Source organism: Protomyctophum bolini (genome assembly GCF_963924005.1).
Source record: "Protomyctophum bolini genome assembly, chromosome: 22".
NCBI classification, from domain to species: Eukaryota; Metazoa; Chordata; class Actinopteri; order Myctophiformes; family Myctophidae; genus Protomyctophum; species Protomyctophum bolini.
Genome location: NC_137883.1, coordinates 4,957,794 through 5,029,882, shown reverse-complemented (window position 1 = coordinate 5,029,882; position 72,089 = coordinate 4,957,794). Strand labels below are relative to the sequence as shown.

The 72,089-nt window shown below is 42.9% G+C and overlaps 3 protein-coding genes across 3 annotated transcripts; all 3 read left to right on the top strand.

Moving 5' to 3' along the window:
• Nucleotides 1-11,585: 11,585 nt before the first annotated feature.
• On the top strand, nt 11,586-25,186 carry LOC308309586 (adenosine receptor A2b-like; the record flags this gene model as incomplete). Its single annotated transcript, XM_080755498.1, has 4 exons — nt 11,586-11,797; nt 13,233-13,364; nt 22,192-22,295; nt 23,729-25,186. 4 exons carry the CDS (start codon nt 11,586-11,588, stop codon nt 24,829-24,831), a joined length of 1,551 nt encoding a protein of 516 aa, XP_080611624.1. The 3' UTR covers nt 24,832-25,186.
• Nucleotides 25,187-32,030: 6,844 nt separating this feature from the next.
• Nucleotides 32,031-37,006, top strand: snrpd3l (small nuclear ribonucleoprotein D3 polypeptide, like). Its single transcript, XM_080756534.1, has 4 exons — nt 32,031-32,134; nt 33,808-33,940; nt 35,966-36,158; nt 36,780-37,006. The coding sequence occupies exons 2-4, from the start codon at nt 33,815-33,817 to the stop codon at nt 36,842-36,844; spliced, it is 384 nt and encodes a 127-aa protein (XP_080612660.1). The 5' UTR covers nt 32,031-32,134; nt 33,808-33,814; the 3' UTR covers nt 36,845-37,006.
• Nucleotides 37,007-39,020: 2,014 nt separating this feature from the next.
• camkk2 (calcium/calmodulin-dependent protein kinase kinase 2) lies at nt 39,021-69,382 on the top strand. The gene is given in 19 exon segments (XM_080756524.1): nt 39,021-39,114; nt 43,506-43,892; nt 44,637-44,691; nt 44,694-44,975; nt 44,978-44,994; nt 47,731-47,778; nt 48,677-48,730; nt 49,867-49,918; nt 51,626-51,759; nt 54,169-54,205; nt 54,625-54,646; nt 55,455-55,543; nt 58,360-58,559; nt 58,746-58,799; nt 59,198-59,271; nt 61,077-61,164; nt 61,915-62,046; nt 64,404-64,507; nt 69,116-69,382. Coding segments are annotated over 18 exon segments (1,818 nt in total). The 5' UTR covers nt 39,021-39,114; nt 43,506-43,592; the 3' UTR covers nt 69,192-69,382.
• The last annotated feature ends 2,707 nt before the right edge of the window (nt 69,383-72,089 follow it).

Below are 72,089 nucleotides of genomic sequence, written 5' to 3'. Positions count from 1 at the left end.
TCCGCTCCTCGGACTGTGAACTATGTACTATGTACTACAGTAGGTAGGGCCTACTATGTATTTGCTCATGTGTTCCTGACTTTCTCTTTGGTTTTGGTTATGTGTTTCCTTTTGTAGTATTTGTGCCTAGTGTTCCTGCCTTGTAATTTGTCAGTGTTTCCACCTGTGTCCTTTTAGTCCCACAGCCTCCTATCCTACTGTTGATTGTATTTTGGTTCCACCTGTGCCCTGTTATCCTGTGTGTATTTAAGTCCTGTGTTTGCATATTGTTCTTGTTGGTTCGCAGTTCCCTGTGGTGTGAGTTCCTTTATGGTTTCTGTGTTTTGTCATGCCTTCTTTGCCCTGTTTATGGAAGAACCTCAGTTTGATTAATACATCCTTCTAAGTTTATTGCTCTGCCTACTGTCGCCTGCATTTGGGTCCTCATCCGTACTCACTCGTGACAAACAGTAGAAACCGTAAATAAGCTTAAAGGCTCATTCATAATAGTCTGGACTTTCGGTGGTGAGTTGACCACCGCTCCGGTGGTGAGCTGACCACCCAGAGCTGAAATAACGTTGAGCGGTGGTGAGTGAAAACAGAGAGAAGGGGCTGGGAGCGGTGGCGGTGGTTTGCTCTTCACCGCGGCTCGTGGCGTATAGTTCGATGGTCACCTCTAGCCTGGTTAATAAACCAGACTAATATTGCACGGACCGCGGGATATTAGTCTGGGGAGGCTCAGCTTGGATTTCATTTCCAGGGCGGCGGGTTGAAACATTTTCTCTTTGTTCAGAGCTACTGTCAGTCAAAGGTCTCAAGCATTGAAAGTCACTGTACCAAAGCCCGCCCATATTGCATAACCGTGTCCCGATTGGCCGCCCCATTTCTCTGGTGTATAGGAAATGGGCGTACAATTGAGCCTCTCCAGACCGTAATCCGCCGGCAGGCAATTTTGTTTTGCCAATGGCTGATTCGGTCTGGTTTATTAACCAGGCTAGGTCACCTCACCACCGAAAATCCAGACTATGAATGAGCCTTTATAGTATCTACAGCCTACGTTAAAAATGTCTTATGTATTCTTTCATTTTAATCCATGTTTTGATTCGATCGAGTCGATGGCGGTCTCCCGTTAGCATCGCCGTGTAAAGTGTGACACATGATGGAGGGCGCCATTTTGAAGATGCACGCGCATCCAATTGCACTCTATGTGCTGCTCTCAATGGCCTTTATCTCCAAATCGGCGCAATGAATGTCGTTTTTTTGGTCAAAACAAGGTTTTTCAGCGGCCGACGGAAGGCGCTGTGATGCTCGCGGTCGCGCTTTTTCTGCACCCAGCTCGAGAACAACAACAACCGGTCAAGAGACCACACACACACCATTACGTCATCGTATAACATCCAGCTATACGGATATTTGGCTCTTCAAAATAAGGGTTGCCTTTGACTTTAACAGTCATGAAGACATTTAAAGCTGGAGAGATTTAAACACTTTGTATACTAATATTCTACTGTATTGTTAATCTGACTCGGTCGGATGGGTGCTAATTATAGACCTAGATATGAATACAGCATCCGATATGTATATGCAAATGAAAGAAATTGTAAGCAAATTAAAATGGGCACAAAGTAGCCTATACCCAATAGCCAGACAAAAAAAAATGTGTGCCAGGTTTGGAGGCAGTTGGACTATTGGTTTGCTGCGGGATCTCCGGCCAAACAAATCGCACACAAAAAGTGATTGTCCTCATTGGGGGGGTTAGTGTTTTGTTTTTCGTTTGTATACACGTTTAGCTTCCACAGAAGTTAAAGGAGCATTCAGTGATGTGGGTCCCCCCCCCCCCCCCCCCCCCCCCCCCCGGTAACAAGATGTGCATGCATGCACGCACTACAGTGGAGGGGGGACACGCGGCAGGCCAACAGCACACACACCAAGGCCCGCCCCCGCTCGATCGTGATTGGCGGAAAGGCCCCTCTCTATCCTGATTGGATGAAGGCTGGGCCCAACCTATAGCCAAAAACGAAACCTAAGGGTTTTTTGGTTTTTTTTTACCCCAGGGGTTAACTGGGGACAGGGAGGAACTCCTTATATGGTCAGCACACTCTATATATATAGGGAGGATTATCACCAAAGAAAAAAGAAAGAAAAAAAAGTGATATTTGAATCAAGTGTAATCACTGAATATACCTTTAAACAAAAGCATGTTTTGTGTGTGTGTGTGAAAGAACATGTTTATTTTATTTACACATTATTCACTGAATCATTTATCAGTATAAAATATGAATATGTGTCAATTATAAGTCTTTATCATTGCAATTTACCGTGGCATTATGATTATATCTTTGTCCTCTCATTTCACTGCAGTCCTATAGGCTACACGCCTTGCATACCGCAAGCATTGTTTCTGTCTTTCTAAGTATCTCTCTCTCTCTCTCTCTCTCTCTCTCTCCCCCCTCCTCTCTCTCTCTCTCTCTCTCTCTCTCACACACACACACACACACACACACACACACACACACACACACACACACACAGCCACTGAGTGAATATCCGGGGGCTTATCAGCCAAGCAGCATTTGAAGCAGAGCCTCAGAGCACACACAGAACACCAAACCAGAACAGAGAGAGAAGTCCCTCTCCATGCAGTCAACCAGAAGACAAACTTTGTCCGGCTGGACTGTTTTTCTATTTCGTTTTCATGTATTTAGCCTACTTTCAACTAGTATAGCTTTTTTTCGTCTGTATAATCGACTGACAAGATTTTCACTTTTATTTTAGGCTATACTGGGTTATATAGGCTATACTTCGCTTTCACAACTGGACCAGTAAAAAAATGTAAGTGAATTGTTTGAATATACTATATATATATATATATATATATATATATACAAAATGGGCGAATGATGTTCATGACGGACACCGTGTCAAACTGATTTGCCCCATATGGGGCATACATACATTTGCTGTATGTTGTGTAGAATTGTGTTGTAACTTAATCGTAATAGGCTGCAGCCTATGTTGTGTGTTGTGTGTTATATTGTTGTGTTGGCGCGTATGAGGGGTTGTCTTTCTTTGCAAGTGACAATATTGAAGGCACTCATTACGTTCTTTGAGGGGCGCTAACCCCGACCCGTCCCACATGTCCAGCTTTGTGTGTTTGTGTGTGTATATACCCCACACAGCGACGATTTGATTGGCCATGAGCACGGAATATACAGTGAGGACAGAAAGGCGAGGACGCCAAAAGTGATTGGCCCGGAATGTGATGATGTATGACGATTAGAGCGCCCCTCGACTTGACACGAGCGTGATCGGTTTTTCAATTAATCCATGGGCAGGATATCATGATCTTTGATTGAGTTTATACACAGATTATAGCGTATCTGAAAATATGTTGTGCCAGTTTCATACGTTTCTAAAACATTTCTAGATTTTCAACTCGTTTCAGCTTGTTTGCGAATGCAGTGAGCACTTACTATATGAGACCTAGCAGATCATGTCTGTCTGTCTGTCTGTCTGTCTGTGTGTCTGTCTGTGTGTCTGTCTGTCCCGCTTTTGTGCCCATATATGGAGCTGAGTGATTTGTTTGTGATTGATGCAAGTGTTCTGTCCCGCTGTTACGTCACCATGACTCAGCCATAACCATGCATATAAGGAGTCCCCAAAGCAGCTATACGTCCAAAACCCAAATATGTACGAGCTGCGTTCGCTTCCCGCGTTTGCGCGTCTTACTCGTAGATCTGCTATTTGTATATATATATATATATATATATATGTATATAGGGATAAAGTGATTCAAACTAATGCTATATATAATTCCGTTGGGCCCCATGAACTGAATCATAACACAATCCCGTCCCAATTCCCATCAACAAGGAATGGGGAATTTAACGTCATATGTAGACGAGGCAAATCGGTATTAATGTTAAATTCCCATTGGCAATGAATGGATAATTCCATCCATTCATTGTGTCCGAGCAAATCGACATGTTTACGTCAGGACGATGTATACGATGATAAGAGCGCCCCCTCACTTCACGCGGGTGTGATTTGTCTTTTCTTAAAAGGGTGGGACTGCATGCAGGCGGAACCTGTGGGATTTATGACGAGGAAACACTAAATGTTGGTGTCGAAAATTTAAAAACAAATGTGGAAGTATAGACCGTTCTTCCATCGAAATGAAATGGGGGGGAGGGGACTTTAGTTACTAGTTACTTAGTCGATTTTAACATACATTAACCACTTCAACCCTATATATATATTTCGGCCATTTGAAAATAGCCGATCTACAAGCTCACAATGTGTCGCGTTGTGAGCGTGCAGTTCGGCTATTTTCGATACACGTTTTCTACACATTATGAACTTGTGAAATGTGATATTCTGCAATATGAATACTTTTACTTTGAGTATTTTAAGTACATTTATACATTTTCAATTCTGTACTTTGACTTGTAACGAAGTATAGTTCTAAATTGCAGTATTGGTACAGTACGTAAGTAAAACAATGGAGTACTTTTCCCACCACTGGCAAAGCAACGCAAAGTTCTTTGTTTACCCATCAGGAAAGTGGACTATATAAGCTCGAGATGCTCGTTTACAGCCACACACACCCTGCTCATAGAACATTTCATGGTATAGGGGGGTTCAATCAATGCCTTGCTCAAGGGCACTTCAGCGGTGCAGGTCATTTTAACGTGCCGCCGGGGTCCGGGGATTCGAAGTGGCGACCGTTCGGGTATATATATATCAAGACTGCATGCGCTCCGCAAACCGTTTCGGGAAACCGCTTGCCGAATGTTATACTTGTGGCGATGAATGATGACACAATTAAGTAACGTATATACCCTTTGATCACAGTCTACACATGTACTCCTTATCTGTGTCTGCTATAGACTAGACTAGAGCCTATGATGATGCCCCCGTTTAGCTGCTCACACACACACACAGCGCAGTAGCCAACAGTAACACGACTCCAGTGATGTTTGCACTGTTAGTGTGGCGGTGCTGCAGGGCTGGAGCGCGCTGATGGACGGGGGAAGCTATCACTTCCCTGCAAAGGATGTCTGTGTCATGCTTATCGCTTCCTCCAAACGCTTTTGGGCGGACTCGCACACGCACACGCACACATATATGCACGCGCACGCACAGATCCTACATCTATACAATACATCCTTTACATGCTGGCATACATACTGTAAGTATATAAGGAGTCGGACCATTGCGCAGCGTAAATTATACTCATCCAGATGCATTAGAGAGAGAGAACTATATAGGGCTGTGCCAAGCGGTGTTGTTTTTGGCAGCAAATTCTCTATTTTATAGTTTATAGTCGTATATATAGTCTCTTTTGAATAGTTTTTCACTTCGTTTTAGTCCCATTTGAGTCACCTGGAATGTGTCCGTTTAGTTTTAGTCGACTAAATGTCGCGAGGTTTTTTTTTTGCGACTAAATCCACAGGTGATTTAGTCGACTAAAATGTAATTTGGCGGGCCTTGATGCCGTCGTAATGACGATTGACGATAGCCGATCTACTGCGACACGTTGTGAGCTTGTAGATCGACTATTTTCAGCATGCAACCAAGTGTAAAATGCAGTGAGCACTTACTACGAGTAAGACGCGCGAACGCGGGAAGCGAACGCAGATCGTAACCATATAAGGAGTCCCCACGCCATCACACTCATGTCACCGCATGACTCACAAATCACTCAGCTCCATATATGGGCACAAAAGGGGCCAGGTCCACAACAAACAAATCACTGGCCCCTTTTGTGCCCATATATGGAGCTGAGTGGACCTGGCCCCCTTTGTGCCCATATATGGAGCTGAGTGATTGCTGATGCAACACACTCCATATTTGGATAGCGGGACAGACACACAGACAGACACACAGACATGATCTGCTAGGTCTCATAGTAAGTGCTCACTGCGTTCGCAATCACTGCGTTCGCAATGAGACCTAGCAGATCATGTCTGTCTGTGTGTGTGTGTGTGTGTGTCTGTCTGTCTGTCCCGCTATACGTCCAAATATGGAGTGTGTTGCATCATCAGCTCCATATATGGGCACAAAAGGGGCCAGGTCCACATATACAGTAACAGCGGGACAGACACACAGACAGACAGACAGACAGACAGACATGATCTGCAGGGTCTCAGCTGCGTTCGCTTCCCGCGTTTGCGCGTCTTACTGTCTGGTACTGGAGCTCTTGTCCACTAGTCCCTTCCTAACATTTTAGTCTAGTTTTTATTTGTTGACGAAATTGTCAATATATTTAGTCTCATAGTTTAAGTCATCATAGCTTAGCTTTCATTTAGTTTCCATTAACTTCCTGCAGCGCCACTTATCATAACAGATTACTTCTCCTCGTGAGTTTCACACAGACTTCATGAATCCTCTTATATCGCTGGAAGAAATGCCAGTATTTTATTTTACTCAAGTAAACGTAGCAATAGTGAAGACATGCTGATCAGGCCTGTATACAAACCTTTACTTGAGTAAAAGGTGTACAAAAGTATTGTCATCCAATATATCTAAATTTCAAAAGTGAATATTCTCATTATGAAAGGCCTATTTCATTGTCTTGTCTTGTCTTGTTTGCTTGTTTTTTTTTTTTTACAAAATGTTCCAAATGTGTCAAACTTCCCCCCCCCCCTCCCCCCAAAATAACAGCTCTAAAGGCTCACAACGCGCCACATTGCAATTGCAAAATAATGTGTTGTTTCGAATAGATCAGCTATTTTCAAATAGCTGATCTGCAAGCTCACAACGCGTCTCACGCGTCACGAGTTCACAACGCGCTGTGAGCTTATATATAGACGTCTGGCTCCATCTTGCGACGTTTATCCCTAAACCTATTTTGCCATTTTTTCTTACTATTTTAAAACATTTAAAAATAGTTCAACTATACATCGACACGTTGTGAGCTTGTTAGATCGGCTATTCGTACTATTTAAAAATGTTTTAAAATAGTAACAAAAATGGCAAATAAGTTTAGGGATAATTAAAAGGGCAAGATCTAGCTGGCTGGGCACCGGCTATTTTCCAAAAGTATAAAATGTTTTGTAATAATAATCAAAATGTGCCAATATTGTACTCGCGTAGAGTAGGCTATACTTAAGTAATTGTACTTACTTACTTTCTACCTGCTACATAACGTGTGAGCTGGTGGACCCCAGGAAGCTAATGTGGATCCGAATAAAGAATAAAGCATAAAAGGTCAACTATATAAGGTTAGACCAGGACAGCAGAGGGTGATCATTTTGGAGTTCATGCTCCATATAAAGGGGAATTTGGGGCATTCATTATATCACTTTACAATAGCATGTCATGCCCCATACATTTCGCCTCTCACACATGTAGATCGGAATACGAGAATGAAGTTATTGCTCTGTTTACGTATAGGAGGATAGATATAGCTCATTTGTTTACGATAAGAATTATGTGGCACAAAATCAGAAACGTAAGAGAAGAACATGTGAAATGTTCTATGCATGCAAGTGTAAAAAAATTAGGGCTGGGACTAATTGCGATTCATTTAGATTAATTAACTACAGAAACATGAATCGCGATTAACTACAGATAAATTAATCTCACCTCTTTTTTCACCGCGGAACGTTTCTCACTGGGCGCTTTTCTATAGTACTGAAAACTGGAAATAATAAAAAGTCACCCCATTTTGTGTTGCCTAGAACTGGAGGTCTGACAAAAAACAGTAACAATATGAAGTAAGTACAGCTTTGTGATGTTACTGTTGTTACTGTTACTATTTTTTTTCCAGTCCTCCAGTTCTAGGCAACACAGAATGGGGTGACTTTTTATTACTATTTCCACAACAGGTATATTAATGACAGTAAAATGTTGAAAATGAGTGGTATCCTGTAGTCACTATTCATTGATTCACTGGGATACCAAAAAACATTAAAAAAAAAAAGGTTTCTCGCTGTTGTCAGGTTGAATATTGATATGCGATTAAAATGCGATTCATCTAGATTAATTAACTACAAAGCCTCTGATTAATTAGATTAAAAATGTTTTAGTATAAATTAGGAACGTGCATCTTTATAGATTAACCAGAGGAACGCTATATGCTGGCTTTTAGGCAGCACTGTGCATACTATAGCAAGACCAAGAGAATGAGACTCGACATTTCAAACGGGAATTAAAAACGACAAAACCCATGCAGCTGTTGGACACACTGAACCTATACTGTATCATTTTGTATATTTCAGGATTGATTTTAAAATTCTTTTACTTGTCTATAAAGCTCTCAATGGTCTCGCACCCTCCTTACCTACATGACTGCCTGCCTAAATATGTCCCAAACCGCCCCCCATAAGGTCTTCCACTGCTGGCCGCCTGGCCTGCTCGCTTTGCCTAAGAAAATGGCAACTAAAAAAATACGGGGAAGCAGCTTTTTGCTTCTACGGGCCGACATGTCATGAAAGGTGCTATACAAATAAAGTTTTATTATTATTATTATTATTATTATTATAAGAAGATGCAAATTTTTACTGTTGGTTAAATCAATGAATGGTGCTTCACAATGAGTCGCATGCCGGTAAAAAAAAGGTTCCAGAGATTGCCAAACTTCCGCAATGAAGTCAAAGAAACCATTTGTTTGTGCCGTGTCATTGATGAATGAACTGACATTATATCCACTGCGAAGGCCTTGGCGCTGAACTAGGTTATGTTTGCTGTATTGATTGCTTAAACACAGTGGTTCCCTTCCCGCAAACTGCGTTGTTTGTGTTTTCTGTGTTGTAAGAAAAAAAATAACTTAAATGCAAATGGTGAAACGTAAATGTAAATGTAAAGCACCGAAATAGACTATTCATTAAAAAGGTCTAATGGTGGTGCTATGGGTTTTATTTTAAATAACATATTATGCCAATTTATGGCAAGTATATGCAGCATATAGCCTATATATGCTGCATGTATATATGCCATATTCAGGTTCATATATGTGGATAAATAGGAATTGTATGTATCTATATATATTGTAGCTTATGCAATTTATATTTCCTTGTAGGGGGGGGGGGGGGGGTGCGCGGTCAGGAGGTAACAGGGGGTGCATGGCAAAAAAGGTTTGGGAACCGCTTCAACATCAACTTAACACATTCTGGGCGGGAACCATAGACTGTAAAAAATATGGACAAAGCGTTCCGCGGGTCTAACATGAACATAAAATGAAGCCTGTCAGTCCTTAATTGCAATGGAAGTCGCCATCTTTCTAGATCCGTTTTGGCCCAGCTCAGGCCAGCTGGCCCATTGGCTGGCCCAGACAACGAGGCGGGACTTCCCCCTTCTTCTTCGTTGGTTTTTATTTTGACTCGAGTGGGTGGGGGATCCCGTTCATAGACTGTAACGGTAGCCACGCCCCTCAGAACATGCGCGACTTTATGGTCATTCTTTTTATAAATGGGACCATAATTTTTAGAAATGAGACTTTAAACTAGTGACTGGAAGCAAAAAGTATTCATGACCATGTTTATTAAGGTAATACAGTCTAGGTGAAGTTGGGCCCAAATACATGGACTTCTATGGGGCTATGGGTTTTTCTGGGTCCAGTGACAGCGCCACAACAGGCCATTATATGAACTTTCATTTCCTTAGTGGCTTCACAAAATATCCGTCTGACTGCCCCCCTGGCGGGAACCCCTTTTGGTGTTTTAAGCATTATACTTGCGTTATACATTAGCCATTGAAAAATAGCAGATCTACAAGCTCATATAAGCGAGCTTGCAGGTCTGCTATTTTTTTTAAATCGTGAAAATGTGTCCCACATGTTTGAATAGGCCACATATTCTTTCAGAGAATCTTTGCTTCTTGGGGGGGGGGGGGGGGGTCCCTGGAACAACATATTTTCAGATGGGGGTCGGTGACCATTTACATAATATCTTTGGGCGTCCTTGACATGAAATATTGAGAACCACTGACTGATAGAAACATGAGGTTTTTTTTAGAAAACTTTAGAGTTAAGAAGGCCTATATAACTCTGAGCGTTATTGGGGTATATAGGCCTAGTTGTAATTAAAACATTTCACTGGCTTAAATGTATGCCCATGGCTCTGTGTGGATGTGTCCCTCTGTGACACTTCCAATCCATTGGCTTGATCTAAGACCAAGCGGAGAGTTAATGTGTGTGAACCGTATGGGCATGCACGTGTGTAGGCCTATAGGCCCACACCTGCATGAGCGTGCATTTATTTGACTGGCACTATATAAGCCACAGGGACTGGATGAAGAGAGCCATTAATTGCCTTTTAATTGTAGAGACAATAACGGAAAATGTGTTCTCAGGCATGGTTATACGTGGGGGGGGGGGGGGGGCTCAGACGTTTTGCTGAGGAGAAGACAGTGCGACACACACGCCCTATATACCGTCAGCTGGTTTATTTTTTACTTCCATCGGTCAAAGGCAAACTGTGCCCTATATGACTGAACCAACCAATTAAACTAAAAATATCTGTATAGGTGAAAGTGAAAATTGCCAATATGGACCTGTGAAAGCCTGCATTTGTTGTGCACTATTATTAGTAATATCCGACATGACCTGGAAACCTGTTTCTCCGCTTCTATACTGTTCCCCTGGGCTGTAGGAGCCTAGTTAACAGAGGAGACGCAACAGCAAACGGGTCAGACATTGCTATGCGTAACATAACATGACACAACACAACACAACACAACACAACACAACACAACACAACACAACACAACACAACACAACACAACACAGTGGCTTTGTAAATCCTTGCTGCTTTTAGTGTATTTGTTTGTTTTAACTGCCTAGGCCTGTAACAAGGCCTACTCGTGAAAATAAAAGCTGTATTGTTGAACCGTTTTGGCATGTTTGGGAAACAAATTGCCGTGCTGACTTCCACAGATAGATTGCCTTTCTGACCCCTCTGTGTGGGAGTGTGTGTGTGTGTGTGTGTGTGTGTGTGTGTGTGTGCGCGCGCGCGCGCGCGTGCGGACGGACGCATACACGTGTCACAGTGCGTGCGTGGGTATGTGCACGTGCGCACGCACACCTGTGTGTAACTATGTATGTGAGCCTGCATTTGTACAGCCTTTACCAGAGCGAAATTTACATTCTGTTTTCCTCCCTCCACCTCTCCACCTCTCCCTCGGCTCCTAGACCACAACTCTTCATTTGACAGCCCAGCCCAGCCTGCCTGCCTGTGTGTGTGTGTGTGTGTGTGTGTGTGTGTGTGTGTGTGTGTGTGTGTGTGTGTGTGTGTGTGCCGACAAAACCCTCCTCCTCCTCCCCCATGTCCGGCTCCTAAACTGACGAGGTCCACTGAGGTGAACGACAGCAAAGAGATGCCGCAAATAACCAGCATATTATAGTATGACGACAAAACGAACATGCTTTTGACCGAGGAGGAGGAGCCGTCGTCGTCTTGGCCGCCTCGCGCATGGCACGCCGTAGTGCAACGCCATGTGTGTTGTTGTGATTGTGATTGCGAGACCTCAACCAGTCCTACTTCAATCCGCTGCTGCAGCCGGTGTCGTCGCTGTTGGTGTCGGTGACGGTGTTGTCGTCTACGCGATGAGCGCACATGAAGGAAAGGAGGACGGCCGTGGGAACGTTAACGTTATAAAGAGCCATGTTGATGGGTGGTGACCAGCGTCACCAGCTGGTCTACGTCGGCCTGGAGCTGGTGATCGCCTGCCTGGCCGTGTCCGGCAACGTCTTGGTGTGCTGGGCCGTCTGCCTGAACTCCAACCTCCAGAGCATCACCAACTTCTTCTTGGTCTCACTCGCGGTGGCCGACATCGCAGTGGGACTGCTGGCGATCCCCTTTGCCATCACCATTAGGTATATATTTGCTTTTGTCGCGCTCACATTGATTGATTGATTGATTGATTGATTTACTTATTGACTGATTGGAATATTTATTAACAGTTTGCAGAATTACAGTACATTTCAAGCACAAACTCAATACAAAGACTAGTGTTAACTGTGAGTGGACGACCCAATTAAGCATTATACACTTAATTGTTTGCAGTAAGTGGGTCCACCATGTTCAATTCATCAAAACAGTTAGACACTTCTATATATAGTTACACAACAGAACACATCATAAAGGAAGCAAAAAGGGAAAATAAACGTATACAGTGAGGGGAAAAAGGGAGGGGGGGATTCAGATTTTACGGGGGCCAGTTTCGAATTGCAGCCGTCCGTATAGGTGCCCTTTGAGAGCGGTTTTGAAGGAGTCAAGGGATTCACATGTCTTAATGACTGTTGGTAGGGCGTTCCACATTTTGGTGCCATGGGAGCGAAAACACACACACACACACACACACACACACACAGGCCTCATTCACACCTAAAAGACACCTGTTTTGTCCCTGTCTTGTGTCTTGTCCGTGTTTAATGGAAACGCCCCCCAATGCATTTCCACTGGAAGTCACATGGTTTGACCAAACATTTTAGTTTGATGGCCGTGTTCTACCCCCCCCCCCTCCCCCTCCCCCCCATCAAACAAAAAAAGTTGGGTCAAACCATGTGACTTCCATTGGAAACCCATTGGGACGGCCACTATAATGACGCGTTAATACCGTGAGAGAGTTATCTCTGATAGTCCAATAATAAACAGGCTGTACTATATACACATAAGTCATGGAATCATCATAGATCCGGCATATTTTAATGATTGCCCCGGGGATACTTATCCCAAATACTCATGTGATATGCATACCGGTATGTGAACAGCAAAGACACATGGATGAAAGCACATACGACCCGTTACATCTCGATCATATCACATCGGTCCGTTCTTCGGGGCGCCCCCTTGGGGTCGTACGTCTGTCCTGGAGAATTCTGACGTGTCTCTCCTTTTTCCAGACGCTATATAGAAATCTTTCTGTCTCTCTGTGACCTTGCTTGAGCACAGCTCGGGTGAACACTCTTATAAGTAATGGTATAACTTGCTTAAAAGGTCTACTTTATTCCAACACTAAAACACGGACAAGACACGGACAAGACGGGTGTTTTATTTTTATTTTATGAGGCCACACACACACACACTCGGTTAGACCAGGCAAGCAACAAGCCGCGCCAAGACATATTAGCTCCCTTTGGAGGAGCAATAAGTTATACGGCCTGGTGTCGTTGCAGTATTCACCGAAGCAATAATGTATAAGAAGAAGTGACATATAGATATAAGGCATATATATATATGGTTATATTCATCTGCTGCAAAAAGATAAACAAGACGTGCTTTATCCTTCACCCCCCCCAACCCACGCAGCACCGGCTTCTGTGCCAACTTCTACGGTTGCCTTTTCATCGCCTGCTTTGTCCTGGTGCTCACGCAGAGCTCCATCTTCAGTCTGATGGCCATAGCCGTGGACCGCTACATCGCTATCAAGAGCCCCCTCAGGTGAGTGGAGAGATGGATCACATTCTGACCTGAGATCAGATTCATACGAGGGTTTCCACTGGACACACACTGGTCTGATTATAACCCATTCTGACCTGAGATCAGATTTAAAAAAAATGTCACAGTCGTTCTTCGATTTTTCAAAAATAGCAGACCTATACAAGCTCGTAGCGCGCCACTCGGTGGCGCGCTACGAGCTTGTAGGTCTGCTATTTTTCAATAGCTAAAGCTATAACATGATGCCGACACCAACATTTTCCCGGTCAGAATGGGTTAATCACATTCACAGCGTGTGTTCAGACCAGGGGGGGGGGCAGTCAGTCAGACAGATATTCTGTGAAGCCACTAAGGAAATTTCCTGAAAGTTCATATAATGGGCCTGTTGTGGCGCTGTCATTGGGCCCAAAAAAAACATATCCCCATAGAAGTCCATGTATTTGGGCCCAACTTCACCTAGACTGTATTACCTTAATAAACATGGAAACATGAATACTTTCTGCTTCCAGTCACTATAGTTTAAAGTCTCATTTCTCATGTCATAATATTCTTTTTGGAAAATGATGGTCCCATTTATAAAAAAAGAATGACCATAAAGTCGCGTATGTTCTGAGGGGCGTGGCTAACCGTTACAGTCTATGATCGGGATCCACCCCACCCACTCGAGTCAAAATAAAAACCAACAGAGAAGAAGGGGGGGGCGGGGAAGTCCCGCCTCGTTGTCTGGGCCAGCCAATGGGCCAGCTGCAGGGCCCAAACGGATCTAGAAAGATGGCGGTGTACAATTCAAGGACTGACATTTTACGTTCATGTTAGACCCGCAGACACGCTTTGTCCATACTTTTTTACAGTCTATGGTTCAAACAGGCAGCAGAGGGGTGTGTGCTTATAATATAGCCCCTTTCGGGACCCTCGAGTTATAGCCTTTTTCCTGTATTTTGGACGGTATACAGAAAAAAGGGCAAACGAGGGTTCCCCCGAAAGCAGATCTCCAGGCTCAAAATGCGTCGCACTGCACTCTCCACCGTCAAAGTTGCCCACCCCTGCTCTACACGACAGTGGGGGGGAGGGGGGGGGGTCGGTCAAGGGATGCTTTTAGCCACAGTCGACTGGCTTATTGACCCCTCAAGAATGTCTCAAAAATGCATAGCATCCATCCGTGCTATATGTTGCAACTATAAGCGCAAGGTTTGACATTAACCAAAAGTACTTTCCGAGGCCCTTGTTGTTTCCAGCCCTGAAGCTTGTATCATCATAATAATACCGATTATTTCCATTCGTTGGATTATGTTGTCGTCCCACACACACACACACACACACACACACACACACAGATCACACTCTGACTTTATTGATAACGATTATGTCATAATGCTGCTTGAATGCATGTTCCTCTCATGTCATTCATTCATTCATTCATTGTAATTATGACATTCAACACTCTTTGCTTTTGTTTTATCCAAGTAATTCATCCTTAGTTATTGGATTCCATTTTAATTGTGTAAGTTCAGTACAATATATATATATATATATATTTTTTTTAATATATTTTTTATCCCACAATTTTGTAACCCATTTTTCACCCCTGTGTCAATCATCTAATGTGATCCTGGGCTCTATACACACCCTCCACCGACCTAGTCCCCATATATGGGGGACAAGGGGAGAGCAACGGACTTGAACTCATGCTTCCTTCATGCCTGAGTGTCCAAGATGCTCCTTTTACACCTGACAGGGGGGGAGTTTCCCCATGGTTGGACGTATAAGCGCGTGGAAGGAACACGTTATTCCAACCAGTTCCTTTCCCCTCCCATCAGGCGCCACCGGCTGGCCAGGGGGAGGCAGTTTAGAGACCAGTACAATAAACTTAATTATTGTGTAGATTGCGCATTCAGAAGCAAAATCAGCTCTATTGTCACATCACGGTTTTAAAGCAACGGGTGAAATTAGTTTTTGTGCATAGTTCCCACTGTGTCGTCTTTTTGTCTCCAAGAAGAAACGAGCAAGGGGAGAAGAGAGACTGAGGTGAGGAGATCGAGGCAGGGGAAGGAAGGGGCGCTTTTTATCACAAAAAGTACGAGTGACGCGCTTCACAAACAGCACAGCCGTTTCTGGGGTTTCTCTCAGCTTATTTACAGGCCGTGAACAAGCCGTATACAAACCAAGGGGTCTCCTTTTCCACTAAATAAATGTACACACATAGTAGGGGAGAGCCGCCTTGGATGTAACGCGTCACGGTTGTAACATGGACGTTATCTCTTGATTGGTCAACGCCACCATGACGCCATCGCGTCAGTATGTGTACAGCAACGTACTCTACGTGCCCAGGAAGTTTGAAGTGTTTACCTTCATCCTGCGGGGAGCTATTGGCGAAAAACTGACTTTTTTCAAAATGCGTATAATTTTACACCTGGAGTATTTGTGTGCTACAAGTTTTTTCTTTGGTGTTGGTGAATAAAAATCCACATGGATGTCTTCATGCTTATGTTCTTCATTAGTTTGCATCGTGTTTAGACGGAATTCACGTTCATTCTGGTCTGTAAGCAACGGCAAAGAAAACTTCGGAGGGAGGGTCAATTGTAACATGTGTTACAAATGGTCCGCTTCCATTCAATGCCATTATAAGTAATATTTACATATTTGACATATTGGCCAATATTATATGTTTTAAATTTGTATTGTATTGTGTAGTGTATTCTAAAATTAGTTTAGGGTTGTATAACATTGTACAACTCAATCAATCAAACGTTTGTTTAATCAATGTATTTCCCCATTGAACTGAAAAAAAAGCCCAAACTGGTACACCCGATACTATTTAATATTTCCCAATATGTTTGATACATTTTCTTATCACATCCATGGTATGAAAACAATGCTAAGGAGTTGCTTCAATGAAATATAATTGCTTTAAGCTGAAAACGATATGTTTAATGGTGTTTTTTAGCGTTGTTACATTTATACTCCATGCTGTTACAATTAATCCGATATGCGCAGCAAATGTAACACTGAAACAGCGTCCACGTTCGGTTTAATAACTCCCGACCTGTTTTATCAAAAAAATAACTTGAAGTGGTTTATGGTAGCTGACATGTGTAGGTCCGTTGCCTGAAAATATTACATGTGTAGCTAAACGGATCTCCGAGTAAAAAAATGAAACGTGCAAAATGTTACATCCGTGGCGGCTCTCCCCTACCATGATATATATACTGTGTGGTGCGTGAGCATAGCAGACGCTGTGTACTGTGCACTGTACTACTACTACTACTACTACATAAGGACATTAATCAAGGTGCAGGACGTTATTCAAGGTGCAGGAAGTTATTCATGAATCATTAGTAACGTTATTCAAGGTGCGTATATAGTCCGCGGGTGGTTGTTCAAGGAAGAGCTAAACGTCAAAGTTTACTGGGACTATAGTTTACTAGTCAACTATAGTCCCTGGTATAACCCATTTTGGGGGCGGGAACCCCTTTTGGTGTTTGAAGCGTCGTGTTATGCTTTAGCTAATGAGAAATAGCAGATCTACATAGCTCGTAGCCGCGCTGTGAGCTTGTAAATCTGCAATTTTTTGGCAAAATCGTGAAAATGTGGCACATATCTTTGAAGCAAACGTCTTAACGCCGGGGCTTCCTGGAATAACATATTTTCAGATGGGGGGGGGGGGGGGGTCGGTGGCCAATTTCATATATTTTTTGGGGTCCTTCCTTGACATGAGATATTGAGCACACCACTGATTTCAGAAAACTGTCAGGATTTAGAAGACACACAGAACTGTACGTTCGGGAAGGGCAGAAAGAGCAAAAAGAAGGTCTATAAGGTCAGCCTATAACGGCATCGCCTGTCTTCAGGTCGCCGGGCAAGGCTCCTGCTTTCATTGCCTTAATTGCTCAGCGTCCTGTTGACATACTCGTCATGCCATGCTTCGGCAATCTGTGTAATTTGATCCACATGGGCTCAGTGAGCATGAATGACATCATGGATTTCCCCAAAGATTATACAACACCTGTTGTATAATGTATACATTCAAAGACTTTATGTATCCCTTTATTGCTACATAGACTGTAAAAAATATGGACAAAGCGTTCCCCCGGGCCTAACATGAACGTAAAATGAAGCCGGTCAGTCCTTGAATTGTAAATCGCCATCTTTCTAGATCTGTTTAGGCCATTGGCTGGCCCAGACAACGAGGCGGGACTTCCCCCACCCCCCCTTCTTCTTAGTTGGTTTTTATTTTGACTCGAGTGGGTGGGGAATCCCGATCATAGACTGTAACGGTAGCCACGCCCCTCAGAACATACGCGACTTTATGGTCATTTTTTTAATACATGGGACCATCATTTTCCAAAAAGAATATTATGACATTAGAAATGAGACTTTAAACTAGTGACTGGAAGCAGAAAGTATTCATGACCATGTTTATTAAGGTAATACAGTCTAGGTGAAGTTGGGCCCAAATACATGGACTTCTATGGGGCTATGGGTTTTTTGGGCCCAATGACAGACAGCGCCACAACAGGCCATTATATGAACTTTCAGGAAATCCCGATTTCCTTAGTGGCTTCACAAAATATCTGCCTGACTGCCCCCCCTGGTCTGAATGGACAAAAGTTTACTATTGTAGATCAACATGATGGGTTCCAAATCATCTTTTGCTCACAAACATCACTCGAATGAAGGCAGAAAGAGAGAGAGAGAGAGAGAGAGAGAGAGAGAGAGGTGTGAGTGGGCCATTAGATCTAAGAGATGTCTGCATGCCCAGTGCATTTGGTGTAGATTCAAAACACATTGAATTATAGCCAGGTCTTATTCAATTAAGTCAAATCTGGCTGACCGTGGGGCAGACGGAGATAGAGGACTCCGCCGGTCTTATTGGGTTAGGCTCCTGTGTGCTGTTGGAAGGATTAAAGCCCCCGAAAGGCTTTCATCATTATCGTCCCCCCTTAAATCAACACCATGCGGAGAGACGAGGAGAGAGGCCGGACTAGGCAGCACAGAAGGCTGCACACACACCCATGATGCAGGCATTGGCGGCGGACATATGTTCCACTTCTCACGCACACAATGTGCATATATATATATATATATACACGTCACGTTCATCGACCCTGTACGACGTGTACTGTCTGAAAGCCTGCGCGAAAACAAACATCCAAACAGGAGCACTGCACACGTATACATATACACTGCAGATTCACTACCTTCACTTTCACCGAAACAACGCATGAACATGGACAAACTCACGTTAGTTTATCGGATGTGTCACGGCAACAATGCACAAAAGGACAGTACACATACACATAGGGACTATGGGGGAATGAAAGTCACACATGCATGCATGCATGCATGCGAGTGCACGCACACGCACGCACGCACACACGCGTCATCATCATCTGAAACATTTATGGCCCTTCTTTTCTCTGTGGGGACGTATAACTACAGAATAATTCATTTTACTCCGCTATTGAATGTGCTGTGGATTATGTGCAGGTCTGATGGAAAACTATAAACGTCATCACGATATCATCTACGCGGCGTCTGACTTGGAACTAAAGAGGCTATTAGACGAGCAGATTTATAATGTATAAGTGTTCTTCCCCACAGTCTAGACCTGACGTCGAAATATTTTTTAAAAAAAATGTCAGTTTTCTGAAAAACCTTATGTTTCAGTGGTGTCAAGGACCCCAAAAGTATTGTAATACATCTGAAAATATGTTGTTCCAAGGGACCTCCCCAGAAGCAAAGATCTGTAATAAATATATATTCAAATATTTGAGGCACAATTTCACGGTTTTTCAAAAAAAAAGCAGACCCACAAGCTCATCTACAAGCTGCCATGCTATGCGCTTGTAGATCTGCTATTTTTCACTAGCTAAAGTATAACAATGCTTTTTTAAAACACCAAAAGGGGTTCCAGCCCAAAATGGGTTCAAACGCAGACTTTCTCACACATGTCCTTGTATGTACAGTAACTACGCTAGCCTGTCACACCATGTGTACTGTACAGTCGTTCTGGCGCCAGCATCATAGGCGGGATAAATTGTACAAATGGATAATAAATATGGTACTTAAGTTCTGCCGTTTGACTACCTATACAAAAGCATGCCGTTTTGGTTATTCGATCATTTCTCCAGGGGCTATTTTTCATTTGACCAATCCACACTTTAAAATGTGTTAAAAGATGCCTATTTATTTGACTATAGTATAACGTTGACCAAAAAAAAAAAAACTGGACAGTGACATTCACTGTGTTGGATTACCTATATCTCAAGAAGATAAACATGAATGTCACACAGTGGTATAGCACCCATTCAGGCCTGACGTCGAAACGTATAAAATGTGTAATGTTCGGACAGTTTTCGGTCAGGATTTGCGCCACATTTTCAAAAATAGCAGACCTACAAGCTCGTAGCGCGCCACTCGGTGGCGCGCTATGAGCTTGTAGATCTGCTTTTTTTTTTTTTAAATAGCTAAATTATAACATAATGTTTAAAACACCAAAAGGGGTTCCTGCCCCAAAATGGGTTAATTGAAATCCGAAGAGAGTATATAACTGGAACCATACGGACCCCGTTGGTCCCTTTTGGTTGTATTTATACACACTCCGTACTGGTCTATATAGTATGAGTAATGTACGTATGATGCAAATACAAATCTCTTGAGTTTTTTTGCAATGGATGTTTTGGTGATTAGGTGATTGATTGAATACCAGCTTGTATTGTGTGGCAGCAGGACAACAATGAACACACACACACACACACACACACACACACACACACACACACACACACACACACACACACACACACTGAACAGTGAAGGTATATACAGTAGACGCTTTTATTTCCTGCTGCTGGCTTCAAACCTCTTCTGTTAAAACAGGAAACGGATTATTTTGGCCGTTTTGTCTTTTACTTTTGTTCTCAATCTCCCTCAGTAGAGCAGGGCTAGTATTTGGACACGCTGTTGGCTCATAAGTTATAACACCCTATACATGTCTTAACCCATTCTGGGCGGAAACCCCCTTTTGGTGTTTTAAGCATTATGTTACACTTTAGCTATTGAAAAGAATAGCCCGTAGCGCGGAGCTTGTAGGTCTGCTATTTTCAAAAATCTTGAAAATGTGGCGCGAATCTTTTGAATATAATATATTCTTTCAGAGCAAACTTTTTTTTTTTTTTAACTCAGGTCTTTGCTTCTGGGGAGGGCCGGGTCCCGGCTGGAATAACATATTTTCCCGGTGGAGGTCAACGGCAGCCAATTACATGGATTTTTTCGGGTTCCTCGCCATGAAAATGTTTGAGAACCACTGACACATTTAGAGACATGAGGTTTTTCAGAAAACTGTCATGATTTAGAAGACATTTTGTGGAATCGAGCTCGGGGTCTAAATGTCTTAACCACTTACACGTACCCATGCCTTGTCGAGCAGAGTCCCTCGGGATTCCCTCTATACTTGTGACATGCTCCGTTATTCGCACCACAACATTAAAATATCTTCGCTGAAAATAGCCCCGATAGACAAGCTCGCAATGTGCCGCGACCGCGTATACACATAGTGAGCTTTATAATGTCGATCTGCTATTTTCTGCTGAAGTTTTCCCGGAAAATATTACGGAAGCTTTCGGATTAAGTGGTTAAACCCGAGCCATTGTTTGATTGTGTAGTCACTGCACTGCATTCTTTGCTTAGGCCATGAGAGGGTATTTCTTTTGCTAAGCCTGAGCAGGTGATGGTTGCATAAGCGGAAGGTTGTGTGTGTGTGTGTGTGTGTGTGCATGTGTGCGTGCAGTGCACGACGTGCGCGCGTGCGCATTTCATTTCTGTCAAAGATCTTAGCACTAATCTTTCACTGACAGAGTTCCAAGAGAACAAGAGAGTCCCAACGATATAGTATAATCGCATGAAATAAAAAGAATCACACCCGTGTGAACTGAGTGTTGCAACTCCCCTCTTCTCTCCCCCCCCCCTCCTCTCTCTCTCTCTCTCATTAGCAGGCAACAGTCTCTCTCTTTCTGGCACAACAGCGCCCCTACTGGTACTAATAGTCATACTCGTGCTCAATAACGTCACATAGATAGGCGGGACACGGACATTGCTGTTCCTTGGAGTGGTTGCACCGCTCAAAGAAATCATGAGATGACAGTATGTTAAAGTCCCAATATTGATTCTCTGGATTATATCAGCTACCTACGGCTGCAATTCCAAACTGGCCCCCCCGTAAAAGAAATCTGAATCCCCCTCACTCACCCACCCTTTTTCCCCTCACTGTATGTGTTCTTTCCCCCCCCCCCCTCCCCTTTTTACCTCCTCTATGACGACTTCCTGTTAATGGCTGTGTAGAAGTGTTTATCTGTACGTCTCCTAAAAGTCACGATGAATTGAACATAACATGCTGTCGTCCACAGTTAACAGTTTCTGAGTGGTGCAACCACTCCAAGGAACAGCTTTGTCCCTACGTCCCAACCTATGTGACTATGTCCGTTTAGAGTACCAATAGGGGGTGCTGTTGCACCACTAGCTTCAGACTGGTCTGATTTTTTTGTATCGAGTTGCGCTTGAAATGTACTGTAATTCTCCAATCTGTTAATAAACTATTCAATCAATCAATCAATCAATCATCACAATGTAGTATTCACTAGTTGAAGAAATGTACACATATGACATTTTTAGGGAATGTTGTTGTTGAGCAACATTTTAATTGGGCTTAAAGTTATATGCAATACATTTTAGCGCGTCGGTGTGTGTGTTCGATTAGTCGTCCTTAAACCTTTTAGAGTCAGAAACTGTTTTTTTTTTCTCCTATTTTCTGCCCCCCTGGTGGCCCTTTCAGATACAGCAGCCTGGTGACCGGCCAGAGGGCAAAGGGCATCATTGCCGTGTGCTGGGTGCTGTCTGTAGGCATCGGCCTTACCCCCATGCTGGGCTGGAACACAGGTGAGAGATCTATTTCACACACCACTATCTACAATCAATATCGGTCTGTCCGTCCGTCCGTCCAATCCATCCATCCATCCATCCATTTGAAATACCCTCCTCACTAAAGTTCACTAAAGGCCTATTCATATAGTTTGGATTTCCGGTGGTGAGGTGACCACCACCGCTCCGGTACGGTGAGGTGACCACCGGAGCTGTAATAACGTGGAGCGGTGGTGAGGAAAAAAATCACACACGTGTGAACTGAGTGGTGCAATTCCCCCCCCCCCCCTCTCTCTCTCTCTCTCTCATTAGAGACACAGCACTACCCCTCTCTCTGTTTCTGGCGCCCCCTACTGGTATAAATAAGTAACATACTCGTGCTCATAGACACACACAGGTACACAGGTACACAGGTACACAGGTACATGGACATTGCTGGTTGTAGGAGTGGTTGCACCACTCAAAAACAAAGAGAAGGGCTGGGGCAGTGGCGGTGGCTTGCTCTTCACCGCGGGCTCAGTGACGTCATGTTGTATAGTTCGGTGGTACACCTCACCACCGAAGATATTACACCATGAATAACGCTTCAGACCCTAACCATGCTCGTATGAAAAATCACACACGTGTGTGTGTGAAGTGAGGGGCGCTAATATATTAAAGTCGAACTCGTGTTGACTATAGGTGATGTAATGGGCGACGTAAAACAAACGGTGACAAAACAAACATTACATTCTCTTTATTGTCGATGGCATTTATAGTGTCTGCGTTCGGGGGACAAGATGACGTAACTTTTCCCTTCATTGTCAATGGCGTTTTTTAAAACAATTAAACGTTGAACTATAAAAACAAACATTAAACTCTCTTCATTGTCAATGGCGTTTTTAAAACAAACACTGAACTACAAACAAACATTAAACCTGTATATAGGAGGTGCTAGCGCCCCTCAAAATACCTTAAAAAAAAAAAAACATACATCTCTTAAAGGGACACTTCACCCTTTTTGCAAAAAGATATATGTTAATGACGTTTAGAAGCTTTAGATCACTTTCCTGGGGGTATTTATGTGTGTAATATGTGGTTTTAGATATTTTAGATTGTAGCAGTGAGCCTGTTGTCTCTGATGTCATGGACACTGGGCTCACTTCCTTCCTGGACTACATGTTGTCACAGTAAGACAGCTCTCCCCCCTATCCACAAGGAGGAGCAGTGCACCAAAGAATTATGGGAATTGTAGTCCAGGAAGGTAGTGAGACCAGTGTCCATGACATCAGAGACAACAGGCTCACTGCTACAATCTAAAATATCTAAAACCACATATTACACACATAAATACCCCCAGGAAAGTGATCTAAAGCTTCTAAACGTCATTAACATATATCCTTTTTGCAAAAAGGGTGAAGTGTCCCTTTAAGAGAATTAATTTAACAGTATATAGCTCTGTTCCACACCAGGTGTCAGCAACGCCACCGGCACCACCAACAACGGCACCTGTTCCGAAGGCACGACGGAATGCCTGTTTGAAAGAGTGGTCACCCTGGACTACATGGTCTACTTCAACTTCTTCGGCTGCGTGCTGGTGCCGCTGCTGGTCATGCTGGCCATCTACGCTCGCATCTTCATGGCGGCGCGGCGGCAGCTCAGGCTGATGGAGCTCAAGGTCTTCCACGTGCCGGCTCACCGAGAAGGCCCCGATTCGTCGGCGGCGGCGGCGGCGGCGGCCTCCGGCTCGCCGCGCTCCACCCTCCAGAAGGAGGTCCACGCCGCCAAGTCCCTGGCCATCATCGTGGGCCTGTTCGCCCTCTGCTGGCTGCCGCTGCACGTCATCAACTGCGTCAACCTGCTGTGCCGGGACTGCGGGCGCCCGCACGTCTGGGTGCTGAACGTGGCCATCGTCCTCTCCCACGCCAACTCCGTGGTCAACCCCTTCATCTACGCCTACCGCATACGGGAGTTCCGCTGCACGTTCCGGAGGATCGTGCGCCGGCACGTCCTGCTGTGCCGACGACGGAGGGACGGCGGCGTCGGGTTTGGGGGCGTCGGCGGCGGCGGCGACAGGGGAGATAGGACCGGCGGTATCGCCGCGCAGACCTCGTCCAGGTTCAGCGTGGCGGCCGCTTCGTCTTCGTCGTCGTCTTGCGGCACGGTGGTGACGAACAGCTACGCCCTGGGCCCCCCGGCCCCCGGCCGTCACCACCGCGGCCCGCCGCCGAACGCTTCTCGTGAACCTTCCGAACGTCGGACTGTAGCGGGATCGGAGCTGGCGCTGATCGGCTCATCATGCGTGCCCAGCGGTCGCCACCGCCGCACGGCGGATCGAATCCCGTCGCCTGGGCTCACGCCGCGGCAGCCCACGTCGTGCGTCGCGGGATTTGCCGCGCAGGACGGCGGGGAGTCCGTTGTTGCGTGTCCGCCGGGGGGGCGGACAACAACGGGGGTTCTGGAGGTCAAAGACGGTGGGAGCGGCGGTGTCTCCTTTGTGAACGTTATTATTAGGCCCTCGTGCCCTGCACCTATCGGCCCTGCCTACTCCAGGGAACTCACAGAAGTCTCATGACTATAAAAAGGTACACACAGGCGTGACATTGGATGTCGCATCATGGTACTATTGATATGCTCCGCATACGAGGAATAATGTTGACACTTTCGTCCGTGCGCCATGCGTTGATTTGTGACCAAACGCAAAACACGTACTACACTGTTGTTTTGTTTTAACAGTTCTCACGTTTGCACTCGCGGTGAACCGCGCGCTGCCCAAATTAGAACTTTTCCTTTCTTCCACGTGTCCTGGTTTCACTGGAGAGTCTCCGCTGTTAATTATACCAACTGCACTCTCTGCCACCGAAGGTTGATCTCCGAACAACTGCTGTGTCCTGGAGAATGCACTGCACGGATGGAAGAAGCGGCCTTCAATTGATTGCGCTATCTAATCTCACCATTTGGTTTTACCTTCAACTTGGCTTCCTAGCATAAGGGAGGGGGGGGGGGGTTGTACTAAAAAGGTATCATTGTTCCAGGGACTTTCCTATAGAGTGCAGTCCTCTTCAAACGTGATCATATCATTATAAACTTGGAGCCTCTTTGGCTCCGCTTGAATGTCTTTATCCCATTCAGACCGGGCACCCATTTTGGTGTTGGCATCATGTCATGCTTTAGCTATTGAAAAATAGCAGATCTACAAGCTCATAGCGCGCCACCGAGTGGCGCGCTACGAGCTTGTAGGTCTGCTATTTTTGAAAAATCGAAGAACGACTGACATTTTTTAGAATCTGATCTCAGGTCAGAATGGGTTCATCAGACCAGTGTGTGTCCAGTGGAAACATCGTATGAATCTGATCTCAGGTCAGAATGGGTTATTATGCACATTCTGTAAGCAGGATCAAGGCCAACATCTCGCGGGGACAAGCTTCTCATTATGATTTACCATCTTTGGTTATCGGTATGCGGCGTTGATGCGATTGTCGGGGGGCTTTATAGTGCAAAGCTGTGAGTGAACGAGACTGCGTCTAAACAATGGTGGTTCTGTGACATTGTTGTTTTTGGCAGCAAGTTTCTATTTTAGTTGTATAGTCATATAGTCTCTTGAATAGTTTTCACTTAGTTGTAGTCACATTTTAGTCACCTGGAATGTTCTAGTGTTTAGTCTAGTTTTAGTCGACTAAATGTCATGCGATTTTAGTCGACTAAATCAACTGTAGATTTAGTCGGCTAAAATGTGTTTTGACGTCATTGTAATGACATATTTTACACTTTGGTTGCATGATGAAAATAGCAGATATACAATCTGACAACGCGTCACGCTTGTGAGATTGTATATCTGCTAATTTCATCATGCAAACCCAGCATAAAACTGGATCTCTTGTCCACTATAGTCCCTTCCTAACATTTTAGTCTATAGTTTTTATTTGTTGACGAAATTGTCAGTATATTTAGTCTTAGTTTTAGTCATCATATAGATTCGTTTTTATTTCGTTTTTGTTTAGTTTTAGTCAGTGAAAAAAGGTAGTCGACGAACATTTTCCGTCTTAGTTTTAGTCGACGAAAACAACACTGTTCTGTGAACCACCATTGTGTGTCAGGTTGGGAGGAGGAAGTACGTATAACCAGTGGTGGAAAAAGTACTCAATTGTCAAATTGGCTCTGAGATGTAGTGGAGTAGAAGTAAAAGTACTGGAAATTGGAAATACAATTACCTCAAAATTGTACTAAAGTACTTACTTTTACACCACTGAGTATAACAGACTGTTACAGACATACTCTTGCGCCTCACGAGAGCACATCTCCAAAAAATGTGTCGCCCCAAACAACACTTTTAAAGTGTATTTTGTTATTATTATTTTGTCACTGGAGAAATCAGCTATATACAGTATGTCCTTTGAATAACTGCATTGGGTGTTTCAAATATACCTCCTGTTATATTAATATAGAAAGTATATTGTGCAAGCATTTACAGCAACACCATGCAGAATGTGTTCCATTTGTATATAGTCTAGCTGTCGCCAATTTCAGCCAATCAGGAAAGAGTACTAATGTATCGGCAGTTTTAAAATTGTCTGCTCATTTATTTGTGTCGTCACTTCCAAGTGTCACTTGTTGGTATGTATCCTGCCCTGAAATTGCACTTCCCTTTTGTTAGACGGAGTGTTACTGAACAAACACTGATCATAATCTAGAGCTATTTCAAACTTATTTTAACAGCAAAATATCACTTACCTTTAATGCTGTTAATACATGGTAAAATATGCTATCTGGAATCTGGAGGTTTTATCACCACTCACAGAAAAGAAGAATCGAATGAAGAATGACACTGAAAGATTGAATACTTACCATTTTCTCTACAATACAAAGATTCTTTAGCATAGCATACTGTATGCTACTACGCTGTCTGTCTCTATCTACCGGTAACCTCGCCTCACCAGGCTTTCCACCGCCTCGGAGGAAAGCCTGGTCTCTGTTTCAAAAGTCCGTATGATCCCGCCTGGGGCCGGATGATGTGGTTACGTCATGTTGTAGTATTGTTTTGTAGTCGGAACAGGCGGCGACAACTTCCTTTTCCCTCTCAATAAAAGCTCTCGCTTACGAGAGCTTTTATTGCTTTTAGTTGTAGGCAAACCATTGCCTACAACATGACGTAAGCATATCATCCGGCTCCAGCCCCGATCATATACCGAAATGAAATGGTGCCCAGGCTAATCTACCGGTAGTTGGTGTGCATTTTCTTATCAAAGCAGCACACTTTGCCAGTATTGTATCTCATTAACAGTAGGCCTCACTTGCAATCTATAGTGTTCCAAAAAATATTTTTGCTCTTTTTCTTTTCTGTCCTTCTGGTATCTGTTTTTAATCACCATGTCAAACCAATTAAGGGGATGAACATAATGCTTTAAATATGTGTTATATTTTTTCACCATGGCCACTTTTTTTCTAATTTCTCATTTGTTTTGTGTTTATTGCCAGGGTAAATTTTTAATGTTAAGTATATAATTATCAGCATTCTTTACATTTTTACAAAGCTGTTGTCGTGTGCAGTGTGGTTGTGAAAATGTATAGGCTACCGGTATACTTATATATTTTTTAATCACTCTCAATGAAAATGTTGAATGTCGCGTGGCTTTTACGTGTGATTCATAGTCAAACAACTCTGAAAACAATAAGGCCAAATGGCCAATGCCTTAAAGCAGTGGTTTTAAAAACCTTTTATGCTTTGGAGTGCCTTTTTAAGACACTCCAAACCTAACCTGACGCTGCCAGACATGGTTACCCAATACCGCCCCCATCTGGCAGAGTCAAGGTTACTCCAAACCAGGGCGAGACAATTCATCTCAAGGCACAACTGTATTCAATTTCATGGCGCAGAGGCCACCTGCGCCATGTGCCCACGGCATCCCCAGCTGGGAATCGAACCCAGGACCTTCTAGCTGTTGGGCGACAGCACTATACCGACTGTGCCACCGTGTCGTCGTCGTCCCCCCCCCCCTCCTACTGTATATTGATATGCCCAAAATATGCCGGGTTGAAACTGAAAGTGGTTAAAGTGGGTCTGTATTCGGGAACGAGGGCGAGAGGTCCCGTGGACGCATCCGCCTCGTTGGCGGCATACTGCTGGGCGAGCGCTGGCGCTTTGGGATGGGGGGGGGGGTCAGATCAACATGGAATGAATTCTGTACTGGCCCATATATGGAGCGTGTCTTGAGTGTACAGGGTTTGATGAGGTCAGATCAACATGTGGAATGTCAGAACAGGTCGGCTCCATACAGTGTATGGAGATCGAAGGGTGGTAGCGGGGACATTCTCTTGAGTCTATACAGGGTTTGATGAGGTCAGATCAATACAGTATAATGGAGATCTAAGGGTGGTATAGCGCCTAGCGGGGACATTCTCTTGAGTGTACAGGGTTTGATGAGGGTCCAGGTATAGGGCCGGCCTGTTGAGAACTCTAGTTTTCGCCATGCTGCCGGGCACAGCTGCACTAATAACTTTGGGGCAGGCAAAAGGGAGACATCGAAGAGGAAGGATGGATGGGGAAGGATCAACATATGGAATGTCAGAACAGGTTCTGACATAATATACAGTATCCATATATGGAATTGGAGATCTAAGGAATTGAGGTCAGATGTAGAGTTGCTGCTGGCCAATATTGATGACAACAGGAATCTCTGCATATATGGGCTTAACTGCGACAGCAGCTGATGATGTCACGAGACCTGGAAAACGCGTCAGCCTGATTATCTGTAGGCTACACATGCCTGTTTAAAAAGTAATTTGCTAGAATGTTGGATAGCATGCACAACAGATGAGGTTGGTGTTTTGGTAATTGGTATGATAACTGCCAGGCAACACTCACCCATTACCTCCTCAAAGACATGATCAAAACCAATATAATTGATATGAGTTGGTTGCCAACCATGCACACAAAGAGAAACATGTGATGTTATCAAATAATGCCTGTGATGTGTGACGTGCGATGACATACAAACATGCACGGATGTCGGATGTGCATGTTTGTATACTCACACATACATGCACGCCACGCACGCATCGAGTGGTGTTTCTGGATTAACCTGCCTGCCTGCTGACGCCAGTCACTGCAGCCTAATGCGATGGAAAAAAGCAAATGAAGGTTCATTTGATGATGTATTTTATTATGCCATTATGCTTTTGCCTTTCCTCATTAACCCATTCTGACCTGAGATCAGATTCATACGAGGTTTCCACTGGACACACACTGGTCTGATTAACCCATTCTGACCTGAGATCAGAATTTAAAAATGTCAGTCGCTCTTCGATTTTTCAAAAAATAGCAGACCTACAAGCTCGTAGCACGCCACTCGGTGGCGCGCTATGAGCTTGTAGATCTGCTATTTTTCAATAGCTAAAGCATAACATAGTGCTAACACCAAAATGGGTTCCCGTTCAGAATGGGTTAAAAAGCCCTTCTACCGCTGCATTAGGCCCTAAGCAACATTTACTGCCCTTGAGTAATAACAGCTAAGTTCATCACCTATGTGTGTGTGTGTGTGTGTGTGTGTGGGTGTGTGTGTGTGTGTGTGTGTGTGTGGACATGTATACGTGTATTTGGTATGCACGTGTGTTTTCGGTTTATATTCAAAATGGATGTAAAGCAGTCATTGATTCTATTTCATAACACCAATGCTGGCAATGCATATAGGATCATAAAATGAGAGAAATATTTTGTTCGTTTTGGATACTATCCCCTCCAACGTCTGGCTTTTGAAATGACGTCATATGGCAGCCAAGTCTATGGACTTTTAATGTAGCGGTAAACGTCATGTGAGTCAAAATGCATCTTGCGCCACCTCACTTCACATGAAGTGTGATCTTTGAGGGGCGCTATCCTCTCCTATGACCAGCTTTGAGTGTTTGTGTAAACACAAACATTGAAGACGAAGGTGAGGACGCACATTATTGTGATTGGCCCGGAATGAGATGATGTATGACGATGGATGTATGATGATAAAAGCACACCTGTGTGTTAACATACTTTGTCCTACACAAACATTATATTTCCATTGACAATGAATGGACAGTTTTACGTCATAGTGTAAACACAAACATTGATATTGGAGGCTTTCAACTATAGCCTATCAACTGTCAGTAAGAAGTCGGCGATGATGATGATGTACGATGATAAGAGCTCCCCTCACTTCACACGGGTGTGGTTTTTATTTGTGAGTGGGGGATTGACAGCAATATTACATTTAACAAGAGAACTCTTACTAGCATAATGTTAAGTCAAATATAACCTCTTTTCCACGAGGAAAAGCTGGAGAAAAACGTACAATGTTTGGGAAGCACCAGTCCAGGGACCAGCCAGGTGTCCTTGAGGGAGTTCCAGGGGGTTCCCCAGCTAAATTATACCAGTTAGGAACCAAATGGACCCTTATGGGTCTGTAACTCAGAGAGTGAAATTAATGGGAGATATAAATTGGGGGTCCCAGAGATAGAAATGCCATTAAAAAGGGGACCGTATAGCCTAATGGAGTTCAAATTGGGCGGGGTTCTTGGGGGTTGAGAATCACTGCATAGAGCCGTGGAAATATTTTCTTATGGGGGTCCCTGACATATCTCTTCAAATGGGGGTCCACGGGCTAATTAGTGTCAATTTGGGGGTTCTTGACATGATAAAGTTTGGGACTCATTCCAGGGCAGGCCCCTCACCGGGGGAGAGAATTAATGTCATCCGTGTGCAGCTCGTGGTAAAGTGGAGATATTTGACTACTAAACACACGTTTTCTGCCAGAACTTTCAAATGGATATGATGAGGTCATGTGCGCGGATAGGACCGATCTATGGCTGTGCATTTGGAATATTGATTGATTGATTTGCAGAATTACAGTAGGCCTTATACATTTCAGGTACAACTCAATACAAAAACGGTTAACTGTGAGTGGACGACACCATAAAGCAGTACACTTCAATACATGATGAAATTAACTTTGCAACTGAGAATATTCATCTTATATTATATTTAAAAATGTATTCACCAAACTAACTTACAGTTAGTTGATTTTAAATGTATTTGTGTGTGCTCGTGCTTCAGACAATCAAGTGAGTTTTGTGTCCGGACTTATTTACTTTACTTACGGTAGTTAATGTCAAGCCCTGTAGGCTATGATGTATCATGTGTGTTGTCAGTCACATGTATAGCCTACTTATACTACAACTACATAGGCTACATGTGACAAAACACATTTTCCCCTCACTGTATATCTGTTTCTTTTCTCTTTTTGCTTCCTTTATGATGAATTCCTGTTCTGTTCTTTAACTATATAGAAGTGTCTATTTGTACGTCTCTAAATGCTTTGATGAATTGAACAATTGGGTGGACCCTGTTGTAAACAAGTTTAATGCTTAATTGGGTCGTCCACTCACAGTTAACAGTCTTTGTATTGAGTTTGTGCTTGAAATGTACTGTAATTCTGCAAACTGTTAATAAATATTTCAATCAATCAATAAAAAAACACACACGCACACGCACGCACACACACACACACACACACACACACACACACACACACACACACACCCACACACACACACACACACACACACACACACACACACACACACACACACACACACACACACATAAAACAACGCCAAAAACAAGTAAGAAAGCAACAACGGGTGCATGAATGAATGTTGCCTAGTAGAGATAATGAATATAATGTAATACTACAAATCCCACAACTCCCTCTGGTGACCCGGAAGAACTTGGCATTGTGGGTAAGCGGAAAAGGCTCCAAAATCCCGAAATCGACGAGTGCACGTTGCGGCGTTTTTCCACAAGTAGATACCGTCCGATACTTCCCAATCAAACAACAAAGAACACAATCAGGGTGAGTACGTCTGTGAAATGTGAATCTATGTGTGTGTGTATATTATAATACACATTATGCGTTAATTCGGCGGTGTTGGCTATAGTTCTACTCCATATCTCATTCATTCATACGCTTTCGTCTCATTCTTTTGGGATCACAATGTACGCGATTAGTACGGCGTATTATTACTACTAACTGCCGAATTGTGAGATAATGAATGTCTCTGGTGCACGAATTCTACTCTCACGACAAGCACGTCAACTTTATTATGGTAAAGTTAATGTATCTGTAGTACATAATGTTGATCGAAACAATAGTTTAATTTGTTGCAGTGCAGTGGGCAGGTCGGTTCACTCGATTAGCATTCTGACTAGCCAAGCCAGTTAGCGAAACGTTATACTAGTTAGTTGGTTCAAAGAGAGACAAACTGCAACACTGATTCTTGCTAAGTGTCTAATCTAGAGTGATATTATTGTGTGCATCAGTCGGGAAATATTTCGTGTAGTGTTTAGTTAGTTAGTGTTTGTTTTGTACAGTACTACCTACCCCGTTCAAGGCTAGTTGTTAGCCTAAAATGAGGCTAGTTGTTAGCCCATGATATGCTAACTTGAGTGAGTTGTATTGTTACTTGGTTTGTATAATGGTTTTGAAGTATTAATTCACAGTATGCAAGAATGGGTACATTTCAAACGAAAGAAAGCATAACTATACATACACTGTTACTGTGCAGGACACTATAATAAAGCAGTACGCTTTCTTGTTTACAATGGGGTCCACCATTTTCAATTATCAAAACATTTAGAGACGTACAATTATACACTTCAATGTGAAAATAAAACAGGAAATCGTCATGAGGTAAGTGTGGGGCGCTAATATATTAAAGTCTAACTCATGTTGATTAGGTGATGTAATGGTGATGTAAAACAAAACAAACGGTACAAACATTAAACGCCATTAACAATAAAGAGACAATATGATGCACACTATGAGTAAAATTTCCCTTCATTGTCAATGGCGTTTACAAAACAAACATTGAACTAAAGACAAACATTAAACCTGTGTATACTGTATAACATACAGTAATGGGAAAAGGGTGTGTGTGTGGGGGGGGGGTACTCGTCTTTATGGGGCCCAGTTTTAAATTGCAGCAGTCCGTAGGTGCCCTTTGAGAGCGCTTTTGAAGGAGTCAAAGGATTTGTGTCTTAATGACTGTGGGTAGGGCGTTCCACATTTTGGTGGCATAGGCCATAGGAGGAGAAATTAATTTAGTCCCTTGTTTGTGCCGAATCTGGGTTGCACATGGTTTGCTGAGCTCCCTCTGGTGTGCTCTGCTGTTTATTACGGACTACGGAGAGGTACATGGGTATCTTCATTTCAGTTTTTTTGGGTCATAGAATGAACATAGAATGCATTGATTTCATTTGATCGTAACTTAGCGCTAAGACCAAAAAGGCATAGGCTGAAGCCAGTGGCTTATTTATTTTTGGTCTTAGTGCAAAGTTATGATCTTGGTGGTGTATCGAATCTTGTGGACCAGACCCATTGCAATATTCTGTACTCCATTCCAGCCTGTCAAAATGGACAGGAGTGAGGCGGGTTTGGGGATTGAGAAGTAGTAGCCATTTTCAGTGATTCTTCAAAGGACATCTTGTGTTGCAGAAGATAAACCTGTTATCCTTGTCCCTCAACAGTTGAACAATGTCCATCGGCGTACCCATCAAAGTCCTGCACGAAGCAGAGGGTCACATTGTGACCTGTGAGACCAACACTGGAGAGGTGTACCGAGGGAAGCTCATCGAAGCTGAGGATAACATGAACTGTCAGGTTGGTAATAATGCCAAAATGTTCGCGATTTTTCAAAAATAGCAGACCTACAAATTCTACAAAAAATCATCGATCACTGAGTGCTGAGCTATGAACTTGTAGATCTGCTATTTTTCAATAGCTAAAGTATAACATAATGCTTTAATATTGCTTTTATGTTAGTTAACTTCTTAGTAACGATATGTATATTATGCACAATGAGGCTTTGTGGTATAATGTATCATGCGTTTGCACATGAGGACAGCGTTTTCTTTGCTGCCGTGAAAAACTGAAAATCGAATATATTAATTCCGCATCGGAAAATATAGTGTTCTGGGACCCCCATGTACATTAAAGATATTAAATATTTAATTTTCAAGCTTTTGTCACAATGAGATGTATTGTGAGCTTGTAGATCTGTTATTTTCAAATAGCTGTGTAAGGGGTTAAAGACTGGTTAAATAGATTGTTATCATTTAATTATGTGTGTGACGGACCCCCCCCCCCCCCCCCCACCAAGGACCCCTGGGTGCACTTTTCACTTTGAGAAGAATTGCATTGACCAAGCCTAGTTGCCTACACTTGAGGTACCAGCCAACCAAGTATTGTCATGTTAATCTTTTGTTTTGTTTTGTTTATTTTTGTGACTGGCCAATGTGGCCATGCCCCATTTTGCCCAATAGGCAGTTGTTCCTCGGCCCAACACTCGAGAGTCTCGGTAGGAGGTTCAGTTCAGTAAGAGTCTCCAATTGACCGATGCCCCGGTCATCAAATTATTGCCTGAGAAATGCGACAAAAACAAATCTCCATGAATTCAAGGACACATGGGGTGTGTTGGCGTCATTCGAAGCGCCGATAGGGTTGTGCCAAGACCTCCCCCTGCCTGCCTCTGATTGGCCCAACATGGACACCGTGTCTCGACATACTGTCCCTTTATTATCGTAAAGTCGGGTAGTGTACACTGTCACTGTTTATTTTTGCACCGAGGAGCCATGTGTGTCTGACTGTCTGACTACGTCGCCTCAGAAAAGGGAAGCCTGGTGTATGCTTTGCCGTACGATGTGTCTCATGTTTAAAAAAATAGCTGATCTGCAAGCTCACAACGTGTCGCAACACGCTGTGAGCTAGTAAATCGGTTATTTAAATACAAAATAATAAAAAATCATATTATCCTTAGGAAGTATGAAGTTGTTTTTTATTAGAATATGCATTCCATAGGGCTGGAGACCACACATGGACCTAGATTTTAGCAAATTTAGATCTATTTAATAATGGGATGAATCTACAACAAGGGCCATTCTATGGCTAAATCTAGAGTTGCAATACCCTCCATTGACTCCCCACTCATCCATAATAACTCGTCCTATAAGTTATTCATCCCTCTTTTATCCATCCGGCGAGACGGGTCGCTGCATTATAGGAGCACCAAGAAACTCCTCCAGGTGCTCCTCTGAGTACTAGACCAAAAAAGTTGTGTGCAGCCCTGCACATAACGGACATTTACTGGACAGTATCAGTGTCGGTCACCTGTATCAATTTTTTCCCCCTGGAATAGCGTCATCATTTTATTTATTGTAGCTCACCTGAGGATGTTAACCAATAACCATTGAATGAAATTTCACGTTGTGAATTAAAGCAGCACTATGTAGTTTGGGGTATCGGTAGAATCACACATAACATGGCAGCCAACGTCTTTGACTGCATTACCCAGTGTCTGCAAACATGTCAAAGCAAAAGATGCGCTGTGATTGGCAGTTCTGCCTTGGCCCTTGGCAAATTTCAGGATAAAACTCATTGTCGCTCGCTCGCTCTCTATCTATATATATATATAATGTATATATAATATATATATATAGTAAAGTCCCTATCACTGGGGACCCCCCGAGTCTATACATTTATGGAATGATGATTATTATTATTGCTTAAACATTTGGACAAAATATGCTATACAGTGCTGTTTTAACTAGACTTTAGGCCTTTGTCTTCCAATAACTGTATATCATTATTGTCTAGCTAAAATGAGATTTTTTTTTTCCTTTTTTACAGATGTCCAATATCACAGTGACCTACCGCGACGGGCGCGTTGCACAGCTGGAGCAGGTCTACATCCGTGGCAGCAAAATCCGCTTCCTTATCCTACCGGACATGTTAAAAAATGCTCCCATGTTGAAGAGCATGAAGAACAAGAACCAGGGCTCTGGGGCAGGAAGGGGCAAGGCCGCTATCCTTAAAGCTCAAGGTGAGTGTGTGTGTGTGTGTGTGTGTGTGTGTGTTCAGTTGAAATCGTACTCTATTCAACAATGTCAGGGGTGCACGTCCTCTTTCACGTATGGTGCTTGCGCCTTATGCCTGTTCCAGTTAGCAATGGAATCATATTCATATATGGTTGAACCGGAGCTGTGCCATCTGTCGAAACTGGCTGCACGCAGTGTGCACATTTTTATATATACCTTAACAATTTAGGCATTTAGCAGCAATATACTTATTATGGATACTTTGTAACTTTCATTTAAGCAAAGGTTATTTGTCTTTCACTATAACCATCTAACAGGGGTTTTGTTTTAACAACTTTTCTAAACGCATTTTGTATTCATGAAGGAAATGCGTTTAATGTGTTTTAGAGTTTATAAATACTGTTTGCTTTCTAAAATATCCTTGGGTGACAAGACCCTTCGTATATAGACAAACGCTCTTATGACAACGGTGGGTGTAAACATGTGGGAATACTACATTTACATTCTGTATGCTCAAAATGAAGCTCACAACCTTGATTAATCCCTAATTATTCATTGAAGTAATTGCATTCGAAAAGCACGTCTGTTAAGAGTTTTTTTTTCTTTCTTTTTTTTTTTGCATACAGTGGCTGCAAGGGGTCGGGGCCGTGGCGGCATGGGAAGAGGCAACATCTTCCAGAAAAGGCGATAGTTTTCTTGCGTTGTACAGCTTTATTTTATTTTTCATCACACGAGGATTTCGTTTTGTCTAGACATGCTTGTCCAGGTTATTGGTTTGTTTTGCCAAGTCACGTGTCTGCTTTTTTGATTCAATTCTTTTTTTTATGAAAATAAACCATATTTCAAATCTTCAGTCAGTACTTTGTCACTATATGAACTGTTTGATATATATTTTTTTTAAGTCTCTGACCCTCTGCTATTATCACCTCAGGCTCTCAAAGTACCACCATAATAACCGGGACTAATTGCGATTACTTTAGATTAATTAACTACAGAAAAAATTTATCTCGATTAACTACAGATAAATTAATTGCACCTTTTTTTTTCCACCGCGGAACGTTTCTCACTGGGCGCTTTTCTATAGTACTGAAAACTGGAAATAATTAAAAGTCACCCCATTTTGTGTTGCCTAGAACTGGAGGTCTGACAAAAAAACGGTAACAATATGAAGTAAGTACAGCTTTGTGATGTCACTGAGATGTACTTGTTACTGTTACTACATTTTTTTTCAGACCTCCAGTTCTAGGCAACACAGAATGGGGTGTCTTTTTATTATTTCCACAACAGGTATATTAATGACAGTAAAATGTTGAAAATGAGTGGTATCCTGTAGTCACTATTCATTGATTCACTGGGATACCAAAAAACATAAAAAAGTTCTCGCTGTTCTCAGGTTGAATATTGATATGCGATTAAAATGTGATTAATCTAGATTAATTAACTACAAAGCCTCTGATTAATTAGATTAGTTTTTTTAATCGAGTCCCAGCTCTAGTTAAAATACAGGAGCGCATATACCTGCCCTTTGTGTTCCATTCCTAAGCATATAATGTTGCTGCTCTGACAAAACGGTCTAATCACTAATCGGCACAACTGATATTTGTAATGTGATTAATCCGTTCTCAAATCTTCTATTTAACGGCTATAGCGCGTCGCTGTCCCGCCCCCTTTACCAGAGCCCAGGTAATGATTCCCCGTTCATTTTCCTCATAGACTTTTCAAAAAGTGTTTATTTAAAGACCTCATAAGCCTCGTACAAAGCCAACTCGAGTTGTCCCAAATGGCAAACACATTTATTTTTTTTTGGGCCGAACAAAGAATTATTAGAAAACACTTTTCTTCTTTGTAATTATTTGTTTGGTCCAAAATATTGTGTTTATATTGTCATGATTTGTCACGACTCGAGTAGGCTTTGTCCGCGGCGTAACTGTCTTTGAATAAATACTTTTTTAAAATGTCTATGGGGAAAAATGCATTGGAAATAATTTCCTGGGCCTGGCGTCGTCATGAAAGGGCTCATTTCAGCAAGCCTGGATAGCCTTTTTCAACCAATTGCTCGGTACCTCTAGTAAATCTTTTTTGGTGACTACTCTTGAGTACCACCAGAAGGGGGGCTCAAGTACTAGTACCAGTGTTTGGAACCTCTGATCAAAATGACACATTCAGCTTTCAGTTGAGATACAAACATATATATATAATGGTTATTGCTGCTACCCCAACCTTCTTTTGCATCTCTTATTTGCTTGTCGGCCTGTCGGGTGACTTAACCTGTCCTGCTCTATCTACACAGTGATTCTACACCGATCTGTTTAGCTGGATCTTGAGGATCTTCTATCAACGGTAGATAAGAAGATTTTGTATCCAATAAAATCAACTTGTTAGTCTTTTTCGCAACCACCAGGTGGAGCCAAATTGCGTTAACGTCATTGAAAGTCACCAGGATTATTGTTGTCATGCAAGAAGCAAGATGGTTAAAGTCATGTTAACTTGGGCTGTAATTGTAAATGTATAATATAATGCATACGGTAATAACATCTGGTCACAACATCTCCGCTGAATTGGTTCATCAAGGCATAGGGTATTTCCCCCCTGCATTTGGGATATACCCAACATAGCTCTTGAGTAGTTGAGTTTACTATGCTAGTAACGCAACTACTCAACTATTACTAAACGTGAATTTGTTTCATGTTGAGTTTTCATGCATTATTATGCCAAGTGTTTTATTTTTATTTATTTTTATTCCGTAGCCTATCACAAAGCAGGATCATTATAAATTCAAGGCAAAAGTCACCCTGTGACTTCAAGCTCAATAAGATGCTCCCTGGTTTGCTGTTCAGAGCTACTACTAGCTACAGCAGCAGTGGCACATTCTGCACAGCGACATTACCAAAGAAAGACATCACAGATCACACACATCATACCAACAACACAACGCCGTTGTGAGTCGTGGACCTATACATGGTAAGGTAATATTTTATTTAGCTTCTAGCTGGGATCGGGCTAGGGGTCTTACATTTCTTCTTTGTGTGTGACTTGTGATGTGCATCCGTGTGTAACATCTGGTGACAGATGAGAGAGAGAGAGAGAGAGAGACGGGTTACACCTGCTAGAAGAGGAGGTAACGTGTCTTGGCAAAGCCATATGCTGTGGGTGGGTGGTTGAGGGTTTGACTTAAAAAACGACGGTAATAACGACGATTTCTTCTTGCATGTCATTGTCAATAATAGACGAATTATTTCCCCCCTCCCGGATCCTTGCAATTCAGCGTTGCTTGCATGTCGGTGAAGCTTTAGCTAGGCTATGCGTTATCGTGTACACTTGTGTATTATTATTACTATACTGCGGAGCAGAATAGCCTAACGCAGAGTTGTTTTGATAAAGTTGTCATTTTAAAACACATAACGCCTGACATATCTGACTGATCTGATTATCGATTATTAGAATGTTTTAGCTTAATTTACGTGTGCCGCAACAACCCGATTCAATAATTTTTCCGTCGTTTTTTTTGTTAATTGGGGTGGCATGTTAAAAGCACATTTTCTTTGGGTGCAATATGTATGACACCCAAACTTACGTAAGTTACTTGGACCACTAATAACATGTCGCACAAAACCAAGGATTTGCCTATTATTCGTTCTCAGCTCAATGTTTTATCCGTGCTAATGCAACTTGTTTATTTTATTTCGTGTACTACAGTAGTTATAGTGTCCATATTATGTATTGACTTGTGCATGGCATTGTGCACGGCGCGTGCTCATCATCAATCACTATGTGTGTGTGTGTATACTATATTAACACTCCTATCTGCTTGCATCACACTATGGGCTTAATATCTGTCCAGCAGTTAAGTGATGTTTATAGGGTTCCTGTTGTTGATCTGACGATGCCTAGAAATAGAATACTCCCATCATTCCATATGGCCCTGTGCTGTAGGCGGTCCTGTATGTATGTAATGTATGTATGTTGTTGTTTTTGTTGCCCTGGGATGGACTCCCACATGTCCTGCTAATAAGTGATAGTCCACTCCCCCTTTCTGCCTGAGCAGAGAAGGTCGGGTCACGTGTGACGTGACTGCATGGCGATAAGGACCCAGTATACTAGTAGGACTGTAGGAGTACAGCATCTGGAGTGATATATAAGCATCTGTTTGTTCTCCAGCAAGCTGCTGTGGTCGCCACCAGGGGATCAGAGGTTAAAGTCTTTATATTATATAGTTTATGCAGTTGCCAGAGTGATTTTCTTTGATCGGAGCTATACACTATTCATTTATTGGAAACCTTGGTAACAGGAAGAGTGCATCGTGGTGGGCGCCTCAATGTAAAATTGTCTATTTAATTGGTCCAAAATGTAAAAGAAAAAAATATATACATACGATATTTGGTAAATGGGTCTACTCTTAAGTAATGCAAAGTATAGAGTACATGCTTGAAGATTTTATAATGAATATGTCTACAGTTGCTACAGATTGCTACGAAACCTGCCAATCATCTTGGGCAAAAAGAAGTTGAAGGGGGGGGGGGGGGCGGGACTGCGACGCTCCAAAGTCTGACGTCAATATCGGTAGAGGGCGCAAATCCACAAGTTCATGTATTTTTTATTTACATTGTAATCCCCGTAGGGAGATTTCAGATCGCCTCATATAAGAACTGTGTTTGAAAAGTAAACATGTCACCCCGGCCGTTTCACTCATGAAGAATCAACTGACTGAGAGAAAACGCTATTGTTTCTGCTACTGAATTAGTTACATTTTCGCTAGAAACAGACTGTAGGCTATCGTATATGAGTGACTGACGGTCACAAACGATACAGACACACCTCCCTGACAATAACGCAGAGACAGCTTGTTTATTTTTGGACCACATTGCTTTATATATATGAAACGATTTCAAGATGAGCCCATGTTATTCTCCATAGAGAAATGACTTGGAACCAGGGGATGATTGAGTGACGTCAGGACTTCGGCGCTCTATAATACCACAATGGAAGTATTTGTAACATGTTGGCTGGCTGAGTAGCCTGGGCACCATTTCATTTAGGGTATATGATCCTGTCGGGGAGCGGATGATATCGTTACGCCATGTTGTAGTGTTGTTTTGTAGTCGACAGGCAGGAACAACAGGCGGCAACTTCCTTTTCCCTCAAACGGATTTTTCTCAGTAAAAGCTACAGGCTACGAGAGCTTTTATTGAGGGAAAAGGAAGGAACCTTCGTCAACCATGCCAGACTCATGCCGACAGGCCTGTGGGGGTGGGTGTGACAGGGGTATAGTATAGGCCTCTGCAGCCTGGAGAGATGGAACACGAATGAATTCACAGTCACCTCAGTTACTGTCTGGGTGGGAGCTACAGATGGACACTGGAGCTGAGTTTGACATATATATACCAATACCTCCATATCTGAGTGGGTGGGGAAAAGCTGGCATTTCATTGATTGACGAAGAGTTTGAGGCACGGGCAAAAATAAAAGGAAGGAAGACGGTCGACCGACCTAATTCAATAAAATAAAATACTCAGTCTCAAATCAGTGCGGCGTCGTCGAATGATTCATAACGTGGGCGGAATGTAGGTTATTTTTGTTCTTTTTGTTCTTTGTTCTTTACAGTACATGCCGTTTCTCATGGAGATGGGGTCATCTGAAGCTGAAGTGGGTGTCTCTCATCCCACACATAATGTCTCATAATTCTGAACTTGGCAGTCTTGTTTTTCTTATGGCTGTCTCTGTTACCTTTATCTGTGAAGCCCACTCAGCTCCTCCGCCTACACACACACACACACACACACACACACACACACACACACACACACACACACACACACACTGACTGTGCTTCCAATCCAACAGCGCCATGACAAGAATCAAAGAAGCTCTCTCCTTTTCTTTCTCTCTCTCTCTATCTCACAGAATACGACCCCAGTCGTAACAGTGACTGTGACGGAACCGCTCTCTCTCTCTGACTTCCTTATCTCCTTACCTTGGCCTCTTCTCCTTTTGTTTCAAATCCCTCTCAGAGATATTAAGGAAATATAATGAGCTGAGTGGATTTGGAGATCGAAATGGACCTAGTTATGTAAAGAAAAAAAGGGTGTTCTTTTTGACACCACACTACTGTAGCTCTACAGTTATAATGAATTAAATCCATGCGTGATATCTTTTGTGATTTTCCAGTTCAATTACCTCACAAACCTGGGCTGCAATAATATCGGTCATGGGTCAGGACGTTTCACTGGCTACTGAGATTTGTGTATACATACATTTTTAATAATCGGTACATTTCTTTTCATGTTTAGTCAAGAGTGCCCGCTGCCCAGCATCCATTCCACACCCTGCCTGTATCCTGTATGAACACTGCGGCTTGCTGGCTGTAGCATTGTACAGAGCAATGCATAGAAAGAGAGGGAATGGCCAGAAAAATACATTTTTTAAATACATTTTTATTTCATTTTTGGATGAAAGGCACAGGTACAGGCATACAAAAAAAAATGCACGTAAAAAACATAATTCAAATTCTTTGCAAACTACAATCAGTGGCTTGCTCCTTGCCTCATTTTAAAAAATCCTACCCCCTACCCCCAAACCCCAGCACCAACCACCGTTGACAAACAAAAAGAGAGAAAAATATAGTAATGATTATATAATAATACAACATAAAAATCTTTTTTTTTAAATAACAACAAATTGTAAATAATAATAATAAAAAAGATTATCCCTCCCAACCCACCCCGTTATAGGCCTGAATAGAAAAATAAATGAGCAAAGGTTTCAACAAAGACCAAAAAGGAAAAAGGGACTATATACAGACACAATTAGATATGTCATGCTAGTTATGTAGCAGAGTAGTCCTAACTTGTAACCCCTTTCTGACCTGTTGTCTCTGTTGTAGCATAACATATTTATTTACGGTACAGTACAGTAGACTGTTATTTCTGACCATGGTGGAACAGCAATAAAAGGGACAGCATGTACAGAAGTGGATTAATACTACGACCGCGTCCACACCGTTCTTCAAAACACTAGCTGGTACGCTTGCGGACAGATTGCGGAAATAAAACGATATCATGAGCGCCTCCGAATAGTTTTTGGCTATAGGTGGCCCCAGCCTTCATCCAATCGGAATGGAGAGAGGGGTTTTCATAGAAACATAGGCTTTTTCAGAAAACTGTCAGGATATAGTCGACATTTTTAGAATCTGATCTCAGGTCAAAATATACCGGTTATATACCGGCCGGTAACCACCCGATGTTGCAGCCATTGTTGCAGTGGTTTAAGTATATGTGCATGCATGTGAAAGTGTCGGAAAGTAATATTCCCAAACTGTTTCTAATCAATACGTGATCCGATAATATCCCTCCCAGTGACATCATCATCATCCGCTGAGGTTTCCCCCCCCCCGCTTCTGATGGAGCAGTGGTCGTCGGCCTGCTTGAGACGTCGCCGCCGCCATGTTTCCCTGCCACGTGTCGCCCGCCTGGCCCTCTGCTGCTGTTGAGCAGACGACAGCGCCCCCCTGTGGCAGCCACCATGCCCCTCCTCCTCCGCCACCACCACCACCACCACAGCCCTCACAACAAGCCCTGCCCGATCTGCTGTGCAGCTGCCCTGCTGCTGCGGCCCCTGCACCTCTGAACGCCCTGCAGTCTGACTGTCCGACCCCATGGGACCCCATGGATTCCCTCATCGTGGTCACCGAGTACTATGAACCCAGTACGCCGTCCGGTGGAGAGGCCGGGGACGAGGAAGAGGTAAGACAATGTTGTCCCAATTATTAATAAGGCCCATTCATATATAGTCTGGATTTTCGGTGGTGAGGTGACCACTGCCGCCGCTCCGGTGGTGAGGTGACCAACCACCGCTCCGGTGGTGAGGTGTCCAACCACCGCTCCGGTGGTGAGGTGACCAACCACCGCTCCGGTGGTGAGGTGACCAACCACCGCTCCGGTGGTGAGGTGACCACCGCCGCTCCGGTGGTGAGGTGACCACCACCGCTCCGGTGGTGAGGTCGTCCAACCACCGCCGCTCCGGTGGTGAGGTGACCACCGCCGCTCCGGTGGTGAGGTGACCACCGCCGCTCCGGTGGTGAGGTGACCACCGCCACTCCGGTGGTGAGGTGACCACCGCTCCGGTGGTGAGGTCGTCCAACCACCGCTCCGGTGGTGAGGTGACCACCGCCGCTCCGGTGGTGAGGTCACCACCACCGCTCCGGTGGTGAGCTGTAATAACGTGGTGCGGTGGTGAGTAAAGACAGAGACAAGGGCTGGGGGGGGAGGGGGGGGGGGAGGGGGGGGGGGGGCGGTTGGAGGTGGTTTGCTCTTCACCGCGGCACAGTGACGTCATGTCGTAGTTCGGTGGTATCACCTCACCACCGAAAATCCATAATATCAATATCAATATATATATATATTTGTTATTGTACTTTTTACTTGAGTAAAACAATTGAGTCCTTTTTTCCCCCACCACCGATTTTTCACACGACACAAATCTCACAGGTTGAAGACATGGACAGCTCCGAGACTCCCGAGCCTCCTGCGTCCTCCTCTGGGGCCCACGACCACACGCCGTTCACACGACGACGACGGCGGCGGGGCGGCCCCCCGACGGGGGGGCCCTCATGTCGCCCACGGACTCCCGCGAGCAGAGGGGACGAATTATGAACCTCTCGCGCTCCTCCTCGCAGACGACGACGGCCGCCGCCACGTCTCCCTGCACTTCGCCCGGGCTTCTCAACGGGCGCTACGTTTACACCTCCGTTTACCCCTGTTCTCCCGCCGCCTCGCCCCACTCCTCTCCCCGCATGCCTCGCAGGCCGACCGTGGAGTCTCACCGCGTGTCATCACGGACCTCCAGGTATAAAAAGGAAAAGGCCCGCAAGCACATGAGTTCCATTTCACTAGTAGGAATATAAACACGCCATTGTGGGGAGGTTTAAGAATTTATTGACAGTGAAGAAATGGAAGGGATGAAGGAGGGATGAATGAATGCGGATGTGTAGGTTTCCGGAGGGGTCGCCGACCCTGGAGTCTTTGGGGAGGAGGTCGAATGGCACTCGTCGTGTGGCGTTCGTCGTAAAGGCGTTCGTCTTTTACGGTGCGCATGGACGATATCCCCCCCCCCCCCCCCCCCCCCACCCCCCCCCCCCCCCCCCGCAGGAACCTTTTAATTTCGATCGTGAGTCAAAGTCAAGTCATTCTAACCAACAAATATATTGGACATAAAAAAAAGACGATAACATTATTTGTAATACTACTCGGCAAGCTTCTAATTTAGACTGTAAGTAAATTAAAAGCGGGTCATGTGTTTGCATGTTTGGAATTGTAGCGGCTGAAATCAATAACATATCAGTGTTACGAAATTAACCTGAGGGCCGCATTAAGTAAAGGTGGGGGGGGCGATTTGTGTAAAAGGAAAACGGTTTGAAGAATTGCGTGAAATTCGCTGGTTTTGAATCAGAAATGGGGTCATCTGCGTGATTCCTGCAGCTCCGTCTCCAGAGAGTGTTTTTAGGGTACAGGGTGTAGGGACCGTGGGAGGGTACTCGAAATGAAAGACGTGAATCGTAAATCGTCAACAAAAGCAGGCCGCGCGCGCGCGCCTGAAGAAGAGCTGAAGCCCATCCATTTAGGGATTTGATTGCTTAGTTTCTGGTCGTTCTTGAAGGACCACTTCACCACTTTTCAACCTATCTTCATATAATAGGTCCTCACTAATAATCATGAAAGAAACGGTGCAATTTATTTCTACTCGGTCCGTGTCTCATATAGGAGGGCTGTGGGCAGTTCAGAAACCGTCTTCCAGTGACATCATCGATGGGGAATACAAGCTAATAGAAACGGCAGGCTTTCTAGTCCTGAAAGGTTTGCAATGCGAAAATGGAAGCCATATCGTTCTCGCGATAATGAGAATCTAAATAGTTTTGTAAAAAAAAAATCTTGTTTAAAAAAAGATCTGCCTAATGATGATGTCACTGGAAGACAGTTTCTAAACTGCCCACGGCCCCCCCTATGAGACACAGACTGAGTACAAAAAAATCGTGCCATTTTTTATTATGATTATTAGTGAGGACCTATTATAATGAAGATAGGTTGAAAAGTGGTCCTTTAACCCATTTTGGGCGGTAACCCCTTTTGGTGTTTTAAACATTATGTTATAATTTAGCTATCGAAAAATAGCAGATCTACAAGCTCATACAAGCAAGCTTGTAGGTCTGCTATTTTTGAAAAACCGTGAAAATATGTATTTCAGTTTGACGGTGAATCTCCCATCACTAGTGCTAATGCAAGACCTCTTTATGAGCACAAAGAAAACCCTGTACAGTATGTACAGTATGTCCTCCACACATCCTGCTTTCATAGAATCCCAGACACCTGTCTCTCTCTAGACTTCATAGCAGCAAAGATCAGCAGATGGGATTACCGTAAATAATTTAGCTCATCTGCAAGATGCTTCGTGTCAATGCCCGTCTTTGACGAGTCGCGTCCTGATTTGCCAAGGTCGTGGTGCTCTTCGGAATGTCTTGTTTAACCCCTTCTGACCTGAGATCAGATTCATACGAGGTTTCCACTGGACACACACTGGTCTGATTAACCCATTCTGACCTGAGATCAGATTCTAAAAATGTCAGTCGTTCTTCGATTTCTTTAAAAAAAAAATAGCAGACCTACAAGCTCGTAGCGCGCCACTCGGTGGCGCGCTATGAGCTTGTAGATCTGCTATTTTTCAATAGCTAAAGCATAACATGATGCTAACACCAAAATGTGTTTCCCGTTCAGAATGGGTTAAAAAAGGACAGCGTAGCATGATGGGAATGAACCCATTTAGGCCTGAGGACGATTCTACAAATGCCTTCTAAATTCTGTTTTTTTATGTCAGTGGTTCTCAACATTTCATGTCAAGGACGCCCAAAAGTATGTTGTTCCAGGGACCCTCCCCCCCAGAAGCAAAGTTAAAGCAAAGTTAAAGCTCGTAGTGCAGCGCTCTACGAGCTTGTAGGTCTGCTATTTTTGAGGGGAAAAAAAAACGTGAAAATGTAGTCTTTGAATATATATTCCTTCAGTTCAGAGCAAACGTTTTTAACTCAAATCTTTGCTTCCTTCCTAGCCCCCATTTCAGGCCGGGAACCCATTTTGGGGTTCTGTACAGTATGTACAGTATTCAAAAAAGTAAAAAAAAAATATATATATATATCGCTATAATAAATATTTGATGTTTTTCGTCAGGATTTAGAAGGCCTTTTTTAGAATCGGCCTCAGGCCTAAATGGGTTAACAAGGAGAGGTCTCTTGAATAAACCTACAATCTTTGTAGGCTTATTCAAGTACTACTATCCTTTAAAAATAAAATAATCAGTATAATTTACTTTTAATCTTTATATTTCGCTAAAACAACAACGTTTGTTACCACCAGTATAAATTGATTGGACTGTGTTCGGGTTTTAGTAAAGACAATTTCAAGCCAAGATGCACATCTAGGCTATCAAAACAAGGCTAAAAATGGTCGAGAAGAGCATCTTAAAAAGAAATGGAGAGAAAAAAAGCCCTTGACATCCTTTTTTTTTTTCTCCTTCCCTGCTTTTTTCTCTCCAAAGGACTGTGTGCAACTCAACCAATACAAGCTGAAAGATGAGATTGGAAAGGTAATATCACCGTCAGAATTATCACCATCATTTTATTTCTGCGTTCTCTCTTTCGATTGTTCCGTCTCCGTCTCTCTTTTCCGCTCCACCTCCGCTGTGTCTCTTATACGAGGCTGGATAGATCGTTAGTGAAATGTAGGCGCTTTGACTTTGTCCTCGTTTCCCCAAAACTCTTTGTAAAATACCGGGCCAAGGAAGAGCTTGTATAAATAGAACTCTCTGAGGGTCGTGTGAGGCTGATGAGAGGAGAGAGAGAGTAGAGAGAGAGAGAGAGAGAGAGAGAGAGATGTTGAAGAATCAATATCAATCACTCAATATAACAAACTAACTTGTGTTTAGTCGATGGTGCCTTTCAGGTCTCATGCCTCTCCCAAATAGGCTTCAAATCGAACTAACTGATAACCTATATTATGTTAATGTAACTCGGCATGCAAATGGAACCATTAGGGTTAAAATGTTGCACTTGGTTTCCATTAACACTTGGGATTAATCTGTTTTTTTGTGGCTGCACGCATGGGTTTTTGTGTACATTCTCAGAAAACACATGCAACACTGTAGCCTTCTCTACAAACTGGACCAAGGGAAGCTTCACATATAGTGTAAATTATTCGGGAATTATTTCTTTAATGAGAGAGATGATTAGAACTTTTCTGTGTTCTTGGTTGGAAACAGCTGGTCCTCGTTGAGTGTACTACTATCAGCCCACATAACTCCTTTGCTTTGGAGTGATTGAAGCTTGTGTGTACTTTTGCGCGTGTTTGATAGTGTTTATCTCATGTGAATTTCTAGATTTGGATTAGAGCAGCGCGTGTGTGTGCGTGTTCGTGTGTGAAGAATTGACAGCTGCTGAATCTCACACTTCACGTATTCCGGTTTCCCCATCTTCTCTGACAACTAGGGCTCCTACGGTGTTGTCAAGCTGGCATATAACGAAGACGACAACACTTACTATGTGAGTCCTGTGCACGCACGCACGCACACACACACACACGCACGCACGCGCACACACACACACACACACACACTCATGTCTCTCGTCAACACTCATCTTGTCACATACTGCACGCGTCGCATACATACATAAATGCATGTCATTTCTACCTTTCCATTACCCTGACTCCTCCAGGAGTGTGTTCTAAATTAAAGTGTTAGTGTTGATTATCGTGTATTAATCTGATTATAGTAAACTGATACTATTATACTATTATACTAAAAGAAAAGAGACCTTTTAATAATAATGTTTCAAGTTTACACTGTACACATATAAAAATAAACGGCATAAACAATGTTAGTTTGCCTCTTCTACAAAACATGAAAGTTACTGTCGCGCGTGCCAAGCTGTCATTCTCTTGTATTATATTATATATTGTACTTTATTATTTATTTATGTCTGTTGTCGGTATAGGCCTATCAGAGGCATAGGCGGGGCGTTGCCATGTCCATGCTCGGACGTGGAATACATATAGCCAATGGGAAAGCCAACTGGACTAGCACATGAGCGACGTCGGCCAATGAGAAAACCAGCTGGACTAGAGGACTAGCTTGCACATCGAATATAGACAAAAAGAGTAACATATTGTACATGTTTTCCCTGTTGTAGCAAAGTTAGGTAAAGTTTTTATGTTCCATATATAGCTACAGCAAAAAATATATATATACTATATTCTACCACAGGTCGTTTCGAGGAAGCAATTTGATTGGTTGAAACAGCCTTCTAGCCGGTGGTTAAACCACCACACACCACCACCTAATCAAAACAAAGAATTCAGCCGCTCTGTTCTCCCAGAGCGCTAGCAAACTCGGTGGCTAGTCTAGCTAGTTTATTGGGACATTTGTGGTCGTATACTTCAGTGATGCTTGCGGAACTCGACTCCGTCTCGTTCCTGACCGCATCCCTGTCGTGGCAATAATCACGTTAACCCACACCCTCTCGTGTAATATTGCTTAACTCTACTCTATCAGCGTGAACAAATCGGTCGGCTCCATATGTATGGGCATAAGAGGGACAAGGACCGACAGACATTTATTTTTCCCCCCTTCCTCCTCTGCCTGTCCAACTGTCTCTGTCTTTGTGTCTCTCGCCTGTAGGCCATGAAGGTTCTGTCCAAGAAGAAGCTGATGAGGCAGGCAGGTTTCCCAAGTAAGTCCCGATGGCCATGATGGCCAGTACAGCAGAGTAAAGCACAGTCTCTGATACTCACTGGTGTAAAGTAACTATACGTACATTTTACTTGAATACTGTGCTTATATATAACCCATTTTGGGGCGGGAACCCCTTTTGTCCGTTTTAAGGCATTACGTTATACTTTAGCTATTGAAAAATAGCAGTTGAAATAACAGTGAAAATGGGCCACAAATCTTTGAATATATATTCTTTCAGAGTTTCAGTTTTTTAACTCAAATCTTTGAATATATATTCTTTCAGAGTTTCAGTTTTTTAACTCAAATCTTTGCTTCTGGAGGGTCGCTGGAACAACATCATTTTCAGATGGGGGGGGGGGGGGGGGGGGTCGATGGCCAATTGTTTTGGGGTCCTTGACATGAAATATTGAGAACCACTGATGTAGAAACATGAGGTTTTTCCAGAAAGAAATACATTTTAAAAGGACATTTTTTTAAAATTTCGACGTCAGGCCTGCAATTTTGAGGTATTTCTGCTATACTCGAGTGTTTCCAATGTCCAATATTGTACTTTTCCTACACTACGTTTATTGGAAAAAATCTCAGTTGCTACATTAAAAGCCCTGTATACATATTTCGGCCCATTTGAAAATAGCCGATAGATCTGCTTATTTTCAAAAAGTTTTCGAAAACGGGGACACTCTGCCCAATGAATACTTTCCACTTTTGGTACCGTACTTTTAAGTAATTTTTTTTGATGCCAATACTTTTGTACTTTCACTCAAGTACATTTAGAAATTTCCCGGACGTCTACTTGTAACAGAGTCATTCTGTATTGCAGTATTTGATACTTTTACTGAAAGAAAGTGAGTACTTTTTCCACCACTGCTGACAGTGGCGTGCACAGACATTTAGAGGGGCAGGTGCTCAAGTGAAAAAAAGGGCACCTTGTTGTGCAGCGCATTTTGGGGCGGGAACCCATTTTGGTGCTTTAGCTATTGATAAATAGCTAGATCTACAAGCTCATAGCGCGCCACCGAGTGGCGCGCTACGAGCTTGTAGGTCTGCTATTTATTTTTTTATCGAAGAACCACTGACATAGAAAGTAGAAACATATAGCTTTAGATTTTGGGGACCTAAATAATATAGTAGAAGCGTTTTTTTTTATCAAGATTTGGTCAATGTCACCATGGTCCACACACTTTTACAATGGGGGGGGGGGGATGTACAATTATATAATGGTGGCTGCTACTGCATGACTGTCTCTTCAATGATCTATGGAAATTAAATCCAGATACTTTCTCCTGGAAGAAGGTTAACTTGAACTCCATCGTTTTTGTTATGTCCATTAAGAGAAAGGGAAGAAGAAGAATCGGGGGCAAGGGGAAAGAGAGATCAATACAAAAACAGATAGTACGTGAGGTAAGAAATAAGGGGCCATATTATGTGCGTCTTATTTCCAGGTCTTATTAAGTAATTTAACGCACACAATATACTATGGCTGTTAGTGAAAAGATAAGTGAAAAAAAGTATTTTCAATGAAATGGACGGGCAGAAAAAAGAACTTATTTTTTTTCTTTTTTAGCACATTGCCAAAAAGGCAGGGGGTGCTCTAGCACCCCCTAGTGTCTATCTGTGCACGCCACTGACTGCTGATACTACAGAAGTGTTTTGTAACAACATTAGCTTATAGCGACGCTCTCTCTTCCCCCCCTCTCCTCTCTAGGAAGGCCCCCGCCGCGCGGAGCTAGAATGGCCCCCGAGGGCCCCGCTCAGCCCAAGGGACCCCTGGAGCGGGTCTATCAGGAGATCGCCATCCTGAAGAAGCTGGACCATCCGAATGTGGTGAAGCTGGTGGAGGTTAGCGGAAAGTAAAAACGCATTGACATGAAACCTGTATACGAATGTGATTGATTTTTTTTGTTGCGTTTCACAGTTGGATCGGTCGGCACTAGCGTGGCGTCCGGCGTTGTTTTCGTCGACTAAAACGGTGACGGAAGAATGTTCGTCGACTATAGTTTCACAGACGAAAACTACATGGAAACTAAATGAGAACTAATAGTCCAGTAATAATGTAATTTGACCTCAAACTAATTGCAAAAAACTCAGCTGATTTTGTATCTTACATGTGTCCTGAATAACATACAAAAAGTTGTCTGAGGGGAAAGTGTTGACCATAGCCACTGTGCTGACCTCATCACATTTGTGATGACGGCTATGGCCGTTATTAGCCCAAGGAGTGTTTTTATGCAAAAACGAATGCTTGGAATGGACTCGGCATCATGAAAACACCCTAGTTTGACATTTGACACATGCTACTTAAAGCAAAAGGAAAATTTGAAATGATTTGCCTTATTATATAGGATGTCTATATGGTGGCCATACTGTACAGGCCATTTTCAACACTTTCCCCTCAGACAATTTCAGGCAACTTTTTGTATGTTATTCAGGACATAATGTAAGATACAAAATCAGCTGAGTTTGGGTTTTTTGCAATTAGTTGGAGGTTGACCCCTTTTTTCCCATATATAATGCCTGTACTATAAGCTATATGATGACCAAAACCAAGACAAAATGTATCGACAATTTCGTCAAGAAATCAAAACCAGACTGAAAATGTTAGGAAGTGGACTCTAGTGGACAAGAGATCCAGTATGAGTAATTCTACACAACGCGCCGCGCTGTAGATACATTTCAGTCGACTAAATCAACCGTACATTTAGTCGACTGCGACTAGACTAACACTATACAACGTTCCAGGTGACTAAAATGTGACTGAAACTAAATGAAAACTATATTCAAAAGACTATGACTAAAACAAAAAATCAAATTGTGCTGCCAAAAACAACACTGGTAAGTGTCACTCCTTGTTACAATATGGGGCGGCTGCTAGCTCAGGGGTATAGAGTGGCTGGATGGAAACCGCAAAGGTTGCCAGTTCGAACCCTGCTGTGGGCTCCACCCAGAGTTAGTGTCCTTGAACACTGAACCCCTAATTGCTCCTGATGTGCTGGTCGGTGCCTTGCATGGTTTCCCTTGCATCGGTGTGTGTGTGTGTGTGTGAATGGGTGAATGCAATGCACCATCTATGTAAAGCACCTTGGATAAAGGCGCTATATATATATAAATGCATTTACATTTACAAGAAGCTCGATGCAGCATGTTTGAAGCCGCGGAATCTATTTTCCTCGGTTGTGACGACCAGCCACAACCGGCTGTCATTTTGCAAACGGCTTCAAATACATACATTTACTGTAACTGGAGGCCATGGCGTGATAGCCTGATGTGTTTCATGTTACACAATTTACCGTACATGAGACGAGAAGATGATCACGTTGGACGTCTTCTCGACATAATTGTGTGCAATTTATTATCCAGAAAGTAGAGAGAAATTACGCCAACGTCTTGTTCCCGCATCAAAAACCTTTAACCCATTCTGAACGGGAACCCATGGCGCTAGCATCATGTCGTGCTTTAGCTATTGAAAAATAGCAGATCTACAAGCTCATAGCTTGTAGGTCTGCTATTTTTTTTTTTAATCGAAGAACGACTGACATTTTTAGAATCTGATCTCAGGTCAGAATGGGTTCATCAGACCAGTGTGTCCATGTGGAAACCTCGTATGAATCTGATCTCAGGTCAGAATGGGTTAAGATTATTGAGTTTCTTCATTTGCTTTGCTGTCGTTGCCACGACAACAAATAAAGTGTTATATAATAGGAGGAAAGGAGGCACCGGAGCAACACGTTTAAGCCCTTATTTTAGTATCCGGGTGGAAGTATTAAAAAAAAGACAATTAACGTTTTCAACGTTTCAGTTGAGTCTTCGTCAGGTCATGGCCTGACGAAGACGTGACTGAAACTTCGAAATGTTGTCGCTATATATATATATATATATATATATATATAAATATATAGTCATGCCACACCTTAGCTTCAGAGGAGTGCGAGAACAAAACGGTATACGTTTTGTATTATTGCATTGAACAATTGCATCCAAGTCGATAATACCCGAGAGAGATGTCATGCAGGTATATAATAATAATGACAGCTTCACAGCAATGCTTAAAAATTCCACCCGGCCTTATATTACCTTGCTTATATTATTGACGTAGTCGGTGTGCAGCGGTGTGTTTGTAATTATGCTTTTGTTTGTGTTATTGCTATAACTATATAGTTCGCTGTTTCTTACTGAGGATTCATGCATTTTTTTCCTTCTCCCCCCTCATTTCCATCCCTCTCCATGACCCCCCCCCCCCCCCCCGCCCAGGTCTTGGACGACCCCACTGAGGACCATCTGTACATGGGTAAGCCAGCCAGCCAGCCAGGCCAGATTAATCCTGCCCCATCCTGACCTGAGATCAGATTCTAAAAATGTCCTTCTACATCCCGAGAGTTTCCTGAAAAAGCCCATGTTTCTATGTGTCAGTCGTTCTTCGGTTTTTCAAAAATAGCAGACCTACAAGCTCGTAGCGCGCCACTCGGTGGCGCGCTACGAGCTTGTAGGTCTGCTATTTTTCAATAGCTAAAGCACAGCATAATGCTAACACCATAATGCTAACACTCGCATCATGCATCTTTTTTTCCGTAAACGTAAAATAAAATAGTCCATGACGGGCAATTAAAAGATGTATTATTTTCAGCTGATGTATTCACATTATGAGAGAAAACTCCTCCGTTGCACTAAACGTATACCTTTGTGTTTCCTCCCCCCCCCGCCGCACAGTGTTTGAGCTGGTCAAGCAAGGGTGAGTTGCTGGTAATCTTCTGGTCACCGTGGTAATGCAGTGTGGTTCCCAAAGTACCTGAGTACCGGAGTTCCAGGGGGTCCCCCAGCTAAATGATCATTTGGAACCAAATGGATCCTTATCAGAGTCAAATTAGCATTGATTTTACTGTTTTAGTAGCTGTTTAGTAGCCAAAAACGTCAAATAATTGCCTATTGTGTAATGGATGCCACGGGCGTCAAGACTTCTCTCCCTTGGGAATTCTTTTTTTTTTTTTTTTTTTCATCCATATTTTTATTATTCCTCTAATCTGGTGTACAGGTCACAGGTATGCACAATACATGCATGCTAGAATTACACATTCTTTCTTTCTTTATAATGGGAGAATTGGCACTCGGAGCCTAAACTGGTGACCACCAGGTGGCGCTGAAAGAGTTTTAAATGGGCGTCCGTAGACTACTGGCTAATGACTAATGTCAAACTGGGGGGGGGGGGGGTCCTTGAAATTAAACGGGTTGAAAATCACTGCTAGAGCCATAAAACATCTTCTCTCATTGGGGTCCCCACATGGCATATCTTTTCAAATGGGGGGGTCCGTGGGCTATAGTGTCGACTTGGGGGTCCTTGGCATGGAAAAGTTTGGGAACCACTGCTGTAATGAATATAGAAAGCAAGAACAGACGAAGTTTGGTTTCGTTGAGTGATGTGGCTAATGTGTGTGTGTGTGTGTGTGTGTGTGTGTGTGTGTGTGTGTGTGTGTGTGTGTGTGTGTGTGTGTGTGTGTGTGTGTGTGTGTGTGTGTGTGTGCGTGCGTGCGTGCGATACTCAGGGCTGTGATGGAGGTACCAACAGATAAACCGTTCAACGAGGACCAAGCTCGTTTTTATTTCCAGGATCTGCTCAGGGGAATTGAGTTCTGTGAGTCTACCGGACTTCCTTCATTCCCTTCTCCTTATTCACTGTTTTCTTGTGTCGATAAGCCGTATATAGGGTAAATTCCTATCCAGTCAGAGGGGACTTGACTTTAACGCTGCAAATCCAAGAACTTATTTTAATGAATACAATGTCCTTTTAGCCCAATCTGAATGGTATGGACTGGAGCGTGCGGATGCAGATCAAATCAACGAATCGAAATGATTCAATCGAACGCCGGCGAGGCTGCAGCTCATACAATAACCACTGCGAACTAAACCTCGAAAAACATCACAGCCTATAGGATGACAATAACATCCAGTAATAGAATGACAATGTAAACACTATACGTTCAATGCAGTGGTTGCTGAAATACAATAATGTACCGATAACAAGAACAGACACAGCTTTGAACATGAAGGCATGTTTACCAATTTCCTTAACCCATTTTGGCCTGACGTAAAAAAAAAAAAAAAAAAAAGTCTTCTAAATCCTCCAGTTTTCTGAAATATATATTTTCACGATTCTTTTCAAAAACAGCAGACCTACAAGCTCATAGCGCGCCACCGAGTGGAGTGGGAGCTTGTAGATCTGCTATTTTTCACAATAGCTAAATTATAACATAATAATGCTTTAAAACACCAAATGGGGGTTCCCGCCCCAACACGGGTTGAGAGACATGGCCAAAGCATTTCCATGGGGTCCCCCAAGAGGTCCCAGGTCAAAACGGCTGACGACCCCTGGTCTACCTCAGGGGTTCTCAACGTTTTTGGCCCGGGGAACCCCCCCCGGAGATGCTTTGGCAATGTGTCTCGGGACCCCCGCCCCGCCCCCTCCCGACCCCCGATATAAATTGACTGCTACAATAACCTTAATAATAGAGACAATACACCATGAATAAATACCGAAACCAGATAATCATTATAATAATTTGGGGACCCCCCCCCCCCCCCCCCAGAGGGGTCGCGACCCCTGGGTCTACCCTATAACCAACCGACCCAGTAAGTATAAGGAGGATTCTTTTTTTTTTTTTAGAAATGCTCTGGAATTTTTTATTCTAAAAATGTATACAATCTATTTCCAGTACCTTTTTACCTTTTTTCGAGTGCGATTGTAATGGGGGGGGGAAAAGTAATTCCCCGGTGAGTATAGTCACGGCGCATATGCTTTTTTTTTTTAAATGTCACAGTCAAAGAGGGGGCTTGCAGCGCGCGTTATTTTTTTTCCCCCTCGCACGACATTAGCAGGAACAGTGTGTGAGACATTATTTCCGTTAGTAGGACGATAATAATGTGGCGTCCCCGCTGACATTCCGACCTGAGATCAGATTCATACGAGGTTTCCACTGGACACACACTGGGTCTGATTAACCCATTCTGACCTGAGATCAGATTCATACGAGGTTTCCACTGGACACACACTGGGTCTGATTAACCCATTCTGACCTGAGATCAGATTCATACGAGGTTTCCACTGGACACACACTGGGTCTGATTAACCCATTCTGACCTGAGATCAGATTCTAAAAATGTCACAGTGGTTCTTCGATTTTTCAAAAATAGCAGACCTACAAGGTCGTAGCGCGCCACTCGGTGGCGCGCTATGAGCTTGTAGATCTGCTATTTTTCAATAGCTAAAGCATAACATGATGCTAGCACCAAAATGGGTTCCCGTTCAGAATGGGTTAAAGACTCCTCCATGGGGGGGGGGGGGGGGCTATCACACCCCAAACATTATGTTTATGCATTTCAGCACAGTTTGACATGTTCCTATATTTAACGTGGGGAATCAAGACATGTTTCAGAGGTATACTGGCATTGGCATTGTTACTAGTGCTGATAATTAAATATAAGTGTAAGTACATTGTGGTGCTGATAAATGTTAGTGGTGCCTTTATATAGTATAGTATAGTGCTTCTCTCCAACATTGTTGTTTTTTTTTGTCGACTAAAACTAAGACGAAAAATGTCCGTCGACTACCTTTTTTCACTGACTAGAACTAAGCTATGATGACCAAATGTATTGACACTTTCGTCAACAGCTAAAAGCTAGACAGAAATGCTATAGGAAGGGGACTAGTGGACGAGAGAAGTCATTTCACACTTGGTCACCAGGCCGGGGTGGTGGTGGGGAGGAGGGTTGAATATACCATCATATTCATTACTATTTATTCTATTTATCTATTTATTATTCTGTGTACATTACTGTACATACTGTCATTTCTCTGCATTTATTCTCTCATTTACTGTATTGCACTCTGGCTAGACGCCACTCTTCATTTCATTGTCAAAAGTATTTGTATACTATGTGCAGTGACAATAAATTGAATCTAAATCTATCTAATCTAAACTAAAACTGGTGGTTTTTAAGTCACCGGGAATTTCTTAGCGTTAGTCCAGTTTTATTCGACTAAATGTCATAAGATTTTAGTCGAATAAATCTACAGTCGACAAAAAAAATTGGCTGGCCTTGATGACGTCGTGGTGACCGTTTTTACACATGCCCAGAAATAGCCGATCTACAAGCTCACAACACGGCATTGTGATCTTGTAGATCTGCTATTTTCAGCATGCAACCAAGTGTAAAATGACTTATTCTGGATGTCTTGTCCACTATAGTCCCTTCCTAACATTTTAGTCTAGTTTTTTATTTGTTGACGAAATTGTCACTATATTTGGTTTTCATTTAGTTTCCATTTAGTCTTCGTCAGTGGAAAAAAAGGTAGTCGACGAACGACATTTTTCGGTTTTAGTCGACGAAATCAACACAATTGTGTACTAATGATGTGGGTCTCCGTATATATCTCATTTCTACCTGATCCAGTGCATTACCAGAAGATCATCCACAGGGATATCAAGCCCTCCAACCTGCTGGTGGGAGAAGACGGTCACATCAAGATCGCCGACTTCGGGGTCAGCAACCAGTTTGAGGGGACCGACGCCCTTCTGACCAGCACCGTGGGAACGCCCGCTTTCCTCGCCCCGGAGACGCTCTCGGAGACCAGGAAGAACTTCTCCGGCAAGGTGAATGCATGCGGACATTATTGCTCGCTAGCAATTACTGCAGACATTATTGTCTGGACATTATTCAGAGTGCCGTTTTCCAGACAGCCTGCACTTATATGGACTACTTTACTTGGGGGGGGAAAAAGATGTGGGCAATAATGTAAGTTACATTATGTAACCCAATTACTTCATTTTGTCTTCTAGGCTTTGGATGTTTGGGCCATGGGAGTGACACTTTATTGTTTTGTTTTCGGAGTGGTGAGTTGACATCTTTCACGATTCACATAAAACTGATTTACTCGTTTAAATTAAAACCATTTGGACCTGAGATGCAGATTCTAAAAGATTGTCTCCTAAATAATTTCTATGACATAGAAATGATTTAGGAGACATCAGTGGTTCTCAAACTATTTCATGCCAAGGACACCCCAAAAAATATTCTGTAATTGGCCCATCTGAAAATATGTTGTTCCCCTTACACACACACATACACACACACACACACACACACACACACACACACACACACACACACACACACACACACACACACTTTCAAAAATAGCAGACCCACGAGCACCATTCTCGCCCCGAATGGTGAACAATTAATTCAGTATGTCTTCCATTGAAAACGACTTTCTTCTGGTTCCATCCAGTGTCCGTTTATGGACGAGCGGATCCTTAGCCTTCATCAGAAGATCAGGACCCAGCCCGTGGAACTGCCAGAGCAGTGAGTATAACAATCCTCCCTGTCATTCAATGAACACGCAATACAGTACCACCAATGTCTGCCATTTTGTTCCAGTGAATGTATATATGTCGTTGCTGTCGGGAGGAAACCTCATAACTCCATTTTTGAGGTTTTTGATTTTTGATTTTTCTTTTTGCATAAACCTGTGCTATTGAACACCCTTTACGTCTGTGTGTTGTTGTCGAAAATATTGAACCAATGGAAAGTAGTAAAAAAAGTGCTTTGGACAAAACCTCTTAACTCCATTGGACCCTCAAAATGTCTGCTAAAGACTGCAAACAAAATGTCTGCAAACTCCTCCCACCTCTCATGGAAGTAATTGACAATATATAAAGTTACAACACCTATAAAGTTACGACACCAACTTTGATGAGGCTGTATTGCTTCGTTTAAAAAAAAAAAAATGTTTGCAGACAAAATGTCTGCAAACTCCTCCCACCTCTCATGGAAGTAATTGACGATATATAAAGTGACAACACCTATAAAGTTACGACACCAACTTTGATGAGGCTGTATTGCTTCGTTTAAAAAATATATATATGGTTTTCTTTATTTCCTGAAAAATGTATATTTGTCTGTCTATCACCGTGTGGGCGTGCAAACACAACCAATCATATTGACGTGTCTATATAGCGTCACATCCGGTTTCGCACATGTCCCGCCCTTAGCTCACGCTGATTGGTTTGAACCACGAGTGGTTCGGCGTTAGCACAACTCCCTGAGAGATCCCAGATGGATGCTGTGTTGGGGAACATGGTTACCCAATACCGCCCCCAGCTGGCAGAGTCAGGTTATGACAATCCACCCACACCCCCAAAGCTGTATTTGAAAATAACATTTTTTTTGGAAGATATTCGTAGCAGCAACATCCTTAGTTCTGAATTGACTCATTTAGGCCTGACGTCGAAATTTAACAAATGTCTTCTAAATGATGAAAGTTTTCTGAAAAACCTAATGTTTCTGTATCAGTGGTGCTCAATACTTTAACCCATTCTGACCGGGAACCCATTTTGGTGTTAGCATCATGTTATGCTTTAGCTATTGAAAAATAGCAGATCTACAAGCTCAGTGAGTGGCGCGCTACGAGCTTGTAGGTCTGCTATTTTTGAAAAATCAAAGAACGACTGACATTTTTTAGAATCTGATCTCAGGTCAGAATGGGTTAATCAGACCAGTGTGTGTCCAGTGGAAACCTCGTATGAATCTGATCTCAGGTCAGAATGTGTTAAAGGACCCCAGAAATTTAATTGGCCACCGACCCGTATCTGAAAATATGTTGTTCCAGGAACCCCTCAGAAGCAAGGATTTGAGTTCAAAACGTTTCGCTCTGAAAGAATACATATTCAAAGATTTGCGCCACATTTCTGCGATTTTTCAAAAATAGCAGACCTACAAGCTCGTAGCGCGGCAATCGGTGCCGCGCTACGAGCTTGTAGATCAGCTATTTTTCAGTGGCTAAAGTATAACATAATGCTTTAAATCACCAAAATGGGTTAAATATGTCATGCGTGTGGCATGGATTGCGGGAGCGATCCGTTCTCTCATGCTGACTGTCATGCTGGGCTGGTCAGGCACAGATATTGCAATGTATTTCAGTGTTGTTTTCGTCGACTAAAACAGTTTTTTGTCGACCACCTTTTTTCACTGACGAAAACTATACATAAAAGGGGGGCACGCGGTCACTCGTGCCGCCGGTGAAATAAAATGTTACATACGTACGGAGGATGCACTTGAATATCACAAAACTAAACTGAACCCAATGCTAATACTTCCTGTTCCAACAGTGCTGACATATCAGACGACCTCAAAGATCTGCTGCTGAAGATGTTGGACAAAAATCCAGAGAGAAGAATATCAATCCCACAGATTAAGGTTAGCGTCATAAGACCCAAAGACGATTCTTTTATTTATCTGGTTTATTAGTCAATACAATACAATACAATACAATACAATACAATACAATACAATACAATACAATACAATTTCGCAAATACAAGCGGCCGAAATGAGTTTTCTTCGACGGGAGGCTGGCATCTCCCTTAGAGATAGGGTGAGAAGTTCGGTCACGCGGGAGAGACTCTGCTCCTTCGCCTGGAAAGGAGCCAGCTGAGGTGGTTCGGGTATATCTGGTTATAGGATGAACCGAGAGAACTGTCCCATGGGCCTCTGTGCCAGTGTTGATTTCGTCGACTCAAACTAAGACGAAAAATGTTCGTCGACAACCTTTTTCCACTGACGAAAACGAAATGGAAACTTAAATGAAAACTAAGCCAGTGTTTCCCAACCTTTGGTGTGCCGTTTGATGTGTCTAGGTGCTCCGCCTGATATGACCGAAATGAACAATCCCTCCCCCGAAAGCAATAGCTACTGAGCTGCAGGCTTCCTGTTGTTGCGTCGTTGTTGTTAATTAGACGTGCGACCACAACTACGACCATCGGCCATAGGAATACATTTCAGTCGACTGAATCAACTGTAGATTTAGTCGACTAAAATCACATACAGACTAAACGCCAAGGCATTCCAGGTGACTGAGATGTGACGAAAACGTAACTGAAAACTATTCGAGAGACTATTAAGCGGCTAAAACTAACTAGCTGCTCTGTGCCTCATTTTTATGTCCAGGTCCAGCCGTGGGTGACGAGGAACGGCGCGGAGCCTCTGCCGCCAGAGGACGACAACTGCTGTATGTTGATCGAGGTGACCGAAGAGGAGGTGGAGAACTCCGTCAAACACATTCCTAGCCTGGCCACAGTGGTAAGTTTTCACAGGAAGGGTGCTACGTATATAGTCCGGCAGCTGACAGGCTTCTTTTGTTTAAACCCATTTAGGCCTCACATCGAAATTAAAAAAAAAGTGTCTTCTAGATCCTGACAGTTTTCTGAAAAACCTAATGTTTCTATATCAGTGGTGCTCAATATTTCATGTCAAGGACTCCCAAAAATGATATGTACTGTAATATGCCTCCGCCCCCCCCCCCCCTCCCCCCGTCTGAAAATATGTTATTCCAGGGACCTCAGAAGCAAAGATTTGAGTTAAAATGTTCACTCTGTAATAATATATATTCAAAGATTTGAGGCACATTTTCACGTTTTTTTCAAAAATAGCAGACCCTACAAGCTTGTAGATCTGATATTTCTCAATAGCTAAAGTATAACATAATGCTTAAAACCACCAAAAGGGGTTCCCACCCAAAATGGGATAAAGTGGGAAATTTGGTATATAGTCTTTTTTTATTGGACTAAAATATTGTGTATATTGTGTATATATTCATGAATCCACTTGGTGACCGGCTGTCACTATTGGGCAATTCATTTTTTATAGGGGTACAGTCGACTAACAGCAAATTTATTCATATTCATTTTGACTATACTTCGGCAAAGAAAGGGGTAGAGAGGCTGTTTTCTCCCTCAATCTGTGTGACCGTGACTCATTTAGCAAATCACTGGCAGCTGTGCGACAAGGTTCTCTTGCGTGTACATTGCCAGTGAGCTGTCACAAATTGTTTTCCTTTCTTCTTTTATTAGGTAAGGTATTATTTATTCAGACAAACATTCTGTCACATTCTGTGAATTGATAATCTTGACATATCCACCGAACCAGAGATATATCACTCTTTGTGAAATGTTGTTGCTCTAACTGAGCAATTGTTATCTCTGCAAGGGGCGGAGGTTTTGTTTCATGTCCCTTGTCTCTCTGTCTCTGTGTCTGAGAGGAGATATATATATCGTATCTGCCCCCGGGGCGCAAAGCAGCAGAGAGAGGAGGGAAGAAGAGATGCATGTACAGTATAACCCATTCTGACCTGAGATCAGATTCATACGAGGTTTCCACGGGACACACACTGGTCTGATTAACCCATTCTGACCTGAGATCAGATTAAAAAAATGCCAGTCGTTCTTCGATTTAAAAAAAATAGCAGACCTACAAGCTCGTAGCGCGCCACTCGGTGGCGCGCTATGAGCTTGTAGATCTGCTATTTTTCAATAGCTAAAGCATAACATGATGCCAACACCAAAATGGGTGCCCGGTCAGAATGGGATAATATCTCCATGAATAGCCTGATTTAGAATGTGTTCTTAACTTCTTCTTTTGCCGTCTCTATTCATATACCGGTATGCTCTAAGGTCACTCCCCATAAAAAGACCCCAAAAACAAATCTTTAAAAAAAAAAGAAAAAAGAATAAAGCATGTTGAATATTAAGTTGATGGGTCGGGTATATGGTAGGGACATCAATGGCAATGTAAACGCATGTTTTCTCATGCCAATAAAGCCCTTTGAATTGAAATTGACATCACAGAGGTCTGTTGGGCATGAGTGTGGACTTGAGTGGCCTTTTGGAGACACCTCTCGTTTCCATTGAGACGTTTCAGTGAGGAGCGGGATTTTGTTCCCCCCCCCCCCCCGCCCCCGCGTCTCCCTGACCTCATTATATCACTTAAACCCATTCTGACCTGAGATCAGATTCATACGAGGTTTCCACTATGGACACACACTGGTCTGATGAACCCATTCTGACCTGAGATCAGATTCATACGAGGTTTCCACTATGGACACACACTGGTCTGATGAACCCATTCTGACCTGAGATCAGATTCTAAAAAAATGTCAGTCGTTCTTCGATTCTTCAAAAATAGCAGACCTACAAGCTCATAGCGCGCCACCGAGTGGCGCGCTATGAGCTTGTAGATCTGCTATTTTTCAATAGCTATAAGCATAACATGATGCTAACACCAAAATGGATCCCCGTTCAGAATGGGTTAAAGCTGCTTAGATGACGGAATGCAATTTTCCTTTCAGCAGTTTGCATCTCCTCCAAATCCATCATTTAAATCCCATCATACCACTATAAAAATGAAGGCACGGCTGCCTCTTAAAGGCAGTGCAGTGGGAGCCGATACTAATTGGTTTAATGAACTAGCCCTTACCCGTTGTGAGATATTGCTAGCAATAGTTTCACAGATTCAGCAGATTCACAAATTTATACCTTTCTCTGTGCAGGTTTAACGTGAACACTGAACAAATCAATTTGTCTTTTGGCAGAATCCATGCTATACATAGAAGAATCTTCAGGAATGTGTGTTTGTTCTATATATACCCTCTTTATTTACAGATAATGGTCAGAACCATGCTAAGGAAGCGCTCCTTTGGGAATCCCTTTGACTGGGGACGCCGAGAAGACCGGGGAAGCCTTTCAGCTCCGGGGCAAATGCTCACGTAAGGCTCACTTCTTAATGTAGCCATAGCCCACCGTATAGGCTATACACTATATACAGTATTGTTTTCACTGCACCTACAGTAACACCGATCAATGAATGAGAATGTGAATATTCTTTCCCCATTGGTGACCGACAGCTATGTTTAGTTTTGTGAATTCATCCCCAGCCTCTGAGATGGACATCCCACTTAGGCTTATGGAGTGGTACATTCTGGACGGGAACCCCTTTTGGTGTCTAAAAAGCATTATGTAATGCTTTAAGCTATTGGAAAAAAAAATAGCAGATCTACAAGCTCATAGCGCGGCACCGAGTGCCCCCCGGGTTCAGTTCTTCTTGGTTCTTGCTAGTGCATGAGCCAGATAAGACCTCCAAAGATTGGAACGTTGATTGTGAATTGAATGGGCAAAACCATACCTATATATTAAATAGTTTATAGGATTTGAACATTTTCCTATATAATGCCCAATTTGCATATTTAAATGTACAATTTCTGAATATTTGTAATACAATAAATCATTGTCTTTGTGGAAGTAATCAACTGGGGAAGTTTAATGGTGATAACTATTAATTACATTTTGACCTATTCAGCTGTAGGTGAAAATTGCTAAATGTGGGATAAATACAGTATGAAAAGGTTACTCCTGTGGAAGGATTATCATATATCAATTGACTTATATTAACCCTAAAAAAATATATATATGGGTATGGTTTTGCACGCTCAATTCATAAATAGTTAACGTTCCAATTTTGGAGGTCTGGCTCATGGACTAAGAATCAAAAAGAACCTGAACAGATTCCCAACCGGTGGAAAAGGGGCCAGAGAGAGAGAGAGAGAGAGACACACACACACACACACACACACACACTGATGTCAATGTGTCCGTGTATCTATTAATTGTGAGGCGTGCCTCCTGGCGGAGATTTGCATTCCACTCGGCACCTCTCTCGTGTTGTGTGTGGTTATGTGATATTACAGCTATAATAGCTGTCACATCGATGTGATTATCTTGACACCAAGGTCATGGCGAGGGATTAAAACCATCCTGTGAACGACAAGTCAAATAGTAAAAACGTGTTCAACACGTTTACCTTGCATGTCTTCTGTTCTTTTAGACTTCTGTACAGGTCCCTGTGACATACTAGCGTCGTGTCCAGGGGGTGTACTTGTACATCAAGCTGCCTCACGCTACAGAAACAGGAGATAGGCTCCTGCCCCCTATGGGCTCTCCCCCTCTTCTGTACAGGTACCGTAGTAAGATGCATTGCACCGTTTAAACAAATGCATGTTTTTATGCGCGTCCGAAATTGATAAGTGATGCTCTCTTCGGTCATGGTGCTCACAGTCACAGAGTTGTTTATTTAGGTGCTTTGGAAGCAGTGTTGTTTTTGGCAGATTTCTATTTTAGTTCAGTCTAAAATAGTTTAGTCTTTGGAGTGAAACTTCATTTCGTTTTAGTCACATTTTAGTCACCTGGAATGAATTTAGTCGACTAAGATTTTAGTCGACTAAAACTGCAGTCCATTTGGTCGACTAAAATGTATTTTGGCGGGCCATGATGCCGTCGTAATTTTACACTTTTACAGATCGGCTATTTTCAGCCATGCAACCAAGTGTAAAATGACTTCTACTGGATCTCTTGTCCACTAGTCCCTTCCTTCCTAACACTGTAGCCTAGTTTCTATCCGTTGACGGAATTGTCAGTATGTTTAGTCTTATAGTTTTAGTCATCATATAGCTGTAGTTTTCATTTAGTTTCCATTTTAGTTCTCGTCAGTGAAAAAAGGTAGTCGGCGGACGTTTTTCATCTTAGTTTTAGTCGACAAAAAACAACACTGCTGCTTGGACCTTGGAAGGCACAGATCTGTATGGTAGACCTTTACTGTCTCTCTCTCTCCTCCATCCCCTGCCCACCAGCAAAGGCAGAGGAGGCAAAGTGAAATACTGCTACATTCATTGTAACCAAAGAAGGTAAAGGCGGATATATTAGGACTGCAGCCAGCACTTTGCCTGCCTATTTTAAAACTGTGTGAAAGCAGCACGAAATTATACTTGCACACAGAAAAGGGTGACTTTGACCAACTGTTATAAGCCTGAATCCCATACGGTCCTTTTGTGAGGAACTAGGGCACGTGGAATTATAAGTCTGACATACACACTTCACAGCGTGTTCATGTCTCTCAAGGGTTCCGTCTCAAAAACGCGGAGACACTTTGGCCTGCCTACATGAAAAAAAAAAGGCATCCTGATGCGTTTGACATGCCTTTGAAAGTGAAACGGTTGATTGTTGTCATCCTTACAAAACAATAATGAAGGTAAAATAACTTCAAAGTCACCCTTTAAACTAAAGGATACGACCAATGTTTTTTTTTTTTTTTTGTGCGGTTTTTTTTTGGTTCCATTGATGCAAGTAAGAAAGTAAAGAATATTTTGGTCTTGGCCTGGGGCCGTGGCTCAGCGGTCCAGGCACCTTGGCCGGTAGCCCGAGTCTGGCAGTGTGGCCGCGGGCTCGACTCCCGATCCCGACGGCCTTTACTGCATGTCACCCACCCCCCATCTCTCTCCAACATTTCCTGTCAAAAGAAAGGCAACCAGTAGTGGAGGAATCTGTGTATTTGTTTGGCTCCAAATAAACATGTTGTCCCGTAATAAATTAGCCATATAGTTCCATTTTGTCAGACTATAGTAGTAGTAAGTATCGATCCAATTACTTTGATTTGGACTGGCATCATGATCCAAGCCAGTTAACGTGGTTTGAAAAACATTTAACCCATTCTGAACGGGAAACCATTTTGGTGTCGGCATCATGTTATGCTTTAGCTATTGAAAAATAGCAGATCTACAAGCTCATAGCGCGCCACCGAGTGGCGCGCTTACGAGCTTGTAGGTCTGATGATTTTGGAAAAATCGAAGAACGACTGACATTTTTAGAATCTGATCTCTGGTCAGAATGGGTTAATCAGACCAGTGTGTGTGTCCAGTGGAAACCTCCTATGAATCTGATCTCAGGTCAGAATTTGGGTTAACCACAACAAGGCGACGTGCTGTTTCGCCTCCACATGTGATGCTATACTACAGACAGAGGTGAGCACGCTTGCAAGAGTGACCGAAGTGAACTGCAGGCATGTTGTGAAGCTCTGTCTGCCCTTATATTGAGTACTGTATAAATTATGTTTTTTTTTGTTGGGGACAGAATTATTATTACTAATAATAATTCTGTCCCCAACAAAAAAAACATAATTTATACAGCCCATACGTTGTGAGATACCCCCCCCCCCCTTGTGGCCGCGGGGGGTACTGCGCCCTGGGTGCGTTTTCGCATTTTTAGTTCACTAATAAATTAATTATCAATTTGTAATTTGTTAAATTGGAAAAAGGGCGTCGTTAAGACCTCCATTTTATTATGGCCAATGCCTGTGTGACAAGTGGGAGCGATTGGTGCAGGCGGTGAGGAGATATGGCGGTGTTTCTGACAGACAGACACACACACACACATTCAGACAGACATTGACTGAACTATAGTATGATTATTATAGTATGATGATGATGAGGATGATTATTATGGTGTCAATGGAACCAAATATATATTTTTAAGCAGCCGTATCGTTTAAAGACCATGGGCATGACATGGGGAACTGATCGTTTCCACCATGTCGTCCAAAGCTTCAGAGCCACGTTGAGTGTATACCAGCCCAGTGTTGTTTTGGGCAGCAGATTTTGATTTGAGTTTTTAGTCATAAGTCTCTTGAATAGTTTTCACTTGGTATTAGTCAAAAATAATTTGTCACCCGGGAATGTTTTAGTGTTGGACTGTTGGTGTAGTTTTAGTCGACTAAATATCACAACATTTCAGTCGACTAAATCCACAGTTGATTCAGTCGACTGAAATGTATTTTGGCGAGCCTTGATGCCGTCACGATGACTGTTTTTACACTTACAAATAGCCGATCTACAAGCGCTGCGACACGTTGTGATGAGCTTGTAGATCTGCTGTTTTCTAGCATGCGGCTAAAATTACTTATACTGGATTTCTTGTCCCTTCCTGACATTTTAGTCTAGTTTTTATTTGTTTGACGAAATTGTCAGTATATTTAAGTTTTCAGTCGGCGAAAACAACACTGCATTGTCGCTTATACTGACTACTAGTGTCAGGTGGTGGTCAGACCCGCCATCTCTTTACTTTTTTTACTTAGTGGTTGGGACTGTTTTGACCCAAATAAGATTCGCTGCATGTATGGAGCAATTAGGTGAAACTGTGACATGAGCTTGGCTATAATAATGGCATGCACACACAGTAATTGCTGCCTGAACACAGTTCTGCAATGTATAACTGCATCATTTTTTATCCTCTTGATATGTATTCCTTTGCACGTGACCCCCATAATAACATACTTGCCCCAAACATTGTGTTGTATCCTTTTCTTGAATATTCGGCGAGAGCTTGTCCTTGGCTATCGTTCACAGCTGTGCATCGTGTCTCACATTATGTAACGACATACAAAGACTCCCATCAGTTTTCAGGTGGGCAAGCCGGGGCAGGCATTATGCTTGCGCTCGTCTCTATATATGTATGACAATTGACAGGACATTGTTTTTCTGGTTACCTAGGAAACAGGAGAGCGCCGACGGCACGAGGAGTACGGACGGTCTGCCGTATGTGGGCGAGGATGAAGCTCTTTCCTGATGCAAGAGGGCGCTCCTTTTCCGATGTGTCCTAGTTGTTGTGGGGGGTCTTTCCTGCCCGGCAGTCAAACATAACCCCATTTACTCCGTTTTTATACCGCCCGCCTTATCAAAAAGGGGAGGTGGACGAGATCGGTTGACATGACAGGAGACGGAGAAAGGCGGATCTCTGAAAAGGCATACCGATATCGAATGAAGGCGCCTTTTTAATGAGCCATTGCCCCCCCCCCCCCCCCCCCCCACACACACATACAGTAATTACAATAATGTAAAACTGTACCGAACCGTGGCGAACTAACGCCTTCCAAGAGGAGAGAAAAAAACAAACGACAACCACCTCCTCCTCCTCCAACACGACGTGTGTGCTTTGGCCCTTTACAACCACCTGCATTGTCCTTATTCCCTTCTCCTGCATGCGTTTGTAGTCCTATTCTGCATGCTCTTGTCTCAGGCTAGTGTTTTTATTGTTGTCCTACGTTCCCCCCCCCCCCCCTCCTCTGACTTATTTTACTTGACAATGCTGTCATGTTTACCGCAGGGGTACAGTTGGGAGCAGGAGGCGTACAGGTGGTCGGTCATGCTCACGTGGGTGGTGAGTGTTGGTCATAATTGTTGACGAGAGTAAAGTGTTTGGTCCCCGTCACCACTGCCCCCAATGTCCTCCTGTATTGGAGCACGTTGGTTTCATGACAATGGCTGTCTGGTACATTTTGCAGTTGGTGGCCAGTTTGACATGATGGAGGAAAGCTGTACTGTTGAATTTACTGTAATGAAAAGGGAGTTATAAGAAACGTTTACTACATAGAATGCATGTGTTCACGGTTCACTTTCCCCAATGCAAGTGCATAACTTAAAATGATAAACGTAGCGCACGTTCATAGAATAACCTTTTTTTGAAACAATTTGTGTTTTGTATTCTAAGTTCTGGCTGATTGTAGTATAGTCTCACAGCTACTAAAAGTAACAAAAACAACTTTAACAAAATAGTTGAAGTGGTTGTTGACGTGAACACATTCATACACGTTGCTCTTCACTGCTGTGTACCTGATGGCGTACATTTAGAATACGTTTTTGTGCAAACCTTTTGTGTTCAGATTTGGTGAATTCTAAGGTAGGTACTGTGTAAGCATGAGTGCTTTAAAAAATCTTGTAATAGCATAATGGGTCTTGCAGCCACTTTAGCAATGACTACTTAACCAAAAGGGTTTGTGAAGTTGAGTGAAACCATTAGACTTCAAATGAGCTTTGTTGATGTGTTAAATTGCAATCCATTCACCTATGTGGTCTCGTTGTTGGGGTTAGAAAACTAAAAAGGGTGGGTGTGTGTGTGTGTGTGACCTTTTTGTTTTTGTTGATTTTTGTATTTTAATGTTCTTTCTAAAAAAAGAAAACCCAAAAACAACATTTACATTTTTTTTTAATAAAATTGTAAAGACCAGTTACCTTCAAAGAGTTGAAGACTTTTGTTTATTTCATTATCTGTTAAACAGTACATTTAAATGTTGATGTTTTTGTATACACCTATATGCATGATTATCTAGAAACAGTCATGTACCACTCTGCAAATGTTTTAAAGTAATTATAAAAGTTGGCCTACCTTTTAGTTTGTCGTTTAGTCCAATTTTAGAAAAGCCCAATGCTGTACGGTTAATGTTCAAATGGATTAAGGAAGTTGAACTTGAATTCCATCTATGCTGGGTGCTTTTTAATGGAAACGAAGCCATTCACGGATTTCTGCAAAAACTAAAACGCTCCGTTCCAGGCATGTAACGATAAATCGTTTTATCGATGTATCGATATTAATTTTTTTTATATATTTAATCATATTCAAGTGTTTTGGAGAGAAATGAGTCGTCGCTTTCAGTAGAACGCTGTAGAGGGGAGCTGTGTGTGTGTGTGTGTGTGTGTGTGGGACTGTGCCCAGGTGATGGCCGTTGATGCTCATTAATACATCAAGGAAGGCAATTATGTATCACTGTCAAAAGTAATGTAAATATAAAATATCGTGAAAAATCGTATCGTGAGTTGAGTGAATCGTTACATGCCTATACCCATTGAAAAGCACTGGGCACGGATGGGTGGTCAAATAAGCATATTGATGAATACATACACACTTTTAGTGTAGTAAAACGTCATTTCTGTTGGGACGACCTATATAGAAATCCTCACTGTTGGTTCATCCCGAACATTATTTCAGTACTGAAGTTGAATGTAAGACACAAGGGAGATGGATTCTATTCTTTTTTCTTTTTTTTTTACACTGTTTGTTGCACGTCAAATTGTATGTTGTGTTTTTAAGACTTACTATGCATAAGAAGTCTCTGTCTTATAGGCTACTCTCCACCTCTCTGTCTGTGTGGTGCAGCAGTGTTATGCCCTGTCAGTCTGTCATGTATAGCCTACTGTACGATGTTTGGGAAACAAAGAGGGCTCTTATTAGTAAATTGTCTGTTTATGTTCTTAGCCAACTTTTCCACTGAACGTGGAGTGTGCCTAACCTGACTCTGCCAGATGGGGGCGGTATTGGATAGCCATGTTCCTGTGAAACAAACTTGCGTAGCAAGCTTCTTGGATCTGGCAGCGTGAGGTTAGAGAGTGCCCGTGCCGTCGTGACGTCTACAATAGACAGCTGTGCAACTTTGCGGAGCTGTCGGGGATATAGACGGGAAATTCCTTTTTATATTATTGTTCTCTGTGGAGGTTTGCGTCATGTTTGAATTTCGTTTGGAAATCTCTTAACTTGTCAGTTTTTACAGATTGTCTTATATCCCCTGATTCACCAAATGATAATATTGCGGAAATGTACTGATTTGTCATTGTGACATACTGTAAATTGCTACCTCAGTTTGACCTTTCCACAAACTACAAAAAAAAATAAGCTAAATGGAATCTTTCATAC

Coding starts and splice junctions, on each gene's coding strand:
- snrpd3l (XM_080756534.1), top strand. CDS start 33,815: ATGTCCATCGGCGTACCCATCAAAGTCCTGCACGAAGCAGAGGGTCAC. Junction 33,941..35,965: donor AGGATAACATGAACTGTCAG/GTTGGTAATAAT, acceptor CCTTTTTTACAG/ATGTCCAATATCACAGTGAC. Junction 36,159..36,779: donor CGCTATCCTTAAAGCTCAAG/GTGAGTGTGTGT, acceptor TTTTGCATACAG/TGGCTGCAAGGGGTCGGGGC.